The sequence below is a fragment of the Anoplopoma fimbria genome, chromosome 1, assembly GCF_027596085.1.
Source record: "Anoplopoma fimbria isolate UVic2021 breed Golden Eagle Sablefish chromosome 1, Afim_UVic_2022, whole genome shotgun sequence".
NCBI classification, from domain to species: domain Eukaryota; kingdom Metazoa; phylum Chordata; class Actinopteri; order Perciformes; family Anoplopomatidae; genus Anoplopoma; species Anoplopoma fimbria.
Window position 1 is genome coordinate 4,781,735 of NC_072449.1, and position 72,089 is coordinate 4,853,823.

Sequence of the window (72,089 nt, forward strand, 5' to 3'; positions counted from 1 at the left end):
GTAGCTCTTGAACAAAGCAGCAGAGGCCAAAATATCCTGACTTTGTTTGGGACAAGCTACAAAAACATCACTTTCTACATTTCCCATCATAACACCAATAAAACCTTTGCCTGGTCATGGCAAGCAACTTACCGTTATATCAATATCGCAAGAAAAGAACACCTATATGTCATGATTCTGCAAAATGGCCTATTATTTTCGATAAATAAAGTTTTTTTAAACAATATTAAGTTATAAAGTTTTGTCATTTTGTAGCTAAACGGTAGCATAGTATTATTAATTAAAGCTAGGTAAAGATCACTCATTTCAAATGTTGTCAGCAGCTTGTCAGCGGTTATCATTACCATTCTAATCTGAAAATGTGAAAATTAACATTGTGAATTGAAACACAAGCACTTTAGTTTAGGCAACAAAGCTTATTTGTTAAATTTAAAAAAGATCACGGTTTGAGTTCAAATAAATTGCCTAAGTAAATATATAACACTACGGAGCGGATGTAAAATAAATAAATAAAAACAGTAAAATAAATTGACATTGACTATTAGTTCACACAGGACACAAATAAAAGTATTTTTAGGTGAAAATCCTATTTTTGATTGACCTGTCCATCGACTCCAACCTCATCGCTCTTTATACTACATCACCTGACTTCCTCCTTTTCTTCCGTCAAAATGACTACGACCACTAGAGGTCAGCGTTGTTTTCTTGTATCAGTATCGTTGATCAATAATGTGAATAGATGATAACGGCCTTCTCAAACTACTAGTAGATGTAGCAGGCCTCTTCTTACCCGTATCTATGAGGCTGATAACCTCTGTTGACACTCATTTAATCGGTTATTTAGATTCTGCTCTACATTAAAATCACACATTTGCACTAAACATTGACATTGGAAGTAAATCATGAGGTTTGGAATCGGCCAATAACCGGTTTCACAAAGACAGGCTTTCACTGTAGCTGAAGTGTAGCAAATAGTCATACTCTGAATTCAGCAATTGCACAAAACTGTCTGGTTCTTGACAGCATATGAATTCTGGGTAAACTAAGAGCTCAGTAGATTTGCTAACTCGTCAGTCAATACTTTCCTCGCTGATGGATATTTCCAACACGTTAATGCATCCTTCGAAAAATCCTAATCCTAATCCTAAATTTCCAACAGAAATGATGAGTGTTTTTTCTCATTGTACACCTCTGCAAAGAGTTCCCGTTGAACAAACTGCTGAGGATGTTTACACCCTCTATTATCATGACAAGGAAGAGTGGAGTAGATTCCATTGAAGATGCATTGTGAATTTGCTTTCTATGTCTTTGTCTGCTGAGTGCTGTGGTTGTGCAAGTGCTCTTATCCTGCAGAACAGAACAGAGCAGAGCGGAGCACCGAGGCTTAGATAGATCTCCATGTATCAAATCAAATAAATCTGCCTGTGCTTTTATTCATTTCTCTTTATTGCTGTTTGGGAGCCGGAGTTAGGAAACAAAAAGTGGATGATGAAGACAGATGAGTAGAGGGGGGGGAAAAGAGAGAGAAAGCTAGATGGGATTGACAAGAGACAAACAAAAAGAGCATGTCTCTGTTTGTTACTCATCAGTGTAGCCATCTCTCTATTTACAACGTAGTGTGTGAGTGCAGGGTTCCAGCTGTCAGATGGTGATAGGCTTCCTTTACAAAAAACCAAAAAACAGCCGAGCTAGTGAGCTCTGCCAGTGTGCCGTCTCCTTTTTCCCCCTATTTTGCCGAACTAACTTCTGCGGGGATACTCGATAGCGAGAGAGGCCTTTTCAAAATGCTGGTTGTTCCACCGAACTCATCCGGTGATTTCACAGCGGGAGGAGCAGGAATAACGGCTGCAACATGGGGGTGAATTGTTCATTATGGCTGGTGCTGGAGTGAATCACACACACCAACCTGTGTGTGTGTGTGTGTGTGTGTGTGTGTGTGTGTGTGTGTGTGTGTGTGTGTGTGTGTGTGTGTGTGTGTGTGTGTGTGTGTGTGTGTGTGTGTGTAGACCTAATTGGATCCATATCCTCTGTCTTCCCTGCAGCATGTACACAGACTAACGATCTACCCGTCGGTAGGATCCAGCCCGTTGTCTGGCTCGAGCACCGTGAAAAAACGGATCCACTGTACTTCAACTCCTCCAGCCTCACAGCACACACACACACACACACATGTGCACACACACATTTAATCAATTGGACTACCACGACAGAGACAAAGGCTCTCAATGTGATAAGCATTGATCGCGGTGTTTGGCTCATATCACTAATAGATGTACTGTGGTCCAGCGTCGTTGTTTCCAAATGATCTCCCTGGTCGTGACACTAAAGGGCCAGTCCACTGCAAAACCACGGGGATAAATCCTCACCCCGCTGTCCGCTATTGCCCGACGCCGGCTCTATCCATCATGGCGCTGCAGCTACGCCTCCATAATACCCTTCATGCCGTCTGGAACCATTCCAGTTCTTAAAATAGTGTCAGGCACTTGGAAGGAAGGTGCGGCGCTCTAAGAGAAAAGGAAACGAAGGGGAAGACATGTGAGAGAGGAAAGGAAAAATGATTGCGGTGCAGCGGGTAAAGAAGGCTCCTATTAGGGCAGTGGAGGGAGAAATATTGGTCAGTGTAGCCCCGTACCATTTGTCCTCGTCAGGATCTTAAATAGAATCGGGATCAATTATTCATGAGGTCTATAACTGGCAATAAATGTTAGCTGAGACAGTGCAGCCCGGGGCAGGCAGAGGCAAGAAAAGTGGGGTTAGAAGCAGTTATAGAGGGCCAAGTTTAAAAGTCTGGACAAAACAGCTGAATAACCAATTATAATTTAGACCGAGAAGTGACATTTAAAAAGCCCTTTTCGCTCGTTTGATGTGCCACTTCGACTGCATGGTAATCTGTGGAAACACAATGCAGCCTTGAACCACAACATAACATTAAATCGACTCGGCAAGCCTCTGGAAGCTCTCGGTGCCCCACATTTACGCCCTCAAAAACTCATCAATCGGCTCGGGAGAAGTGCTTCACGCCAGGTTAATGTGAAGTCTTTCAGGGACTTTCTTGCGTTTTGCTCAGAAAGCAGACAGAGTGGGCGTAAAATGTGAAGTTAGTACATTGTGATGAGATTGGACAAGAGAGATAAAAATCACTCCTCAGTCCTTGATTACTATATTACTAACATCAGTGTTCACAGAGAAAATGGACATAAAAGAGTGTAGAATGATTATAAGTTGTGGACTCCTTCTTTTCAGCGGCCGAGTTTGTCGAAGGACCAAGGACAAGTGTTACTATGGATACCATTCGACTATCATAATTATTTGTAATCTCAACAGTACAGAGTACAGCTGGCCTGATATTTCCCTTTATTGGAACCAACCGTGGAACTGACATCAGGCAGCTACAGTGGAACGACATTTGGGCCTGTCACAATAATAACTATAACGTACAATATCTGGACATGACCTCAATATTTTTATGTCATCGACTTATCCTACAATATATGGACCAAGCGGGAGGAGGTCGTCTCCTCTGGTTACACAAAGAAGTCCGATTGTATAGAAGTCTATGAGAAAATGACTCTACTTCTCTCTTGATTTATTCCCTCAGTAAACATTGTAAACATGAGTTTATGGTCTCAATCTCTAGTTTCAAGTCTTCTTCAATACAGCATGATGTTCATTTAGTAAATGATGCTCCATTTAGAGTCAAACAGACCATAAAGCAGGGTATGCTTTAGGGCGGGCTTACTGTGATTGACAGGTTGCTGCTGCTGCTAACAGAGCCGAAAACAGCTCTCTACGTCATTCCTCCTCAGTCCAAATATGGTCACTTCCATCCACTGGTTGCCAAATCACCAAAAAATGGCAGACCGCAAACCAATGGGTGATGTCACAATGACTTTGTCCACTTCTTATATACAGTCTATGATATGGACATGAGCACTAGCGAGATCAAGATCTTTTGTTGGTGGTACTCATGGAAAACACTACCACATTTGCCCACAGGGGGCGCCATTATCACCCCTAAATAAAATCTCCTTGTAATTGTTTTAAGATTTTACAATATATCAAACCCTTATTTCATCCCACTTGTGGCTGGCAGATTCCCAGCAACTTATACTCAGTGAATTTGCTATTCAATTGTGACTGAAGCCCAACATGTCTCCTAGAAATGAAGTTTATTTGCTTTTCCAAATTAACTTGTGATTTAAGTGACTGCAGAGATTTCCAATGTTTTTACCAAGAGAGTGTGTCTTCCTTAACCTTAACTAAGTGCTGTGAGTGCCTAAAGATAACCATGAAAAATGCTTCATGCTTCAGTTGCTACATTGGAATATTGTATTGCAAGAGCAGATATTGAAAATAAACAATTGGAATACTTTGTCGGTACATGTTTTATTGATACATTAGGTTTTATCAACATCATCCAATCAATAAGCTGGCTGGTTTACTGTGATATTCTCACTTCAGAGCATTGGGATTTCTTAACAATGGCTGTTTGTTTCTGGGAAAACCAGCTGTCGGACAAATGGGCTTTCGGTTTAATTGGACATTTCTGTGATTATTGGGTTTTTGGTATAAAGAGCCATCAGAAGAATGGGCCTTCCCCCTAAGACTGGAGACAAACCATTATGCAGCAAATATAAATGCAGTTATTCCCATGAAATAGCACCACCAATAAATACCGTAGTGGCTGCAACGGCTACAACAGCTGTGAGTTAATCTAATATTATGAATTTTGAGGCTACACATATTTACACACATCCCCACACAGAGGCAGGCTGAAATATCCCTGCACGCACGCACAAATCAAACAAACACCACCTTTCCAATCATTCTGTAATAGTGTTTTCTTTAAAAAAAAAAAAAAAAAAAGATGGCCGTTCAATTAAAAGACCAACTTACTCCGCATTAGTCACAGCTCATTTAAATGATGCTACCTACGTTGTATCGCTCAAGCTCAAGTGTGAGTACGGAGCAGCGATGACTAAATGCTAGTTTGAAATCTCTCCTCAAAATCCTCCATCAGAATGTCCCTCGTTTCCTCGTCCTGGCGCAGAGAGACACACGAGCCCGAGGCGTGAATTATCACACAGAGACAGTTCTGTTGATAATTGACTGAAGGAACGCCAGGCACTTACATGGAAACACTCCACTGTGCATCTCCAAACGGCTTCAACGAGCTAATGGTGGTGTGTGTGTGGGGTGGGGGAGAAGAAAAAAAAAGAGCTCACACAAGGCAGGAGAGGTAATGTCGCTTCCAGCTCAGCTCATTTTCTCCAAAACGAAAGAGATAATCTGGACCCCCCGAAGGCCTGCGAGATTGAAAGCCTCACAGGCGGAAAGGCCAAATAACTAAGAGAAATTAGACGTGAACCCGGGGCCAAAGTTTCCTCATTCCACTCCCACGTCTCACATCATGAGCCTTACAGTGAGGAATAAATGTGAAGTAACAATAAAGCTTTATTTTCTTTCCTTCATTCCTTGTTTCCTTCATTTCTTTCCTCTCTCTCCTCACATCACCTCTTGCTTCCCTCATTCCTTTTTTTTTTTTCTCTTACCTCCTTTTCTCCCCATCAGTGTTTGTTATAGATTGGCTGGGGGCTGAAATGCAGAATGTTTGTGACAACTGGAGCACTTTCCATCTCTACCCAGATGGACTGGCAACCGACTGTCTCAGCAGAACAGACTTTTTCATTCCCACAGCTCCTCTTCTTCCATCTTCTCGCCAAAACCTGAACAACCAGTGTGCTGGAAGAGGCTTTGAAAGCGGGAACGAAGACAGAATCACACCAATGTTTTATTGAATGTGTTTGGAATTCTTCGGAAATACATAACATTAAATGACTAGTTGTCTCCAAGCTGAGATAAGCCTGATAATGGTCTGTATAGAACGCCAATTTCACACTATGCATGTGTCATTTCATATGATTGCAATAGACAGGGTGGATGAATTGGTAAAACAAGCACGTGACTTTCACCCTGGAGACCAGTGTTATTGTCCCGTGGAAAACAAAAGTCAAACTGTACTGTACTTTCCTAAATTTATATAACAAGCATCCATATTTTAATTTAATTACATTACATTACAGTCATTTAGCAGACGCTTTTATCCAAAGCGACTTACAGGAAGTGTATTCAACATAGGTATTCAAGAGAACTACTAGTCACCAGAAGTCATAAGTGCATCTCCTTTCTTAAACAAGCATCTTAAAGCATAAACCAGAGCAAAAGTATAGTGCAGAGGCAAATTACTACGAAAACAATAATTGCAACAGACTAATACGAATATAATAAGTGCTACAAACTACTACGAATAGGATAAGTGCAGTAAACGAATACGAATTCAATAAGTGCTACGAGGAAGGCTCAGGGTGGTACTTCTTGAAGAGGTGAGTTTTCAGCCTGCGTCTAAAGATGGGCAGTGACTCTGCTGTCCTGACGTCGGTGGGGAGTTCATTCCACCACTGAGGGGCCAGGACAGAAAAAAGCTGTGACCGGGTGGATCGGCCACAGGGACGATCCACCCGGTCTTTTTCTTAACCTAACCAAGTAGTTTGTTTTCATTTTTAATCAGTGGCCCTACGTTTTTTAAAGCTATGACACTCCCCCTCTAGCTTCCTAGCAGTGACATCATGTCAGTGCCAGAAATAATAACAAGGAAGTTGAAATATCAAAAAGGTTTTTTGACTCAACTGAGGTGGAAAAGCTGGTGTCTGGATAAAAGCTTAATGTAACAAAGCACACAGGAATCAGACTTTGAGAAAGTCACTGGCATAAAAGAAGCTTTAGGTGCACCGAAGACACAACGAACGACGGCAGACGAAGAAACACAAATTAATACATGACACAAACATAGATGTCATGTTAAGTATGTTTCTATTAATATACTGTATTCATTGGAAGGTGTAGTTATATCAGGAGAGACAAATCAGATGAAGAAAAGTTTATTATTAACAGATGAAATTTGATGATTAAGTTTTGACAGAGTCTTTGCCGCTTGGACTCTACAGGGAGATTTGTAATCGAGGGGCGTCTGTCCTGAGCAGCAGAAAGATAAATCCCTTCATGGAGTCCAGACACTGGTGGTGGTGGTCGATGAGGCTGATAGAATGATGAGTTGTACAGCTGATGGATCTGCTGAAAGGCTGGGCGGAGTTGGGGAGGTGGAGGGGCGCGTAGCAGCAGCATGAACGTACTGAAGGTAGAGAGACAGTCATATTTAAAAAGAGACAGCAGCAGGATAATAGGCAATGAAGCAAAATGGCACAAGCGGCTCACATGTCAAAACACATGTCAAACACATGTCAAACACAGCCGTGAATGGCATCGCCGTGGGATTCACTGGCCCTTGTGATGAGGATTCGACATGGGGTCGTTTTACATAAATCGTAATATGCATGGCTCCATGTAAACGGAAATAAGTTAAATATACATTTTAATTTGCCATATTAACAGCTTATTAGGAACATTGTCTTTTTTGGATTAGGGGTTAAAAAACTGAATATTCGGTGCATGTAAATGTTGACACTGTGTCGGATTCATAAGCAAAGCACAATAATCTCCATTCACAGGAGTGTGGCATTAATCTGTACCACCAACACAAAAACACAGGAGTGAGTACGGGGCAAAGTAATCTTTTTCCTCCCATCTCCAAACACTGCAGAATGCCAATCTGGACACCCTTTCCCTTGGCTGATCCCTCAGGACCCACAGCCCTTTTCCAGCTCCACATAGGAAGCCCCATGCATTATGCATCACCATCCAGGCCTATTTCGGAGCAGAGAAGCAAAAAATAGCGAGAAACACAGAGCTTCCCGGGCTCCCTCAATCAGTCCCACAGTTGCTCATGTTTCTGTGGAAAACAAGGTCTCGTTCCGACCGTACGGAATTACCAAGAGGAGAACATGAAATATTTAGCACTGTATTCCCCTTCTTCCCCTCTCTATTTTCCAGCTCAAACTTCCTGAGGGGAAGAAAAAAAAAAATGTCACAAAAAAGAAAAATTAGTGAAAGCTTGCAGTGTGTTTTCCTCCTCGTGATTATCTGGATGCTCCTTTCTGGAAGCGCCCCACACACAAATTTGGTGGAGGTCAGTTCGGCAAGATCTCCCCCTCGGGACGGGATGACACACGCAGAGGTGGAACATGGGATTTGATTTATGCTCCGCGGACGTAGAGGAGGAGAATGGGCCTCGGTTGTGGGCCGGTATTGGTCGGATCCAAAGCGGGCGCGCTGGAGAGTGATGGTGATGGTTGTCCGGCTCGGCGAGGCACTTTAGCATGCATAAACGGACAAACAACCGAAAGGCAAGCGACGTAGAATGCATGCATACATTCATGGCAGCATGCAAATGCACAGGGAGCTTCTTCAGGGCTGTTGTTTGAAGCAGCACACGCTGTAAACAGGGGGTGAATCTTGGCACAGAATACGTCTCCACAGGTACTTTGCTCAGGTGTGTGCGTCACCTGAATGGGCCTCGTCCGCTGACATCAAGGCTGTCCAACCTGCAGACTTATTATTTTCCACTCTCCAAAGGACTGCACGCTATTTGTGTGTGTGTAGAAGCCATACAAAAATGGACTGGCACTCACCAAGCTTTTGTCCTCCTGTCTGAAAATTGAAAAGGTTTTTGAGTCGGGGGGGGAAAGAAAATTCAATTTTCTGGGTATATATGTGGCATGCATTCCTGTGCAATCTGCTCTAACATGGCTACTTTCACTGACGCATGTAACACCGCTGCTGTGCTTCTTCTTCTTCTTCTTCTTCTTCTTTTTCTGAAAGGCTTCCACAAGGAGGATAAAAGCAAAACTCATTCAATTGTGTGGGAACACTGGGGCCCTTTCTATTCTCACTGGGACATCAAAGCACACAGCAAGACGCGGCACTATTAGAGTCCATGGGTGGGATGAAAATACATTACAAATACAGCTACTCTCGGCTGAAATCCATGACGAGGGTTTCGTAACAAAGAGCAGACTTCTCTCAATCATTCGTCTCCTCTAAGGATGGTGATTAATCTAACCTTTCATGTGTCGAAACAATGGGGAGGAGGAAGAGATGGGAGCGATGAGGGGGTCTCCGGGGATGTAAAGAGTTAGCGATGCACTGCTTTGAATGCCGCGCTAATGAAGCAAATTGAATTGAATCAAACAGGATATCGAGGCTGTGTTGAAAGGAGAGTGACTCAGCGTGAAAAGCACGATGTACAATATCTTCCTGTTAAAGGATTATTGCCGAGATAGAAGGATAAAAAAAAACAAAAAATACAAAAAAAATCAACTCTCAGAGGGAGAGGGGGAGAAAGGAAGAGTGGTAGGAGATAGAATCGCAGCATCACGCGCCTCCCACTGTCTGTGATGTGTGTTTAAAAAAGGAGGATCAACGTATACACATCTGCTCCTGGGAGAGAGAGAGAGAGAGAGAGAGAGAGAGAGAGAGAGAGAGAGAGAGAGTAGATGAGATGTGTGAGGTGTGAATAGGAACCAGGTTGTGCAGCAATGTGGAAACGCAATCGACCAATGAAGCACAGACATGTATGATCCGCCTGCAGACCGAAGCTTCAAACGCAGATCGTGTGTGTGTGTGTGTGTGTGTGTGTGTGTGTGTGTGTGTGTGTGTGTGTGTGTGTGTGTGTGTGTGTGTGTGTGTGTGTGTGTGTGTGTGTGTGTTTGGGCGGAGTGTTTGTGCATGCCTCTGAGGTTGTGAGGCTCCGGAAGTGCCATTAGGTGTGAATTAGGCAGAATTAAAAATGAATCCGCTGTCATGCATTATTAAAACTACCCCTAATTGCATTTGCATAAGTCTATGAGATGCTGTGTACGTGCACCAGCATGCGAGCATGAGTGCGCATCTGCAAGCTGGATGCAGTCCGTCACACTTATAGGATTTTTTTTTTGTCATTTTTCTAAATCATAAAGTGCAGTTTCCGATTCTTTTGTCCTCGTCTACTGTAAAGCGGTTATTGCTTCTCTTTAAACTGTTCTTACAACTTACAAGTTCCTGCCAACTCAGCTGACAAAAGCAGAGGCCCACAGGGAAACAGATTTCCACCACGCTAGGCCGTCGGTTAGCAGATGGCTCTGTGTCATCTTAACTTTGATCACAGTATAGCGTGGTGCCGTTTTGCACAGGGCTCAAGGTATTGCTTCTTCTTTTCATGAGAGGGCTTTGACTTTTTTTTATGCAGCAACATTGCCCCTGTGTGGTGAAAGGAACTAAATAGTCAGCAAACCCTGGAGTTGAGTTGAGGTGAAGCTTAAGGAAAAACAATTCCCGGATCAAAATGTGTGCTTTTTGGCTTTCTTAATGTAAATATGTATGTGTTTGGGTGTTTGGGATGGGTACCATTTTTATATATACTTTTCAGTTCCTATTGTTTTATAAAATAAACAATTTGGGACTGATTAAGCAACTGTCAGAAAAATCAAATGAAGACAGAAATGTGCATTGTAACATAATCAAAAGTGTTCCAACTTTGACAGAAACGTATGCATGAATTAATTAATTGCTTACAGCAAAAAGCTGATAAAGGAAATGTGTGTTAAGTGCCTTTAAAACTCTATCTGAACAAGGCTTTTTAGTGTCGCTCAGTTAGCAAAATGACTTACAGTCATCTTATTCAGCTGAATAACAACCGTATGCAAACTTAACATGCAATACTTTACAGCAGCATGTATCATAACTTGTTGTTCTGATTACTTTTACAACAGCTTTTTTTTACACAATTTCAAATGTAACATGTTCCATCATTCATCATTAATCAGTGATTGTCTAAGATGTTTTAAGGTTTACAACAGTATTACTTCATTTTTCTGGCCTCTTGTGTGGTTGTAAAAACAACACTGACATATTATCATCATTAAAATGTGCTATGGAGAACGTGGAGTCTTAACAAACAGTGACTTATTATAAAAGTTGCTGAGGGGAGTTAGGTGATACAAGCACACCTTTTTTCCTATTGTCAATAAAACATGATGATGAGTGCAGCTTTAATTTTGCATTGCACTTCTACATTTACCTTTCTTGATGGTGCAAAAGAGAGCAATTAGACATTGCAATCAGGCCATTGTCTGCATATCAGAGATAACTTTCTGCAAATCAGTGCACCTTATCAGCTCGGGTTAGCCAACCCAACACACTCCACCTTCCTCACCTTGACCCTCCACACACAATCATCATCACCTCAAGATCAAACGGGTGTCAGATAAAACACTTGTAGTTGCTCTTTTTATCATACGCTCTTTAAAAGTAAACTGTATTGATTATGGCTGCTGCTGCTGAGAGACAACCCTCTGTTGATGTCTGAAGATAAAGAACAGAGAGGTATTAGAAGGCAGTTTTCCAATTTCCTGAACATAAATAATGAACTGTGTGTAGAGGCTGTAACCGCGAGACAAACCAGCCAGCGGCTTTGCATGAACCGACACTAAGCAGCTCACGTGTTTCACTCGCAATGCTGATAAAGTAGTAAGGTGATAAAAGTATTTACAGCTGATTCAATCACAGGTGTTTTTATCTTGAGTTATTTATTTATTATGAGAGCGTGGAGTCAATAATCTTGAAAGATGTTTCTGCAAAATAAAGAAAAAATAGCTATAAATAGCTATAAATTCTGCTGTGGAGCTGCTTTTGAGTCAACATAATTTCCTCCCTTGAACTTTGTTACTTGATATGAAACCAGAAGAGGAATCTTTTCCAATGCAGGCCCCGGGAAAAAAAAAAAGACTCCCTTCCATCCATTCCGGTGCATAACGATGAGTGATTGCTGGAGTCCGTCTTTGTTGGGAGGAAATGGAGATTGAAAAAAAAAAAGGGAAAGTGCAGGAGACTCTTTAAGTGCATCCAAGTGCGTGAGCTCAAACTATCCTACCGGTAATATCACGACGCACGGACATGGATGGAAAAGGTGTGTGTTGGCAATGCGCAGTGAAAGGCTGGACTTCTTATCACGCAAACACACACACACACACACCGTGTTCTGAGAAAAAAATTATCAGGCGGACCCTGTCCTTTGACACACACACACACACACACACACACACAGAGAGTGCAGTGTATATAAAGGGTGGATTCTGAACTTCCTCTCTTAGTGTGACAGGCTTAGCTAAAGGAAAACCTGCTACCTCCACTTACAAACCAGTGAAACAAAAATGCCCGCCGACTATAACGGACGATGGGAGATGGTGAGCAACGAGAACTTCGAGGAGGCCATGAAGGCCCTCGGTGAGTTGACCTCTTACAGCATGGCATTAAAAAGAGGAGGGGGTGGGGGTTTTTAACAATCCTTTAAATCAGGAGTCAATTAGAAGGGTTGCGTTTAAAGATGCAGCCAAGCGAGAAAACTTGGAGTGAGTGGGACAGAGAGAAGAGAGAGAGAGAGAGAGAGAGAGAGAGAGAGAGAGAGAGAGCAGCAGTGTGAGGAGGAGAGAAAAAGAAGAGGAATGCTGTGGCACTGCTTCATTTCCTCATTGAGCCGCTGTCAGGCCGACTTAACCTCCGTCTGTTACCGCGCCAAATAAATATTGATTCACTCCCTTTCTGCATTTTCATCCTCCTGATCCGTAGAGAAAAAACGGATTCCGACCCCTGGACCAGGCAGCGGGCCAGCTGGCAGTTTAGAGAAAAAGAAAAACAAGATGAAGAAGAGAGAGAGAGAGAGAGAGAGCATCGCCCCGGCTCTCCTCCCGTCTGACGCCCATCATTGATCAGACCCCAGAAACACTTTCATTATTCACGACTCTATCTGCAATTCATAAAACAACCCCGGTTCACTCAGCTCACGCAAAGATCCAGGGGAGATCCTGAATGCCTCCCTCATTTCCATCCAGCGGATGGGAAAATGACACCCTTATGGAAATGGGTCAAAAATATTATTTAGATGGGTAAATATGGGGCGTTTAGGCAAATGGGATATGAATATGTAAACGGTCGCGGGGTGGGTGGCTCTCGGGGGCCCCGAGGAACTCATTTGACTCGGAGCGAGGTCGTTTTTTAAAAAGGGTAAATGAGACTGTCAAAGAGGACCAGTAGGAGAGGAATCACAATAAGTGGCCCTGGGTGTCTGTAGATGTGTGCTTTGGCGCGTCAAGCCCAAACAAACCTGAAAACTGATTCGTCCTCATTCCTTTTTTTTTTTACGCCTGCAGACATTGACTTCGCCACCAGGAAGATCGCCTCCCACCTGCACCAGACCAAAGTGATGGTCCAGAACGGAGACAAGTTCGAAACGAAGACGCTGAGCACCTTCAGAAACTACGAGGTCAACTTCACCGTGGGAGAGGAGTTCGACGAGCAGACAAAGGGCCTGGACAACCGGAAGGTCAAGGTGGGACACCGAACCGAAAACCAGAGAAATACGGTTATGGTTATAAAACACTATTTTTTTGAATAATAACCATTTAAATTCTGCTTTTTGTGTGTGTGTGTGTGTTTGTGTGGTGATATCAGACGCTGGTCACCTGGGATGGGGACAAGCTGGTGTGTGTTCAGAAGGGGGAGAAAGAAAATCGTGGCTGGAAGCACTGGATCGAGGGAGACCTGCTACACCTGGTGAGACAGCGTCACACGTTGGCTGAATCATGGGAGATATGTCAAATGTTTTGACATGTTTGGCAGGAAATTAAGAGTTCCTGTGTAGTCCCTCAAATAGGCTCCATTAAACGCTAACTAAAGAATATAAAACTTTTTCTCCCTTCACATTTCCCAACCCTCAATCAGATTATCACAAAAAACAATAAACAAGATAATGAGCCGCTATCTTAAACATATAGAAGGGAGCTCTGCCTGATTGGGACATATGTTGCATCACGTTGGACTCGCAGTCTAAAGGTCTGTGTTTTTCTCTCTCAGGAAATCACCGTGCTCGACAAAGTCTGCCATCAAGTATTCAAGAGGGCCTAGTGAGACCAAGAAGAACCGGATCTGCAGTCGAGTGTTGCGTGTTTCTGCCTATTTATAATGTAATTGTGAATACCTGTAATAAATTGAATTAATAGCATTGTTGTTTTTTTAAAGATGTTTTTTTTAAATAATATTAAATATATATTACAATGGAGTGCTTTTGTAGCTGAGTGGTTATCATAGGGACAACCGACACAGGGAGAACATGCAGAGTCCACACATATATATGCAGACACACCTTCTCATTCAACTACTCTGAAGAATGTAAAATATAAAACATATTCTGGTTTGTTGAGCATTTGTTTTGTTTACCACATAATTCCATATGTGTTCCTTCATAGTTTGGATGTCTTCAATATTAATCTACAATGTAGAAAAAAATGAAAATAAAGAAAAACCATTGAATGAGAAGGTGTGTCCAAACTTTTGACTGGTACTGTATATACATAAGAATAATCCTAAAAAAGTCCACTTTTACAGTTTCACTTAATTTCTATCACTACAAATATAGATATAGATAAAGATAGGTACAGTGGGTACGGAAAGTATTCAGACCCCTTTAAATTTTTCACCCTTTGTTTCATTGCAGCCATTTGCTAAAATCGAAAAAGTTCATTTTTTTTCGCATTAATGTACACTCAGCAACCCATCTTGACAGAAAAAAATAGAAATGTAGAAATTTTTGCAAATTTATTAAAAAAGAAAAACTGAAATATCACATGGTCATAAGTATTCAGACCCTTTGCTCAGTATTGAGTAGAAGCACCCTTTTGAGCTAGTACAGCCATGAGTCTTCTTGGGAATGATGCAACAAGTTTCTCACACCTGGATTTGGGGATCCTCTGCCATTCTTCCTTGCAGATCCTCTCCAGTTCTGTCAGGTTGGATGGTGAACGTTGGTGGACAGCCATTTTCAGGTCTCTCCAGAGATGCTCAATTGGGTTTAGGTCAGGGCTCTGGCTGGGCCAGTCAAGAATGGTCACAGACTTGTTCCGAAGCCACTCCTTTGTTATTTTAGCTGTGTGCTTCGGGTCATTGTCTTGTTGGAAGGTGAACCTTCGGCCCAGTCTGAGGTCCTGAGCACTCTGGAGGAGGTTTTCTTCCAGGATATCTCTGTACTTGGCCGCATTCATCTTTCCTTCAATTGCAACCAGTCGTCCTGTCCCTGCAGCTGAAAAACACCCCCATAGCATGATGCTGCCACCACCATGTTTCACTGTTGGGATTGTATTGGGCAGGTGATGAGCAGTGCCTGGTTTTCTCCACACATACCGCTTAGAATTAACGCCAACAAGTTCAATCTTGGTCTCATCAGACCAGAGAATCTTATTTCTCATAGTTTGGGAGTCCTCCATGTGTTTTTTGGCAAACTCTATGCGGGCTTTCATATGTCTTGCACTGAGGAGAGGCTTCCGTCGGGCCACTCTGCCATAAAGCCCCGACTGGTGGAGGGCTGCAGTGATAGTTGACTTTGTGGAACTTTCTCCCATCTCCCTACTGCATCTCTTATATTATTATTATTATTATAGGGTCTGAATACAGTTTTTCTTTTTTAATAAATTTGCAAAAATTTCTACATTTCTGTTTTTTTCTGTCAAGATGTGTTGCTGAGTGTACATTAATGCGAAAAAAAATGATTTATTTTTTCGATTTTAGCAAATGGCTGCAATGAAACAAAGAGTGAAACATTTAAAGGGGTCTGAATACTTTGTACCCATGTATATATATATATTATATATATATATATATATATATGTATATATATATATATATATATATATGTGTATGTATAGTATATATTTATATGTATATATATATATATATATATATACATATACATGTATAGTATGTATATTTATATATATAGTTGTATATATATATATATATATATATATATATATATATACATATACATGTATATATACGTCTTTCGTATATAGATAGATATAGTTATATATACATATCATCTTCAATCGTGCATATTTATATATATATATATATATAATCTTTGATAGTGTTGCATATTTATATATATATATAAATATATATATATATTTTTTGTATATATATTTATGATATAACTGATGTAGATATATATTCTAGATTTATTTTACACTTTGAAACTGACCTTTATACTGAAGGTGTTCTCTTGTGCAGTATGTGTACAGTAGAGTCTCTGCAATAAAATGTCAAAGTGGAACAAGTTTCATTTCAAACCCTGAATTCTCTGAGAAATTCGCATAAAAGCAAAAAGCAACAGGACATTTGAACCCATCACTGTTCAGTAAACTAGAGATGTGGACTGTGAAGTAGCCTCTGTGGGTAGTTTGGGTGTAGTCTGTGTTTCTGAGTGTTTTCTCGGGCTCACAGGTACAACATGTCCTGCTTCTCCGCCGGATCTGGAGCTGCTCACACAGGAAGCTCTGCAGGATCCACGTCGCCAAAACAAGATTCACCAAGTCAGACACCGTGGAGGCGTTCACACCGGGGACGGCCGCACTGTCTTCACAATAAAACCTTCATACCGCAAAGTCAGAGAAGTTAGGAAGTTTTTATATATGATATTGTATTGTATTGTATTGTATTGTATTGTATTGTATTGTATTGTATTGTATTGTATTGTATTGTGTTGTGTTGTATTGTATTGTATTGTATTGTATTGTATTGTATTGTATTGTATTGTATTATATTACATTACATTACATTACATTATATTATTATTATATTATATTATATTATATTACATTACATTATATTATATTACATTACATTACATTATATTATATTATATTACATTATATTACATTTATTACATTATATTATATTATATTATATTATATTACATTATTATTACATTACATTACATTACATTATATTATATTATATTATATTACATTACATTACATTATATTATATTATATTATATTTACATTATATTACATTATATTATAACATTACATTATATTATATTATATTATTATATTATATTATATTACATTACATTACATTACATATATTATATAACATTACATTATATAACATTACATTATATTACATTACATTATATTATATTATATAACATTACATTACATTATATTATATTACATTACATTACATTACATTATATTATATTATATTATTGGGTCCAACACTTGTAAGTTAGTGGTCACCACAAAGTAAGAGCTTTGACAGAGCACTACTTACTGACTCACTTGCTCCTTCTCTGCTGCATATCTATCTCATGTCTTCTGTTTATCAGGACTTTTTTCATGTGACCTTTGTTTTTACTCTAAAACCAAAAGAAAAAGTTAAATCACAGATTTTCAAAAATACTCAGCAAGCACACAAAGCAGAACCCACATTTGTTACCACAACAAGAGTAAATGTAACTCTCTATTCCCACCCCTGACAACAATAAATACATATTCTTCAATACACCATCAAATATAAATCCAATCACCTCCCATATGTAGCCTATTCTACTTAATAGCTTATTAAATTGTCCACACAGCCAGCTTTTCTAATGCACCCAGTATTTGTAGACAAACCCTTTGAATTAATAGTTTGACCTTTATGTAGTTATAGATATATTCCTTTATTGATCCCCATGGGGGAATTCGGGTGTTGCGGCAACTCAGCTACAGAGAAACAGATAAACAGATAAAGATAATAAATAACACATTGTCCAATTGTTGTGAATTAACTAATCAGCTATTGGCTAATATTGAACTTCTTGGAACTGTGTAAATAAAGAGCTGGAGTCACCAGGTTTCTGTTTGCATACAAAGCTGGTTTGGAATCTGATTATAACAATTAATACCCAGCTAATTATTATTATCATTTTTCTTTTTTTTAGATACAATAAGATAAAATAATCCTTTATTAGTCCCGCAGCGGGGACATTTACAGGATCACAGCAGCAGAGAGGATAGTGCAAACAAGAGACATAGTTAAAAAAACAAAATAATAGATCAAAACAAGTATAACACAATAAAGAATATTACAAATAAGTTAAAAAAAAAAAGTAAAAAATCCACAATAACTAAAATATTATATATACAGACAGAATAATTATTGTATTGCACAGTGTATTTATAATCGTATGTATGTATCTATGTGTGTATATTTCCATTTTCAAAAACAAGATATAAAAATAAGTATTATAAATAAGCAAATGAGCAATAAAAAAACACTAAAGAATCCACAGTCACTGAAATATTATATATACAGACAGAAACTATTATATAGTACAAACAAGAGACATAGTAAAAGAAAAACAAGATCAAAAATAAGTATTATAAATAAGCAAATGAGCAATAAAAAAACAGTAAAAATCCACAGTAACTGAAATATTATATATACAGACAGAAACTATTATATAGTACAAACAAGAGACATAGTAAAAGAAAAACAAGATCAAAAATAAGTATTATAAATAAGAAAATGAGCAATAAAAAAACAGTAAAGAATCCACAGTAACTGAAATATAATATTATATACACAGACATAAACTATTATAACTATTGTATTTCACAGTGTATTTCTATCGCACAGGTTTTTACTTGATTACTTGATTAATTATATTTATCCTATTAGATTAAAACCTTTGATATAGTTTCTCCATGTAGTGTTATGTCATTTGTTGCATTTGCCACAGCTGTGTAGTTTATTGTGAAACTGAATACCGGACCTGCCACGTGTTTATTCTCTCTCTCTTGGTCACTAAACTTTCCCCACTGAGTTTCCGCAGTAGAAGCCCGACGTGGGCTACAGGGAGGCCGGTCATTTTACTGAACAGCACCGCAGAGACTCACTGACCTGGAATCATGGTAGGAGAAAAAACAAGAACACTACTTTATCATGAGTGTGTGTGTGTGTGTGTGTGTGTGTGTGTGTGTGTGTGTGTGTGTGTGTGTGTGTGTGTGTGTGTGTGTGGTTCTGTCGTCTGCAGCAAGAGGAACCGTGTTGCGTTCAATAACTAACCCCATAAACTCCATTCAAAACACACAGAATGAGTAATAACCTGCATGAAACAGCAGCAGCAGAACCAGAAAACTGTTTTTTTGTTTGTTTTTTAATCATGCATTCATCAGAATAAAAACAAAACCAAATCATAAAGGTTGTTTCATTTTCAATGACATGATTAGACATGACATGACCCTTTGGCCATGAAGCAGTCATGCATGTGAAATGTGGAATGGGTAGTATCAACAGGCACACACCCCCCTCCACTGCTGTCCCCAAAACCTGAAATGCAACACAATTTAAAATGTGTCCACTTTAAAAGATGGAAGCCACTGAATTAAAAGCATCTAGAATACAAAACATGCCATATGGACTATAATATTCAAAGTACAGGCTCCTTATTGAGTGTTTTTAACAACCATCTGGCAAAGAACATCCACCATGACCTGATTAGACTGATTCAGATTCTTTCTTTCTTTTGTTAAATCCACATTCTTTCTATTTATCCTCTTGTTTTCATATTACAGCCTCTGCGTCTGGACATCAAGCGGAAGCTGACCGCCCGGTCGGACCGGGTGAAGAGTGCGGATCTGCACCCCACCGAGCCCTGGATGGTGGCGAGCCTCTACAGCGGCACCGTGGTGGTCTGGAACCACGAGACACAGGTTCACTATCAGTCATTCACTCAATCATTCCTTTTGATCACTCACCTAATCACTCAGAGAGTCACTCCTTCACACACACACACGATCACTTCATCTTTAGTCTGTATTTTAACGTTAATGTGGTCTGACTCCTGTGTGTGTGTGTGTGTGTGTGTGTGTGTGTGTGTGTGTGTGTGTGTGTGTGTGTGTGTGTGTGTGTGTTTAGATGATGGTGAAAACCTTCGAGCTGTGCGACCTTCCTGTCAGAGTGGCCAAGTTTGTCGCCAGGAAACACTGGGTCATCGCCGGAGCAGTAAGTATAGTGACTCCGCTGGAGCATTAATGAGTTACAGTTACAATTAATGTCATTTACAATGAGCATATCATGTATATATTCATCTATTTTCAGTATCACGTCAATTCAGTTCTGCTTTATTATTCCTCCTAGAATAAAGACTCATTTTTACAAGGGAAAATGTTTTTTTAAAATGTTTATTTACAAAGATATTTGCATTTATTTATCCTTACACACTGGGTCAAAATAAACCCTATTTGGGTCAATATAGAACAGACACAATACTGGCTTATCTCACCCAGTACCAATGAGTGGAAAGCTATCTGATCAAACCCAAGACAAGTGACTCTGATGTAACTTGTCTTGTACTGAAATACGGTTTGGTTTGCTAACTGTTATAATCCACTCTAGCTCCTTTTTAAACTGACGTGTCACTGTTTGTTTATGATAGTTTATGAAACCATATATGTATGCTTTGCAGTTTTGGATGCTATGCACATGTCATGCAATGCATTTGTGACAGTCTTAAGGTCAAACCTGAGCTTGTTGGGTTAAAAATAACCCTTTTTTTCTCCAGATCCATCAGTGTTTTTACAAAAAAAAAAAAAAATAACCCTTTTTTTCTCCAGATCCATCAGTGTTTTTGATTTATTTATTTATTTTTTAGCACCAAATGCACTCTCCAATCTCTCTGTCTTGTCCCCCAGGATGACATGCAGATCCGTGTGTTCAATTACAACACTCTGGAGCGAGTTCACATGTTCGAGGCTCACTCTGACTACATCCGCTGCATCGTCGTCCACCCTTCACAGCCCTACATCCTCACCAGCAGCGGTACCAACAAAGAACTACATAAATAACTACATACACACACACATACACCAGTTTTCTTAGCTGTAACTACAAAAGTGTAACATTTATTTTGTGTTTGTTTGTGTGTGTGTGTGTGTGTGTGTGTGTGTGTGTGTGTGTGTGTGTGTGTGTGTGTGTGTGTGTGTGTGTGTGTGTGTGTGTGTGTGTGTGTGTGTGTGTGTGTGTGTTTTCAGACGACATGCTGATCAAGCTGTGGGACTGGGAGAGAAAGTGGTCGTGCAGTCAAGTGTTTGAGGGACACACTCACTACGTCATGCAGATTGTCATCAACCCCAAAGACAACAACCAGTTTGCCAGTGCCTCTCTGGACAGAACCATTAAGGTACACACACACACACACACACACACACACACACACGCACACGCACACACGCAAATGCTTGTAAGAGCACACACAGGAGCAGATTGCTTTAGGGCACAAACAGAAGAAGGTGGCTGCTGTTCTTCCGGTTTAAATGAAGGTAAAAGTGACGGTCGTTGACATTTTCTTTAACAGCCAGAGGTGACGGGGCTCATGGGAAATGAGCTAACACCACTTCTGTGAGGTTTTAAATCATCTTGACTATTTTTTTTTCCTACTCTGCCTGTTCTGCAGGTGTGGCAGCTGGGCTCCAGGACTCCCAACTTCACTCTGGAGGGCCATGAAAAGGGGGTGAACTGCATCGATTACTACAGCGGGGGGGACAAACCCTACCTCATCTCAGGAGCTGACGACCGCCTGGTCAAGATCTGGGATTACCAGGTGCAGCATACACTTTTCTTTTGCTCTGTATTCTGTAGCAGTGTAACAGTCATTTTATTATTCCTGTTTAGTTCATTTGTTACTATTTGTGTCATGTCCACTGCTTTTTTACAAACACTCATAAAATAACAGCAACATCAGTTACTGGATCATAAGTACTTTTACATGCTTTCAAATAACATATTTATGTGAAAATATTCCAAATAAACTGCATCAAGCCTTTAGTTTATTCTGATAAATGGCTTTTCTTCAAGTTACTGTCTCATTTAAATGTTTCATATTTAAAATAACCAACTCAATCTTTGTGCATCATCTTTCTCAAAAAGTATTGCACAGTTTCTAGTGTAAAGGACTATAATAAAAAAAAAAAATAACAAACCAATTTTCTATACCATTCTGTCGGCATATTGAATTAACCCACTTTTATTCCTCAGATTTACAAACTGTTCATTTAAAACAAACATCTTTCTGTCAGACAGCTCTCTTCCAGATTAAGTCATTTATTCCATAAACAAGCTGTAATTGTCTTCCAGCCAACCTCACATTGTAATCACATCCCATAATACGTAAGACCAGCAGGAGAAGTGGGAATAATGATATACGTAGAGAAAGCAATATGCATTTCTGCAATGCTTTGTATCAAAAATACAAAATTTCTAGGGGTTCATCCTTTTGTATTTTGAAAACTAAATGTATAGTAAAATAAAAGTGATGCATTTAATATGTGCAATAAAAGTTCAGTGTATCAGATAGCATGTGCATATAAAAAAATAAAAATGTAATTGACGTCATGTGATGAGCTCATATTCTCTGTGTTTCTATCCACCAGAATAAAACCTGTGTTCAGACTCTGGAGGGTCACGCCCAGAATGTGACCTGCGTCTGTTTCCATCCGGAGCTGCCGATCATCCTCACGGGCTCCGAGGACGGTAGGCCACAAACCCAGCTGATCCATTGACCCCCCCGAAATCACCACAGCACCTCGGCTCAATGTGACCCCTTTGTCGTTTTCCTCAGGCACCGTTCGAGTGTGGCACTCCAACACCTACCGGCTGGAGAACACACTCAACTACGGCATGGAGAGGGTGTGGTGTATATGCGGCCAGCACGGCTCCAACAGCGTGGCTTTGGGCTATGATGAAGGCAGCATCATCATCAAGGTAAACTCTCCCAGAAAGCTCCTAGAAAGTTTGACATTTTCATTTAGTTCATCTTAAGGGGAGACACCCCAGGTGAATAGGGTAAAACATTTAAATAGTAGATATATCCAAGAAACCTCCCCAGTTGATTTTACTTACATTCAGTATAAAATATTTAGAAATACACGTTTGTACACATTTTTATGTTTTAATATTAAAATGAGGCATTCTATAATGCAACATTTATCTGAATTAAGGAGAAATCTACAGAAGCAAATAGACAGAGCAGTAAAATAAACACCTAAATGTACATGTTGGATGTTTTCTTTCCTCTAGTCTGAAAGAAACCATGTTATGAAAGCAAAGAAAAACCCCAAAAAGACCAGTGCATAAAAACCAATGTTTTTGCCTGTAGTGTCTCCACTTTAGCACAACTGCACTGTTTTCCATAATTCCTCAGGTAGAGGACTGAAATAACAAATGCCCAATTCTATCAGATATAAAGGTCAAGGGTCATGGTCTTGGCTACCAGAACAGTCGTCATTTAGTGAGAACAGTTTTTCCAAATTCCATTCTTCAGCTTCTGAACGAGCGCCAATCAATGGGGCCCTTGCCTCTTTTTTGTAAACGGGGCCCTGGAGACAGCAGCTGGAAACCCCAACTTATGAAATAATATCAATAATCTCTTCTAAAAACAGAAAATTCAATTTTAAACCCTAAACAACACCTCTGGTTATTAAACCCCCAGAGAAAAAAAGAGGACACGACCTCTCTATCCTCAATAGCAGCCGTGGGCAGTCATATAAACACACAGATTGCATTGTGGGAGCTGAAGGAATATTTCTTGACCCGTAATATTAAAATGTCGCTGCTCATTTTGACGCTTCCTCTCCCTCTCTCCGTCTCAGCTGGGTCGGGAGGAGCCGGCCATGTCCATGGACTCCAGTGGGAAGATCATGTGGGCTCGCCACTCCGAGGTGCAGCAGGCCAACCTGAAGGCCATGGGAGAGACCGAGGTCAAGGACGGAGAGCGGCTGCCGCTGGGCGTCAAGGACATGGGCAGCTGTGAGATCTTCCCCCAGACGATACAACACAGCCCCAACGGGAGGTGAGACGCCGGGCCGCTGGGGATGGATTTCCTTTTTTCCCCCCATCACCAAAATGTGCTGGTTGATGCGTCACGTTTAGTATTTGTTATATTTTGGCAATTTAAATTTGAGACTGTACAAATTGAAACTATAACGATGTTCATATTCATATCATACTACCACATTTATCTGAGTTAATGCTTAAAACCAGATGTGATGTGAATAATTTAAAATTAAAATAGCAATGTTTGATGTCGAAAGGTAAAGTTCAATCACACAAAATCTTTTCCAGTCTAGTAATGATTTTCCCGCCACATAAATATTCCGGTTTCTCATTCATGACATCTCCTCTGGCAGGGTTGCATTCATCTTCTTCACATGGAACTTTATTCATCGTGTGCAAAGGCTTTTATTTGACAGCTCAAATAGTTATGAGCATCATAGAGCAAATTATGGACAGTTGATATGTATGTCAGTCCTGGTTTGATCTTTTTAAAAAGAGGTTCAATTTTTTTTTATATATAATTTGGAGGAACAACACATTTAAGAGTCTGGACTGTGCTGGTTGTTTGTGTCCAAGGTCACATGTTAGAAAAATGAATAATAAAAAAAGAAAGGTGGTGCCTACCTGATTATTTTGGGGTGTATCATCCTAAATTGAAAATATAAAGTTCCATCCAGATGCGTGTTTGTGTGTTTGCAGATTCGTGGTGGTGTGTGGAGACGGGGAGTACATCATCTACACCGCCATGGCCCTGAGGAACAAGAGCTTCGGCTCGGCTCAGGAGTTCGTCTGGGCCCACGACTCCTCTCAGTGAGTCCTTAAAGGAATAGATCAACATTATTAGGAAATTCAACTTGAGTTAGATGAGAATACTGGCACCATTCAGAGGCAGCGAGGATTAGCTTAGCTTAGCATAATGATTTATTTTGGGCAGAGACAGTCTAGCTGTTTCCCCCTTGCTTCCAGCCTTTACATTATGCTAAGCTAGGCTAAGCTAACAGCCTCTTTGCTTCCGCTTTATATTAAGTGAATATTTGTTATTCACTATTTTTTATTTAGTATATTTTCCAAAATCTCAAAACTATTCCTTCAACTAGTAAGAACTGTAAAATATACATAATGAGAATATTTAACTCTCCCATGTGGGCAGGCAGGTTATAACAAAGTGTGTACATTGTTTTAATAGATATGCCGTAAGGGAGGGCAGCAGTATGATCAAAATATTCAAGAACTTCAAAGAGAAGAAGACTTTTAAACCTGACTTCGGGGCTGAAGGTGAGCTTTAAATCCTATTTTCATCATTGGACGTGTGTGTGTGTGTGTGTGTGGATACAATATTAGGTGTGTGTGTCTAATGCTCGGTGTCCTGCTGCCCCACAGGTGTCTTTGGTGGCTTCTTACTGGGCGTGAGGTCGAACAGCGGCCTGGCCTTCTACGACTGGGAGAGTTCTGAACTGATCCGCCGCATCGAGATCCAGCCCAAACACGTGGGTCAAACCGTTCTGGCTCCTACCGAACGTCTCCAGCAGTCCGTCTGTCGGCCTTATTATAACCTCTGGTCCTCCCGTCTTTAGATCTTCTGGTCCGACTCTGGGGAACTGGTGTGCATCGGAACAGACGAGTCCTTCTTTGTGCTGCGCTACCTACCAGAGAGAGTGGCGGCGGCCCAGGAGTCCAAGGAAGAGATAACGGAGGATGGGATCGAGGGCGCCTTCGAGGTCAGAGAAAAGAACATTTCCTTAACAAACATGCAGAGTGCAAAAACATGATGGAATTTGTCCTAACATAGAAAAAAAAAGACTTAAAAGCTTCTGGAGGATTGCAGATAGTCTGCTGAGGAATGTATGTTTTATTTTTTGTTTTATTCCTGCCGAAACCAGGTGCTGGGTGAGGTCCCAGAGGTGGTGAAGACGGGGGTTTGGGTGGGAGACTGCTTCATCTACACCAGCTCTCTGAACAGACTGAACTACTATGTCGGAGGAGAGATCATCACCATCGCTCACCTGGACAGGTACAATGCACGTGTGTATACATGTACATTTACAAAGATGTACCGATATCAGCACACAAAAATTGCTGTACTATGCTACTATCCGTTTTCTATCCAGTAAATTAGGAAATACCATTTAAAAAAAAAATCTCAAAGAAGTGACTTAGAACGTGTCTTCCTCTCGTGTAGGACCATGTATCTGCTGGGCTACATCCCCAAGGACGACCGTCTCTACCTCGGAGACAAAGAGCTGAACGTCATCAGCTACCTGCTGCTGCTGTCGGTGCTGGAGTACCAGACGGCCGTCATGAGGAGGGACTTCAGCACGGCCGACAAGGTCCTACCCACAATCCCCAAGGAGCAGAGGACCAGGGTGGCAAACTTTCTGGAGAAACAGGTCCGTTTGTCCACCAGCGTTCGTGCAGCTGCTTATAAATGTATGAGATGTGGTTATGGAATGCATCATTTACAGAACATCAGGCAGCCAGATGGAGTACAAAACCTCTGGGCAGAACTCTTGTGTGTTCACATTCACATAGTTTCACATATTTAATCTTCCACTGTCGGCCGCTGTGGGACAGAGCAGAATATATACAGAAACAGGATATATTACATAACTGCTGATTGTGTTTTCTCGTGTTGTGCAGGGCTTCAGACAGCAGGCCCTGGCCGTGTCCACCGACCCGGAGCACAGGTTTGAACTGGCCCTGCAGCTGGGGGAGCTCAAGATGGCGCACGAACTGGCCTCGGAGGCAGAGGTCAGAACACGATTACACGAGGGAACGACACGGAGGCTGTCCTACATCCATAATGCATACTTACTCTATACATTTAGTATAGTATACTGTTTCAGCAGTTAGTATACAAAAATATCCTTACCATTTTTATACCAACAAGAAATGATGTTCCATGATGTGGTTGTCAATCAAACTGCGACTTTAGAAAGCTCCTGCATTTCAATTTCAGGTAGAGACGTCAAATCTTTCTCCTACGGTTTTATACTTATTTGTTTTCCAAGTTGTTTCAACACCGCCCACTATTTTTTTCTGAGAGCAGCTCTTCCATTTCATTTTTGCATTTCATTGTGGGAGAATAGTGAAGTCAGCAGTATGTAGTATGCATATTGTTGGTTTTATTTTGTCATTTTTAATATTTGTGCGAACATAGGTAGTTGAGTTACAAACCAAAGCAACGAAAATATTGAAATGGTGCGAGATGAACAGTCCGATGATTATCAGTGTTCTAACTCCCCCTTTTCACAGTTGTCATGTCATAACAGGGTAAACACAGGCGTAACTGATCCAATTCAATATGATCCTGTTCTGTTTGCTGTGTCAGTCATTCCAGTGTGCCAGCATGCACAACACCAGAGTCCTGGCCCACCTAAATGGAACAATGGCCATAACTAATGGTATTCATACAACCTGTGTTTACTCTGCAAAAACATGTCAGAATGGCTGCTGTGGAAAGGGGTCTATTCATCCTCAGGGGATGATGAATGTTTGAACCATTTGTTTTTTTATAAATAACTGATTAGACATTTCACTCAAAACCAGTTAAGTCAGCCTCATGTAAGCGAAAGACGAATAGTTGCGTTTCAGGGTGGCAGGATTCATTCTCTGGGGACCATGAATGGTCGTTTAAAATCTCCATTCAGTCAATAAATGTATTTTAATGATATTTTAGTCTGGACCAAAGATGTGGACCATGTTGCGGACCCCTAAAGACTGCACACAATCAGATTTTTGTTGTGTTTTGAATGGTTTTCTTTAATAAGTAGCTATGTAATATGCAGGATACAGTATAACGAATCAGTTTATCTATATAAGTCTTTCAGGGTGAGTCACAGCCCAGCCCCCCCAGACTTAGTGACTACTTAACCGTGTGTTGTTGTGGAGGTTCATGCCTCTCCTCCTGTGATAATCCTCTCTCCTGTCTCTTTGGCACCTTGGCATGCCGGGGACTCCAGTCGGAGCACAAATGGAAGCAGCTGGCGGAGCTCGCTACTACAAAGTGCCAGTTCAGCCTGGCTCAGGAGTGCCTGCACCAGGCTCAGGATTATGGGGGATTACTGCTGTTGGCCACCGCCTCGGGCAACGCCAGCATGGTGGGCAAGCTGGCCGAGGGGGCAGAGAGGGACGGGAAGACCAACGTGGCCTTCCTCACCTACTTCCTGCAGGGAAGGTGAGTGGAAGGAGGGGAGAGGGAGCTGCCTTTGAATCCAGATTACAGTCAACTTGTTACATTTATTTTATTTTATTTTTTTACACATGACCACTTTCCTGTATTTGCCCAGATTGGACAAATGTCTGGACCTTCTCATCGAAACAAATCGGTTGCCAGAGGCTGCCTTTCTGGCAAGAACATATCTGCCCAGCCATGTGTCAAGGTAAAGTTGTTTCTATTGATTCCACTGAGTGTTGTACACCAGTATCCTAGCTGTGTCTGTGTGCATTAATCTTATATTCATACATGACCTGCAGAAACCAGTTTGCCTGTAATTTGTAATAATACCTTTTTTTGTTTCCCAAAGGACAACACATTTACTAAGTCCAAATCAATATCTGTGGATGCAAATACTAAAAGGTTTATATATATATATATATATATATATATATATATCTCTGTATAAAATAAGATAATCCTTTATTAATGCAGCGGGGAAATTTGCAGGATTACAGCAGCAGAGAAGAGACATAGTAAAAAAACAAAATAATAGATCAAAACAAGTATAACACAATAAAGAATATTACAAATAAGTTAAAAAAAAAGTAAAAAATCCACAATAACTAAAATATTATATATACAGACAGAATAATTATTGTATTGCACAGTGTATTTATAATCGTATGTCTGTATCTATGTGTGTGTATATTTCCATATTGCATCATTGGTGACCTGTATACGCTTTCCTCTCTTCCAGGGTGGTGAAGCTGTGGAAGGCGAGTCTGTCCAAGGTCAACCAGAAGGCGGCAGATGCTCTGGCTGACCCGTCTCAGTACAGCAACCTGTTCCCGGGCCTCCAGCAAGCCCTGCTGGCTGAGGAGTACCTGAAGGAGACTCATGTCAGGGTCAGGCCTGCTGCAGAGTACCCACTCATCACGGTCAGTGGAAGTCAGAGGAACTGTGCTGTAATAGATCGAGGAGTGACTCTGTTCTAAAAGATGCACTTTGTTTATTGCTGTAGAAGTTGTAAAAATGTTCCAGTTTTTTGTCCTATCAATAGATATTTTCATCTGAATTAACTGTTCATACTTTAAGCATCGTGTTTGAGATGTGTCTCTCTATTTTCTGCAGCCGAATGAGGACCGTAATGTTCTGGAGGAATCTGCAGGTTTTGAGTCCAAAGGAGAGCTCACAGATCCAGAGGTGAGGACCTGGACCTGCTCCTCTACATCATGTTATACAAAGATGTCACTCCTTTAACTAAACCTGTGACCAAAAATAAAAATAATTGCTGAAAAAATATCTGAACCCAATACAGAGTGTTTTTTTGAAGAATAGGTTCACATTTTTTAACAATTTTTACATTCATGTATTGGTATTTTTCTTTTTTAAATGTGAAAATATCCTTTTAAACAGAATTTGTATGTCTGCTTGTCTCAGGTGAAGAGCATAAATGAAACCGTCATGGCTGCAGCAGTGACGGAACCCATTCTTCTAAAACAGGAGATCATTGAACCCGTTACAGCGACACAAGAAAAATCCATCCCATCAGCAGCATCCCCTCTGCCTGTCACTGTAACAGAGGAGTATGATGAACCAGAGAAAGCAGAGTCCGTGTCTTCAGAGGAGGACGCCATCGCTGAACCAGAGGAGGCTTTAATCTCTGTAGAGGACGACGTGGTACGATCCAGTCCCGCGGAAGATGTCCGATCATCAGTCGAGACGGATGTTGAGGAAATTCCTCCAGCGACCGAACCTGCTGCCTGTGAATCTGAAACACATCTAATGGAGGCAACAGAAGAAACACAGGGTGAAACCATAGCAACAGAGAGTGTCCTCGTTAGCACTGGTCTGATAGTTGATACAGAATCTATAGCGACTGGGGAAATGCCCGTTTATGAAGAACTGGAAACGGGTATCTTCTCCTCAGAAGCACCAGCAGAGGAGACTGGTGTCACTGAGGAACTTGTCTCAGAAACAGCAGCGTCACCTGTAGCAGTGGAGGAGCTCATCTCCTTTGAAAGCACGGACAGTCCACTTCTAGATGTGCCTGTTCAAAGCCAAACGTTCCCAGATCTGGCTCTTGATCCACTGCTAGACCCACTCCAAGACACAATGCCAGCATTGAAGCCGGTCCTGGCTCAGGAACCAGAACAAGAGGACCAGACCACAACACTCCCGGTAAAGACTGAGGACCACCTGGAGCCTGCAGCGGCTCTAAAGGCGGAGCCAGAGGTTTTATCCACTAAAGATAGGGACGTAGCGGAGAAGGAGGCGGGCCCTGAAGGAGCCGAGGATCCTGCAGAGGACGAGATGAATGATGAGGTGAATGTCGTCTTTTAATCCTATGGCAAAAATATCGGCACGACTATGGAATAAAATCTATAATGTATGGAACCATGAACTTCTTGTTTCCCACCCTCGTTTCTTTCCTACCTGTAGATCCTGGATGATCTGGATCTGGACAATTTTGACCTGGAAGACATCGACACCACAGATGTCAACCTGGATGAGGATTTCTTGAGTGAATAAGAAAAAGGAATCTTTCACACGCCACTGCTGTTTTATTTCTCAGTGACCAAAGAACTCCAAGGGTTTCCTAAGACGATGATGAGCTGTAATCAGACTAAAATGCCTTTTTAAGTTTAATAAACAAGCGTTCTCTTTATTGGCTGTAGGACTAAAATGTTCAATACACCTACAAGAAGGCAGAAATGAAGCCATAGCCTTGATTTAACCATGGGGAAGTGTATCTTTGTAATTAAAGTGTAACTTTAATAGGGATAAGAAAAAACAAGATGTGTGTTTGGGAATTGGATAATATATATTGCAGCCAGTTGTAATATGCTGTTGTTGGGGACCTTTTTCTTTTTTACACTACGAGATTTGCTATTTAAACACTGCAAAACACCATGACAGTTTCACTAATTTGAGTGCCAGTTTACAGTATAAATCCAGATTTTAGGAGTGGAATGTCATGGTGCTGTATGCTTTACCAGCTGACTACGATGTTCACCAGCATGAAAAGTGACTCTCAGTACCTCTTCATACCTCCAAACAGTGTGACGCCGCTGTTGATCAGGGTGTTACCGAAGCCTTTGCCAGTTTGAATAAAGATTTTTTCTAAAGTTAAAATTTATCAGTTTTATTTTTTCTGACATTCCTGCTGGTATGAGGCTGCCTGTGTCATGATTTTTATAAATATTATGCATTCAAAAAATGTTGCACAAGCCTGTAATTTGGACAAATCCCCCACATTCGGTTACATTCAGTGTCTTAATTACCTCTTTGTTGTGATAGTTTGGTGCATGTTAACTTCTCAAATCTTGTATAAATGTATACGGCAGATGACCTTGTGTGTTTCTGTTATAAGTGCCTTACATGTGTTTGTTAAAGAGGTTTTTTTCCCTACTTTTAAAGGATGGATGGTACTGTGTAGCCATATTTGAACCAACCAATAAAGTCTTTCATGTTATCCAGGAAGTTATTTCACTCCAACAACACGTTACAAGTACAAAGATCTTTATTTTAGTATGTACATCATTAGACTCAACGTATCAGGTGTGACTCAGAGGTGACAATGACTAACTTTATGCATCTTACAAGAACTTTGAAAGCTGATTCATGAAGTCGATGGACATGAAGTGAAAAGCTTTCCTATAAGTCAAGGAGCACATTCATATTAGACAACCCAAAGAGTGAATGGCGTCATATTTTACACATGGGACGCCATTCCTCTGGTTATGGGTACCGTTCCTCATTTTGGATAAATTTGTATATTTCTATTTAGGAGCAGTCCGGTCACTCAGCAGAGCTCTTGGCAGCCAGCTGCTCGTACGCCTGCAGGGCCAGCTCGATGTAGCCCGACTTCTGGGACTCCTTCTGGGCATAGATCTGCAGAGGACAAGGGGGAGAAAGGTCGCTGTAAGAAGGCTTTGCAAAAAAGAAATTAATTATTTTCGTGCCGGACTAATAAAAAAAAAAAAAAAACAGTTATGTGCTCCGAGATCAAGCGTGACTAAAAGGAGAGGCCTTGTGTGATAACAGAAATACACAAGCGTGTCTCCTGCTGCTAACCTTTCACATTAAATGGCTGTCATTCTCAATGCCCCCCTCCTCCTCACTGCTTCTAGGCCCGGGGGGGCTGTGAGCACTAATAAGACCTGATGGGTCCTGGGTTTGGCCCCGCAGTTCCCACGCTGGAGACAAACCCAAACCCTCTCACGTAGGAAACTTTAGAAGAGACGGCCTTCGCTTGACCTCTCAAAAGAGCTACACTTGACTCCTGATTTACTCCCCATTACCTGGGGGACGCAATTTATGTGAGCTGGACCAATTCTGGATCGAATGGCAATAGAAAAATATACACATAGCAAAGTGAGTAGAAGTGTAAAAACGGAGCCACGTCAGCAGAGATGTCCAGTCGAGGTTGAGCTGCTCTCACCTTCAGCAGGTCGACGCCGGTGGCCTGCTGGCTGGAAGCTTCCTGGGCCGACTCGCTTTGAGGGTAGACCATGTGGAACAGAGACACAAGGCTCACCGCATCCTGGAGCCTGGAGACACAGACATGGATATTTAAATACACATTAAGGGCTTAGGTCATACCTTTATTAAGCATGCATGCATGCATTCGTCACACACACACAAACTCACAGCTGTCTCTTCAGTAAGTCCACTAAAAGCCCGTCCACCCTGCGAGCGTTGAGCAGGTACCAGGCCATGCCTCCAAAGTGTCTGGTGGAGCTCAGCAGCTCATATTTGCCGTGCTTGTCCAGGTCCTCATAGGTGGCTGCATGAACCTAGACACAAGGGGCCACACAGAGTGGATGTGATCCTAAACCCACTGGACGTTCTACATACTCGGCACAATGCTCCTTACATGAAATCCATGAACTTCCATTTTTACGCTCCGTATCGAGTGAGCCAAAGAAAATAGAGCGCCGACTGTGGTAATTTCATGGTGTAACGAGCTATATAGGGTATAAGGATTCCAGTGCAGGTCAGAATAACAGGGGGAAAAAAATCAATGTCATCTCACCCTGATGTAGTCTGAGGAGTCGGGTTCAAATTGGACCAGACACAGGTCCAGCACATCCTCATGGCGGTCCTGGGAAAACACCATCTAACAGAGAAGAGAACATTTTGAGAATTAAAGCCTCTAGACGCTCACTACACCCTCACTCGCTCTGCCTGATTAGCCCTCTTCTCAGGACTGTACTGGTGTGCACAGAGCTCACGTGACTGGTTTCAGAATCCTGTAATAGCTCTTATCACAGTGCAGAGAAACCTAAATATGCTAGACGGACTACTAGAAACAGGAATACTAGAGTGTGTATATCTCTAAACAAAATGTTTGTCTGCCGTGCTTGTGCAGCCTCAACGCGACTCGTACTGAATATATAATTAAAAACATGATGGTACACCCAGTATCTGACCCTTGTACTTTATACACACATTATACACTGGTTCAATAGTTTTGTTGAGGAGGGTGATGTCAAATAATTCAGTACTACAAGCACAGACTCTGCTGTGTGTTCACAGTGGAAAACTCACAAAAGTCAGTTTGCAAACAAATGCACTTGGTTTTTGATGAACACTTTGTCCCACAATGCAATGCACAAAGGAAATGCAGGAGCTGCTACAAAAAGCAGGCATTTTTTTATGCAGCAGACATTTGTACATGTCACAGTAGGAAAAGCACAGTTACAGTCAGACGATACAGTCAGGGTAGTTTGCATGCCTTCCTGGAACATTTTGATCAGAATAGAGACATCATTAATGTTATTTGAATGTGCTTTTCCTCCTATGGCAAGTGGAAATACATGCTGTGAAAAAGGCCTGTTAAATTAATTAAAAGTGGTAGTAAGAAAGATCTGGAACAACAGCAGATCTAGAGGATTTTCATTTTCAGAAAACAAGTTTGCTTTATCTTTGTTTAACTGGCAGTGCCACCATTCCGGAGTTTTTGGTGCACTATCTATCTTATCATTTCCTGCTGGTGCAAAATGGTAAAGTGCATATTTCTCTTAAACTACCTGCAAAAACAGTATACTATGACAATTAGTATATACTGTATAAAAATATTATGTTGTGTGGTAGTGGGACACAGCATTGAAATGTAGTTGCTTCACACATTTCTCAGCATAACTAACAATTTAGCCAGGATAGTGCCCAGAGTGTCCAGAGCCTGAAGACTGATTATGGGCCGACGCTGGCTTTAAATGCAAAATTTAAAAAGGAAATAATGTAAATGTTCCAAATTACAGCATATAAATCAGAATAAGAAAGTGCCCAACATAACAGGCAGAAGATTAATGCAAAGCTAATAGTTTAGTTTGCTATTCACATCTTGAACCACTCATCAGAAACAACAATAAACGTGTATGCAAACCTAAACAGGTGCACACGATTAGCACTATTTAAAGACATTTACCGAGCAGGCCATATGGGCTGCAACAGCAGGGGGAAGGGGGAAACTAGAAGGTTGGATCCTTGTCTTTATGTCACCAAAGAAACACATCTCAGATCTGCTTAGTGTGAACTTGAGCAAGCAGCAGTCAGGGATAAAAATAGCCTAATTATCACAACACTTTGCATTTCCTACCTTGAGGTTCTCCTCCTTGAAGATGAGCGGCGCTGTGAGTTTGCGTCCTTCCTTGGGGAAGTAGACCTGAACATTCCGGTCTCTCTCCTCCCATGTCGCCTTCCTAAGGGTCCCGCTGGGTTCCCGTACAACAATGAACCTCTCCTGTGGGGGGAAAAATGTGTGTATGTAAGGATACATTTGAGCAATGTCCTAGTCCAGAGTCCATTAACGAAGATCATCATTTAACACAATGGTGGTACCCTGTGTGGGATGTTGTAGGTGATGTCCGTGAAGACGTATTTGGCGGTGTCCATGCCGTCCAGGATTTTGTCCTCAGACAGCACGTCGTTGATGGGCTTCCTCTCCGGCAGGACGGGGGGCATCTGCAGCAACTTCTTAGCCTGCTCCGTGGCTAACTCCACCGCCTGCAAACACAAAAGGATTGGATGAAACAGGTGTTACTGTGACTGCTGAGAGCCTGATTGAGAGATGAGTGTGATTATGGTTTATTTAAAAAAAGGGGGCACCTGCTCCAGTTGCTCATCAGTCATGAGTTTATAGGAGGGCGGCTTCAGCTCCTCTTTAACGGGTCGGAACACTTTCTGCAGGTCCAGGCCGGTTATCCTGGTGAGGACGTCCTGCACAGCTGGATCTGTGAACTGGGGCTTTGCATTGTCTGAGAGGGCTGGAGAAAAAAAAGAAGAAAAAAAAAGGTATACAAGTTAATCAATTGCACAAACTACAGATCAGACTTCTAACAAATTTTGCCATATTTTAGTGTAAAGTGAGGGACCTTCATAACAACATAAGCTGTATCTACAACTTATTTATGAAGACTTTTGGAGACTAACACAGCTGCCTTTTCCAATACGAAATGCAATGTATACACTATGCAACGTCTCTGGTGATAGAAACCCAACATTCATCATCATTATGATCTGTTTCTGCCATCCTCCTCAGTGTACAGCACCATCACTTCTCACTTCTTAAAACACATTTTTACAGAATGGCTTTTATATGATGTCGTCGCTTTATTGTTTCATTTTAATTTGGTCTTAGTATTTCATCTTATATTTGTTTACTATATTTTACCTATTTATTTATTTTATTAGTTTATTTGATTGTCACTTGTTATTTCCTTTTGTTTCTTAGTTCAGTTTGATCCTAACCATTGTTCTTAATGTTTCTTCTATTGCACTGTTTTGCTGGCTTGTCTGTTGAAGCACTTTATAAACCTTGTTTTTAAAAAGGCGCTATATAAATAAAGTTATTATTATTATTATTATTATTATTATTATTATACTAACCCTGCAGCCAGCCACCACTTCATCCTCTAATAATACAAAATCTGTTATTATTTAATTCACTTTCATAAAGCCGAATTCATGTCAAGACTACAATCATTTGATAAACTCATTTAAACCTGTCCTAGAGGTTGAATATCTCGGTAAATAAGGAAGGAAATGTTTGTTAAGCGAGTCTGGCACACATGCTACAAGGTCAGCGTTACAGAAGAGAAAATAAAGCATTTATAATAATATTTATTGCATTAAAACACACCAGTATCCTGTGTCCCGCTACACAGCGTCCTGACGCCGCATCTCCCCGACGTTTGCTTGCTCTTTTGGACGTTTTTCACCCTGGAGCAGGTCCGCAGTAAGCACCGTGCCGCACTGAGCGCCGCCATCTTTGTTGTGACCTTTGACCTTCCAGTCCAGCAGGAACAGGGGCTGATGGGATATGTAGTGTGTTCTCGGGGGTGTAGGCCTTAGACATTTCATTTGTTTATGTTTCTAGAATCTATCTAGAAGCAAAAGCATTGTGGTTTTCATTTGTATTATTTATTTAGAATCAAAGTCTTTTAATAACATAAGAAAACATTTTTTTATGCAGTAGATTGAAAAATAAAGTGCCTTCATCATTTCAAGTGTTGATTGTAGAAAGAAATGTTATATAATATATCTATCTATCTATAGATATAATCTATCTATCTATCTATCTATCTATCTATCTATCTATCTATCTATCTATCTATCTATCTATCTATCTATCTATATATACCTATCTTTATCTATATCTATATTTGTAGTGATAGAAATTAAGTGAAACTGTAAAAGTGGACTTTTTTAGGATTATTCTTATGTATATACAGTAACAGTCAAAAGTTTGGACACACCTTCTCATTCAATGGTTTTTCTTTATTTATTATTTTTTTCTACATTGTAGATTAATATTGAAGACATCCAAACTATGAAGGAACACATATGGAATTATGTGGTAAACAAACAAATGCTCAACAAACCAGAATATGTTTAATATTTTACATTCTTCAAAGTAGTTGAATGAGAAGGTGTGTCCAAACTTTTGACTGGTACTGTATGTTACATTAAAAGGCAATAATAATGTTAATACACTGATATATTAAATCACTGATGCAATGAATTAGTTTAAATATTTGTCTGTTTTGGCTGATTTCACTGTAATTCCTTGGTATTTGTAACTTACTTTCATTCCTTTTGTGTATTTTTATCTGTATATTGTTGTTATTGTGTTTGTTGTTGCTGGCTGGCTGAGGGCTACCAAACGAAATTTCGTTGTATCACTATAATGACAATAAAAACCTCTTTATCTTATCTTTATCTCTTTATCTTACTTCCAATTAAATCACAGTAACATAACATATTTTGGTGTGCTATTTTCATCACCAGGTGGTGCTATGTTACCATATACAAAAGAAACTACAAGCCCTGCAAAAGAAGATCACCAGTAAAGCCTTTTTGAAAAAATAATTTATACATATTGTGTGTTTACATCAGAGTCTCACAGTTTCTTTTGTCTATCCCCTCTGAGATTCAGCTCTGTGTAGCCTACACGCATTCCTAACTTGTCGTTACAGGGTGTTCTTGAATCGGCTGATATGGTTGTAAAATCCGTCTGGACGATAAGAGCCATGCTAAGAAGTTAAACACTCAAATAACACTTAAATAAAGGGATTTATTAGTTTAACCAAAATGATTATAGTGATCTGTAGATGATTTATGTTGTGTTATAAGAACAGTGCTGCAATCAAACTTATTCTAAATGTTATTGTTTGCTTTGTCTCCTTTTAAGGTATAATCATTAAAAAAACGTTGTCTTCAATATTACAATGTCATATATTATGTATATTAATGTTGTGTTCTCTATAATATTGTGGAATGTTATTATCATATAGGTGGAGGCTTCAAACCCAGAGGGTTTTCTGCATCTTCCTAGACTGTGACATTATTTAATCTCTGTTATGTTTGTGTACTTTTTAAAATCGTGCCAAAAGAACCTTAAACTTAACTTAAACTTATTTAATAGGAGAGTCAATAAATGCAAATTGTATTTGGATAATGTACATTAATGTATTTTTTTTATTGATTATTAGATTTAAGAAAAATATTTTTTCATGAAAAATGATGCAGACATGCATACAGACACAAACACACCGTTTTTTATATTTGCACATAAGATACATTATTATTATTAGTATTATGTTGACTACATTTGTGCATCTCTGAGGTGTTTGTTTGCCCTGGTTCTGCTTAAAAACTGACACAAAGTTTGACAACATAAACAGATAAAAATGTCATCGTCTCGCTTCCAAACAATCCCCTGAACAGCAGAAATATTGCAGACCTTTAGCAGCTTTGGGGTCATTTATACTCTCAAAGTTTGAGTGAGTAATGAGTCGACCATTGACTGAAAACAAAGTGATGTCCATCAGCAAGACCTGCTGTCAAAATATGAGGAAAAGCTGAGGACGAGTGACCCTCACAGGAAGTGTTTGGTTTAGATTGTGTTGCTGTTATTACAACGAGCCAGCAGTGGGCTCACATCTCCCTCTGTACTAATAACTGTAGATTCATTATCTAATATTAATTATATTTATTTATTCTGCCTGGCTTAAGCATTAAAAAATACATTATCCCCTTACTTTAATGTCCAGAAATAGTGGAATTCAATTTGTATTTTCTTGTTTAGATTTACCAAATATAAAAGAAAATATACTGGGTTAGAATCAAGTAGAAGGACGTGATTCTGTTATTAGTAATACTGAGAGGAACTTATGGTGATTTGTTTTGTGAACTATTATTATTGTCCTCTTGTGAAAATGCAGTATAAATACAAGTTAAATACCCTTTTCTGCTGGAATTAAATACTTGTTAGTGGTAAAAGCTATCAGATGATGACTGAATCACCTCTAGCAACCGAAATCTTGAGTGACGTAAAAGTGATATTAATGTGGCATTGCATTGACTGGTATGTAATTAGTAGTTAAACGATAATTCAGGCAATATTTTATATTTTATTAGAGAATATTGCCAATTATTAAACAATACAATATGCAATATATTGTTGTAAACAAGTCCAATGAAAAGACTTAAACCAACAACCAACAGTACTGTCTGACTTTCATAAACTGTCTGTACCTTTTTTTTCCCATTGAGAGAAAGTAAATAAAGTGGGTTTAAAATATATAGGTTACTTTAAAAAAAAAAGCTAAATAATTTCCTTTAACAGCTGGGCAATGTAGTTTTTAGCAAACATCACTCACCAAGAGAAAACAGTTCATTAGTTGGATACTGTTTTCAGAAGTGTGTATGTGGTTCCCTTGTGACTGTGGTAGTAGGACGGTGTGTGTGAGAAGACTCTACAGTGTGTGTGTGTGTGTGTGTGTGTGTGTGTGTGTGTGTGTGTGTGTGTGTGTGTGTGTGTGTGTGTGTGTGTGTGTGTGTGTGTGTGTGTGTTCATGGTACTGATGCAGAGTGGCTGACTGATGTGTTTTTTAATGGTTTCTGCATAACAATGTGCCACGCACGTATAGACGGGGCGGCTGCACGAGGAGGCCTACGGACAGATCAGCAGCTCAGAACCACGGCTGTGTTTGAAGTAAAACTCTCTAAATATAAGGTGGTGCCATTTTCTACATAAACCCGTCAAAAAGGTCAGGGTTTTCATTTCTTTGATAAAATAGTCAGTAGCAAACTATAACAAAATCAAATGTTTAAGATAACTAATAAAAAAAATATATATATATATATCAATTTAATTAATACTCTCTTATTTTCTTTGGTAATTTTTGTCATATACAAATCTATATATGCAATGATGGTTTCTGGGTAAATGTATGTTGCTGTTGTCCATTATTAAGTCTCTATTTGATCATGTGACAAGACTTAAGGTTAAAAAGATAATAAGATATATCAGGCTTTAAATAGACAGACATCCCTGTATGTCAGTCCAATCCATTATATAATATGAATACATATATAATATATTAAAGTATTTAATATATATCATTATATTTATTCACTTCTTTTAGGACAAACAAACGTGCATGAAGACAAGCATGTAAAGGAAGATTCCTAAGCAGTTCACTAACTTTATAAAGAACAGAAACTTCAGAATTCTTTTTCACATTTCAGATCATCACAGAGGGAAGATGAGATCACATGACGCCACCGCTCTGTGGTTCTGTCTGGCTCTCTCTCTCTCCATCTCCCCCAGCACACATGCACATAGTACAGTAGTAGTCGCAGGATCCCAACACGCCACCACTACCCACAAACCCCCCAAAAAGCAGCCGCCACCACACCACCCTAGAGATCATTAATAAAACCTCATGTGCCACGCACAAAGCCTTCCTCTAGGATATTGTTTCCCCCAGCCTCCCTCCTCCCTCCTCCCTCCGACTCCCCCTACTAATCTGCAGTAGGATTTAGATATTAGGCGGACAGATGGAGGTGTGGCTCGGTCGGTAATGAGGTGAGCAGTGGCAGCGAGTCCGGAGGCCCAGACACCGACCAAACGACGTGTGGATTGAGCTGTAAGAGGCCCCAACACAACCAGATGTACACAGCTGTCACACCGCTGACAGAAAGTAATCCTAGGGACCCCAGAAAGAGAGAGAGAGAGTAGAGAGAGAGAGAGAGAGGGAGAGAGAGAGAGAGAGAGAGACAGAGAGACGAAGAAGAAGAATCTCGAGTGGAGGTTGAAATGCCTTGTTTGTCAGCTATCTATCTATCTATCTATCTATCTATCTATCTATCTATCTATCTATCTATCTATCTATCTATCTATCTATCTATCTATCTATCTATCTATCTATCTATCCATCCATCCATCCATCCATCCATCCATCCATCCATCCATCCATCCATCCATCCATCCATCCATCCATCCATCCACCCACCCATCTATCTATCTATCTATCTATCTATCTATCTATCTATCTATCTATCTATCTATCTATCTATCTATCTATCTATCTATCTATCTATCTATCTATCTATCTATCTATCTATCTATATGTTTTCTTTTAGGAGGTGGAGCTGAACCTTCGGGGTCTCTCTAAGTGATCCTAAAGTGGTACTTAGCTTCAGCTCCCAGGTATGAAATGTGAAATGTTCGCTGTTGAATTGGAATTTCCGTTCACCTCCCGAACCGAGATTGAGTTGACCCTGAAATAGAAGGCGTGCAGTGGATCCACATGGACGTGGCCGCTCCTGCACACTCACAGACATGCATGCTCACACACACTGCAAAAAAAAAGAAAAGAAAAAGTTACTTACTACTTACTTCATACTCAATTTATTTAATGTCATATTCAGACAGGAATTTTCATTTTTTTCTAGATTCTGGGATGAAAATTGGCAAAGCCGATGCAGATTTCCATCTCAGTTTCATGTGTTTTTTCAGCATATTTGAAAAAGGGCTGGGTAAGTAAGAAAAATACAGTTTAAAACTCCTGAGTTTGCATTGGAACATTTTCAATGACTTATTTAAAGAAAACAGAATTCTCAATACTGAAATGTGAAACGTGTTACAGGAAAGTAACTAAGTACACTTACTCAACTACCAAGCCAAATCAAAAAATTGATACTGACTTACGTGCTTTTTCTTAAAATCTTTTTTTCCTACTTAATGCTGCTACTCCTCTACATTTCAGAAGGAAATATGCTTTTTGAATCACTACATTTATATTCATTACACTTTACTGATTACTCATTGATTGAAGACATCAAAACAGCTCCAGCTATATCAGCTGCAACATCTAAATGCAACTTCTTATATATACTAAGTTGCATTATATATAGAGATATATGCACACACACATACGTTGCAATTTATCAAGAAATTGCATTTTACACAAAAATAGCGATGCTTTAGAAAAACTATTTCAAAACACCCAATTTCAAGTCAAATTCCCTGTTTTTTTAATTGTATTAAGAAGTTGCATTTTGATATTGCAGCTGGTTGAGCTGGAGCTGTTTTGAGGACTTCCTACAATGATTTATCAGTAAACCTCTGAAAAAGACAATTCTTCATATTGAGTATTTTTTTTACTTTTGATACATATTTTGGGATGGGTCAAATGCAGAGAACCGAATTTCCCCATTGTGGGACTAATAAAGGCTTATTATTATTATTATTATTATTATATTTTGCAGCCAATACTGCTGTACGTAAATTTTTAATTTTTTTTAAACTGAAACTTGTCTTGAAATTGGGTGTTTTGAAATAGTATTTTTAAAGTATTGCTATTTATTCTTGAATATAGAATAAGAGTAGACTTCTTCCACCACCGCTCCTGTGACAGTTGAGTGTAAGAGTGTGTGTCAGCGTGACTGGGAGCAGCAGGAAGCTGAGAGGTGAAACCTGAGTGTAGAAGAGGGACTGGATGTGGGTGGGGGGGGATTTGGGAGGGGGTGGGTGGGGGGGGAGAGATCATGGAAAGGGGATGCAGGGGGTGTAAAGGGTGGCTGGCGGGCGGGTGAGCTGCAGTGGTGCTGGTGCTGGTGGTGGTAGTGGGGCACATGTTTATTAAGCTTTCTGCACGGTGGACGGAGGACGGGTTCAGAGCAGGGTGAAACGGAAAGAAAGGTGTGTGTGTGTGTGTGTGTGTGTGTGTGTGTGTGTGTGTGTGTGTGTGTGTGTGTGTGTGTGTGTGTGTGTGTGTGTGTGTGTGTGTGTGTGTAGAGCGAGAGAGAAATTGTGAAGAGGATGTCTATCCTCAAACAACTGGAGCGTCAAACATGAGGGACTCTGACGGGCTTGATGGAACAAATAACTTCATTTTAAACTGAGTTATTGTTTCCATTTCTGATATATGGGATTTATGAAGTGATGGGATAATATGTGCATCTTTGTTAAGCGGTTTGTAAACAGAGTGCAGTCTGTAGTTCATTCAATATTCTTGCTGTTCATTGTTCTGATTCTTGGCTTTATTGCTTTGGAGTCCCCTCTCCCCCTATACTGAATTATTTCTTTGCATGGGCTCAGTCCATTATTTTTGACGCAATAATTCTTCCATCATAAACTGACTCTTTGTTTTGTATTAATTAAATAAACCAGAATAAGATGAACTATAGGCCAACTGCTGACTAAGTGACTTTAATGGAGTCTGATGCAGCTCATCGAAGAATTTCAAGATTGTTGAAGTGTGTGTGTGTGTGTGTGTGTGTGTGTGTGTGTGTGTGTGTGTGTGTGTGTGTGTGTGTGTGTGTGTGTGTGTGTGTGTGTGTGTGTGTGTGTGTGTGTGTGTGTGTGTGTGTGTGTGTAGAAGATGTTTTGGCTTGGGAGTGGGCACTCAAGGCCAGTCTTACTCTCCTCCTCCTCCTCCTCCTCCCGGTCTTTGAAGAGGAGGGAGGATGGGAGAGAGGGCACATAGAAGGCCAGAGGAGACGCAGTGATAGGAAGAAGTGAGAGGGAGAAAGAGGGGAGGACGGGAGAAAGGGAGGGAGGGAAAGGGGCAGAGGGCACAGTGACATTACCTCCAACAGCCTCCACGACCTTCCTTTAATAATTTAATAAAGAAGGGAGAAAATGTGCGTATGGTGTGTGGGAAAGAGGGAGGACATTATAAACGTATTTATTTCATTTATTATTAACTCAATTGACCGATTTCTTTATGTAAAGCAAGTTAAAAACATGTCACCCTATAAGTAACACACACACACATTCATTTGACTCTTATATTCTGTCTTTTTAGGACTAAAACATCTCATCAACCGGAGCTCATTCAGCCTTTAAATCATAATTTACGTAAAAGCAAAAGCAAAACTATTTTTATTTTAAGCTACTGAACTTCTTTTCAACAACATATGAAAAACAATAAGTACTCGTTTCTGAAATGAAGCAAATACTAGTGAGTTTCTGGGTTAAGTTACTGTAACTAAAAATGCACTAGAATAAAATGGATATTCTATTTTTCCCACATATTTGAAAGTGACAGTAGAGACACAGACAGGAAATAAGGGAAGGGAACAACATGCAATGAAGTTCCCGAGCTGGAACCAAACCGGGGACGTTGTGGTCATGTGGTATGTGTCTTACTGTAACCACTATGCCAGTAGGACACCTCAAGTGGGATCATTTTGACCAGTTGACAAACTGTTACTCTGGTTTTAAAAAAAGATTGTAAAAAAGTAAGATTTTATGACGGAGTATGAGCGTTTGACATACAGAATAAAAGAAGCCAGAGCGAGATGGCTTATCTGTGCTTTTCCATGTGTTTGTGTGTGTGTGTGTGTGTGTGTGTGTGTGTGTGTGTGTGTGTGTGTGTGTGTGTGTGTGTGTGTGTGTGTGTGTGTGTGTGTGTGTGTGTCAGAGGGGGCTGTGAGGAAGGTCAAAGTCAGGGAAAAGGTATGAACTCTGGTGGCAGCGTGGTTCACCTGCACCTCGTGACCTTCACTGGCCCCCAGCCATCTGTTTATATTCACTGATTCCATGCCTCCCAGAAAAGACCTCAGCACACACTCACGCACACACAGACAGACACACACACACACACACACACACACACACACACACACAGACACACACACACACACACACACACACTTAGAGATTTGATGAAGCAAGTGAAATTTAGACTATTTCCAATTAGCTCAACAACAAACGTTCACATGTACTTTTACTCATTGTTAAATGCTGAATTAAATATGATGTGGATTAAGTATGTGAGTCTTATTTTTGTAGTTTTGATCAGCTGCTGTGTAGTTTTGTTATTTTATTTTAAAAAATGTCGGCATGTTGCCTTTATTGGATAGGTAACAATAAATATACAGGTGGGAAATAGTGAGAAAAGTAGAAATATGGGGGGTATGACATGAAACTTAGAACACAAGCTGGAATCAAACCACTGGAGTTGTGATCACAGCAGGTATGCTTCTTAACCACTAGACCACCATGCACACATTGAGTTTGACTGAATTTATTTATTGCATAATTTTCAACGATAAAAGTGAAACAAACAGATTTATAGATACACAGCAAGTAGTTCATCACTCGGTCATAAGCTACTTTTCTTCATAAGATATTACAGAAGCATCATCTATTCATTCACAGTTGTCCTTAATTTTGTTGGTTTATTTTTGTATTCATCAAGTCAATATCTGATAAATTACATTTACTCTGTGTACTTTTTTTGAGAATAAAAACAAAATCTGTAATTCTACTTTTACTTGAATACTATTTATCAAGTCGCATCCATTGTAAAGTCAAAACAAAAGTTACATGCAATATAAAAGAATCTGCAGCTGCAGCAGAGAAGAAGCTGCAGGTGCGTCTGCGGCCTCAGGGGGGCGGGGCTTCACGACAATCTGAAAATGATAACTTAAAAATGTTTGAGTTCACGCGCCGCCGAGTTCAAGGGGCCGGGGTTAACTGGTGTGGCTACAATTAGCATAATTGTACCTCGTTATATTATGCTTTGAGAATCAAGGCGGTGCCGTTGAGACAGTTGAGTACAAAAACACACTAATGATGCATGAACCACTTTCTTGCGGCAACAACGGCTGCCTAGCAATGAAGTAATGTGTGTGTGCGCGCAAAAAAACTGCTGTAATGTGTCTGTTGGTGGCTGCAGCTGCTATGGAGTTTCATATTGTTTATGTCCACGTTTTCTGCTTTGGTAACTGTTTGTGTCCTTAACTCATTTTATGTATTGTCGGTCATTTGAGTTTGTTTATCAGAGATTTGTATCTCTTGTTTAATTCTTATGAGGCTTCACTGAGTATTTGTATTTTCGTATAATTCATAATCAATTGTGTGAACAGACATAGTGCCTGTCTGTTGTTTTGGATATTAGTGGTCTTGCTACTTTTCCACTTGTGTATAAGGTGACATTTAATGCAATCAATTTTGTAGCCTACAGATGTCCATTAATTTTACAGTAATATCATAAATCATCTATTTTAAATGTAATGCAGTAACGTATACTCTTAACTGACCTACTTTTTAAATTTTACTTAAGTGCATTTGCACACAATCACTACTTTAGCTTAACTTAACAAATTTAAGTACTCCCTCCTCCTCTGATATCTGGGATACTGAAATGCCCTTAATAGAAGTCAGGCAGTGCAAGTTGGTCGATCAGACAGGTTTGAAATGAATTTGCAGTTTGGCTAAATTTATTCGAAATACAAGAACACACACATATTTATGCAATGAGAGATTACTTTAACAAATGTTTGGTTCTACCTCCAAATAGTCGGACTTTGTTGAAATAATGTTGCCTCATTCCTACGTCTCAGTAATTGCAGGAAAACAATGTTAAGGAGAAAAAGTTGAGAAGGCGTCACACACCAATGCGTTGTTACACACACACATAAGAAAAACATGCATACGCACAAACTAACCTGACTTCAGCTTCACCTCTGTGCCCTGTGACCCCCCCGCCAGCTGAAAGGAAAACCAGCCCCGACCCACACCACGCACCTCCATCAGACCTCAGCGCTGCATTTGTTTCCAACTAAACCCCCGGGCCGGCAGGGTTTACGGGGTTTACATGCAATGCGAGAAGCAGCACACACTCCTGCACCCCCCACCCCCACCCATATCTGCCCCCCCTTCACTCTCACTTTGTTATTTTTATAATTCAAGATTTAGGTGGGGAAGAGATGGGGTGACAGGGGAGCGTGGCACTGATAAGGTAGCTAATACCCAGCTTTTTAAAGGGTCAAAGGTCGCCTCTGCTTGACTGGGTGGTGGATTGGGTGTTTTATGCATATGAGGGGGGGTTTGTTGAGGATTTTGGGGGAATGGGTGTGAGAGGACAGAGGGTGGGTGTTGTTGTTTTTATCATTTGATATTTAGCAATAACAGAAAAGTGACAAACAAAAAGCCACAGAGGGAGAAGGAGAACGGGTTTCCTCAGTGACGGTAGGCAGAATCGGTGTCCCCTAGGAACAGGAAATCCAGTGGGATCAGCCTGCTCTGCCCCAGCACTCAGCCACACACACACACACACACACACACAACACACATGCTACCACTAAATCAGGCTGTTGATTGAGCCGGCCTCTAATTTTAGCCGCAGACCCCCGGCTCCCAACCAGCAGCCCTTTTGCATCCCGGGTCCGGTCGGTAATAGGCGGAAGACAAGGTGATTAATAACTGTCATGTCTGTCACGGCAGAGTGGCGCACGAGAGGGGAGGGGTCTGCAGCACTGACGCTGTCAGGGGAGGAAATGGAGTTACACGCGAGATGCTAACAGCTGTTTTTGTTATTGTTGACGTCCGGGGAGGAGAACAACTGGTGTGTGTGTGTGTGTGTGTGTGTGTGGATGTGTGTGTGTGTGTGTGTGTGCATTTGTTGCAGCACAGCTATTCACAGAGACAGACCCATCACTCAATTAACACATGCTAGAAAGTTTTGCTACCTTATGCAAATTTGACAGCAGAATTAAGCAGAATTAAGCTTAAAGATAAGAATAGAACAACATTACATTTAGACAGATTTAGAGTTAAGAAATATTCAGGTAAGCCCTCTAACTTTATCTTATTATTTACTTATTCATTATTTAATTTGTAGAATAAAAAAAATCACTGAAAACAATTATTAATTTAGAGATTATTTAAGCAAAAACAAAATCTCAAATCCCTGCTTTCCTGATTGTAAATTTGGTCTTGACCCATCATCAGTATTTGTACTTTTGTATTTATGTATTTAGTTCAATAACGCTGGCTTCTTCGTGAAACAACTGACTGACTGAACTGACTCCCTGATGGTGAAGCTGTACACCGACGACACAAACTCACACACACACACACACACACACACACACACACACACACACACACACACACACACACACACACACACACACACACACACACATAGGCCACACACTGTCATTCACATAACTCCAATGTTTTATAACCTGATCTGATTTTTGTGACACTAAGCTGGAGTGACTGTCTTGTACAGAGGACTGACCACTAGAGGGCGTAAGGTCAGAGCCTTATGGGTGACATCTGAACCATCATCACCTGGTCCTCAAATACTCCATACTGGTTTCCAAAATATTGTTTACTTTATGACTTTCCAAACTTGTGTGGGTCAGAGATATGTGATTTAATCAGTGTGTTATTCTTCTAAAGACAGTCAGAGATCGCTTAAAAATGTAGGTGTTGTGGAGGTTTTGGTGACCGGTGCTCCCTAAACTTTTTTCGGCTTATGACCCCTCAAAGCAAAGTAAATGCTTCAGTGCAAATGTCTTTCAGGATGTGATTTCATTTTCAGTGTACTGAAGAAGTAAAACTAGCTGGTCATTTACAAAAGATTTGCAAAGAAAAACGCACAAAGCCGAGAGCTTAGAGCAGAATTCATGATTTTCAAGTGAATAAATATTGCTGTCGTACCTTTTTTTTAAAATAAATCAGACATAATAATCATGATTAGGAGGTTTGGACTGGACAAAGTGTAGGAAGGAGTATGTTTCTAGATGAAAATACTCAATGTTGATGATTTACCGCAGCCAAGTTTAGATGTTAAAGTGTAATGTCCCGAGATATTTCACACTTGTTCCCCTTAATGCTCTGTATTACACGTCTTACATCACCCGCGTATTCTTTCTCTGTCGGACACACTGCGACCTCATATTATATTGCTTGTCAGTGCCCTGTAGAAGGCTTTAATCTTAATTAGCAGCCAACATTAGAGTTGTTTAGACGTGTCTGTCAGCACCAATCACTTAGAGCCGAGCTGGTTTCCAACAAATCAGCTGCAGTTGACCTTGATGCTTTGATGATTACCCAGTTAGCACCTGTTCGCTCTGCCACAGGTAAACATTTGTTATGACTGCACCTGATAGGAAGTGATGGAAGCGTGGAGAAATAGTTGTAAAGTTAGAATGAAAGTGGTTAAATAAATCGCTCAATGTTAGTGCGCTGAAGTCTGCACGTTGGTGTGTGTGTGTGTGTGTGTGTGTGTGTGTGTGTGTGTGTGTGTGTGTGTCAATCTGTGTGAGTGACCTCAGTCTGTCCGCCATACAGTATCTCCGGCCCTGCAGAAAGCGCATCCCCTTGTGAGTGGGAGGCTCCGGGCGTTTGAAGTGGCTGACAGTCGCCTCCTCTCCCCCCCCTCCCTGGCCTCAGATCAGTGGCCCGGGCCCGCGTGGGTCGGCCCGGTTGAGATGACCGCGGCGGCGAAACGGTCAGCTGCCAATACCACCACCGGTCAGGTTCTCCTCGGTCACATGACCCGGGTCACGTGACCCACTTGGGGCTGCCAATAGTTTGGCTGCGCTTGGCTCTTCATGTGGTGGGAAAACATTCCAACAGCTGGCCTCGGACTGTTTCAGAAACATCTGCAACGTCCGTCGCTAGTGAGAATCTCCCCCCTGCTGCCTCAGATCATAACCTTATGATAATAGAGTTGGTGGATTAGGAATGATATTACAAAAACGCTTTCTTTTTTTTTTTTTTCTTTGGTACCCGTTGCTCTTGTGTCCCATGATGCATTTTGAAAGCTTGTGTGAGAGCATGACGTTTTTAAGAGCCACTTTTCATATCAGCCTAACACACACAGAGTGGACTTATCTGTAGAGGTGCTGGGGTTATTCCTTATCATAAAGCAGATCTGTGTCTCCATGTGTGTGTGTGTATGTATGTGTGTGTGTGTGTGTGTGTGTGTGTGTGTGTGTGTGTGTGTGTGTGTGTGTGTGTGTGTGTGTGTGTGTGTGTGTGTGTGTGTGCCGAAGAGCGCTCCATAGCCTTTGACATATTGTTAATTTGAAGAATGTTTGAAGTATGATGCAACATCAGCTGCTCCCACTTAGCTTTGAGCTGCTTTCCTCTGAAAAGTCCCCTCCGGTCTCAAATTACCATTGAGACAGCACTAGTACCACACTGTGTGTATGTGTGTGTGTGTGTGTGTGTGTGTGTGTGTGTGTGTGTGTGTGTGTGTGTGTGTGTGTGTGTGTGTGTGTGTGTGTGTGTGTGTGTTGTAGAAAGAGCAATACTTTAAATGCCTTGTTAATGTGGTTAATCCTGTAACATGCAATCCATATGAGATTAAGTGGAGATTCTTTTTACACAAACTGACAAAAATTTGGGGGGACTTTCGAAAATGTCCGAGTCCAAAATGTGGAATAGATGAGATCCATATCTGTTTTGGAAATGTGTGCACGGCCCAGCGAACCGCCGAGGCGCAGTCTCCAGTTAGCGAGTGTTGTGAATAATATTCAGTGGAGTTGTGTGCATGGCTTCTTTGTTGTGATGTGGCTGTTAGCATAAGTGGGTTGGGTAAAACAGTGTTTTTCCCATTTTCTCCAAAATCTGCTGGTGGAAGTGTGCGGTAGAGATAATTTTGTTTCTATTGGGTTGCGCTTGTTTCCGTTCCCCATAGCCCGAAGGAGGGTGTTTGACTGAACCTCTTCATCCTCTTGTCATGATGTAATATGAAAGGTTTCTGTTATCTCCGATTGCAACCCGAAGCCCCGAATGCCCCATTGTTCACATGAAAGTTATGACAAGCCAAGTGTTCAGCGTTAGCCAGTTAAAAAAAAAAATGTGTATGTGCTCGCTCAACCCCTTGACATTAACCCCCGGACCCATGGAAGACATCGCTTCCCTCATTCACACTCTCTTCCTTCAACATGTTGCTCCGTTCATTCTCATCGTCTTCCTCAGCACATGAGCTCATTTGTTAATTTACCTCTCGGCTTGGCCTCCATCCATCCTTGTCTTCCCCAACGGTTCCTGCTGGTGCTCTGCCAGGTCCTCTGCACAAGTCTCAGGGTTTGGTTCTGTTGGGATTTTTTTACGCGAGCAGCAGGCTTACTACTGACGCTTGAGTTTTGATAAACAAGAGAGGACAGGATTTGTGGCGCCTCGCTAACCTGGCTGCCGCTGCCGGAGAGGACGCCAACAAGAAAACGTCTTCACCCAGAGTTAGTGTGATCACAGCGGCGTGCATTAGCATAGCAAAAATAATAATGCTCTTGTTATCTCTCTGCTTCAGGAGAAAATGCTTGAGGATTAAGCAGTGAGCATAATCACACCAGGATAAAGTTGACTTCAACTGACTTCAGTTAATATTACCAATAAGGGTGGGGGCATAAATCATTGGTTCATCTTGCATTGTTCTGATTTTAATACATTTATTCATGTTTTTAAAAAAGGTCGGAGGACAACATTTTGCTAGTAATGAGCATTAAGTGAGTACACTTATAGAAAGATCAAGTATGCTTTTCTAAAACAATTTTGCATCATTACTAACTCCATTTATGGCATCATAAATTAATTATTATAATCTAAAAGCAATAAAATAAAAATATTTTTTCTATGAATACTAACTCCATAAATTTCAGTATCAGCTAATTCATATAATCTAAAAAAAAAAATTGAAATAAAATCATTTTGTATTAATATTAACTCCATAAATGATAATATCAGTTATCAACTATAATCTAAAACAATAAAATAAAATAATAACTTGTCGAAAGACTGAATGGTTTAACTTAGAATCCTTTTTTTTAAAGATGTGATGACAATTATGCATTTTTGATGTGATATAAAACTGAATGATTCAACTTTTCTTTTCCTTTTTTATTCAGAATTGATGATATAAATGAAACAACTCTAATATTATTACAGTTCTTACAATAGAGATGCACTTCTTGCCCTCATAACCCACCACCATTAGCAGATGTGCTGCTTGACCGTTAAATGTAAGGGCTAACGCATCGCCGCACATCTGTCTGCCACATCAATTAATGTACAACAACATGTATAATTTGCTCTGGCATCATGTTTGACCCCTCACCTACATGACGTGACCTCGGGGTCTGCCCTCGTCTTTCAGCTGTGAGCTCAGGCCCGGGCCCTCTAGCTGCTAGCCTCTGGGTCAGTGTGGATAAAAGCTCTCCGTTATAGGAAAAGGAAGCAGCACATGTTGGGTTTGTTTTACATGGGGCTTAATGGATTCCCGCTTATGCACGCATGTGTTGGAACGTCCGCTTCCCTTCGCCGCCGGCACAGCCACGCGTGAACATGCATCGCGCCAAGGGACAGGATGGGCACCCACACATCATGCCCACATAGCTGGAGCTCTGGAGGGGCGACGCAGAAGGGCAGATGGTCGCCAAGGCGGGCACAATTGAAGGATGTGGTGTATTGTTTTAACCAACGGGGCAACGGGGCGAGGGGTTCCAGAGGCCAGCGTGGCGGTTTGACACATTTGACGAGGCCGATGACTGACGGTAGTAAGAGCTGAACCAGAGCATGTTGAAGTAGACCTGAACCGCCAACCTGAACTTTTCACTGTTGCGGATATAATGGGATGTTAAGTGTGACATAATAAGGTCAGGAAAGGGAATGAGAAAAGGATATGAAAATGACTTATATTGAGCAGGTGATGCCAAAAATATGTTTCACCAAGGTACTTTTTTTTTTGGTGCCAATTTTGTAGCGAAGTGATTGAACAAATTTAGCACATTTTCAACTATCTCCAGCAGCCGTGTATAATTTGATAGGGCGACATCAATAAGGAATGTAAATTGGGTTAGAATGTGGAATGCGCCACAGCCAATCAGGCGCCTCAATCTCAGGCTGACAGCCAATCAGGTCACGGCACTTCAGGTCCCCGGGAGACCACTGAACTCCGAGCAGAGGACATTTTCTGAAGAGATCATGAACTTTTCACTCCAGGAGATCTCCGCTTCCTTTTCTCCATCCATAAATTGCTTCTTTTTTTTTCTGTCGTAGAGAAGTATGTCTCTCTGGTAATGAGAGTATTTCGCATCATGCCAAAGAAATGTTTCCTCTCTCACCGCCCCTGATCTCTCTCTCTCTCTCTCTTTCATTCTGTCTCTCTGTCCGTCTCCCCCCCCCTTTCTGTCTCACTCAAGTGATGGGAAAAGAGCCTGAGCAGGAATTTCTGTGTCTGTGAGTGCTGTTTGGTTAGACAGAGTCATATAACACGGCTATGGCGCGTTCACATGTGCCTGAGAGTTGGGGCAGCGAAGGCTATTTACATTAAAGAGCCCAGAGCGCGCAGCACTGGGGCTCCCAGCCCGCCATGGTTACATTAAGTGAAATAGAATCAGCCTAAGCCTCACCACTCAACACTCTCCGTCTCTCCGTCTCTGTCTCCCATCCTGCCTCAACACTTTGTCCCCGTCTCTCACCCTTTTTTCCACGATCACACAGCTCTCCAACGTCTCTGAGGTACCTTGGTCATTTTAACGCCATTTCGATATCTTCCTCTTTCCTGCTCTTTGGCGGATGCTAGTAATGTCATCGCCTTCGACACCCGGGCAGCCCAGCGAGCATCGGGCCGCTACACAAACTTGTGAGTCCATGTGGAGCGAGCTTTCAAAACAACGGAAGTGTTTTAGGCACCGGCACATCTGTCGTTGGTAAAATTTGGCGGCTTTTCTCAGGCTCACTGCCATCCAGCAGTTTACACCTAGTACTGCAACATCTGGCAGAAATGAAGCCGTACCTCACCTCTACCTTTTACCTCCTCGCCTCTGATAATCCAGCTATGTTCACTTTCTAACTCACATACACTGAAATATCCTGTATTCTGATACAAACACACACATTTAAGGAAATAGTTCATCATTTTGGGATATAGTTAATTGCTTTCTTGACGGCAGTTAGATGAGAAGATTGGTGCCACTCTCTCATGAGCTATCTCAAGTTTTCAAGTTGGGTTCACACAGATTAAAATGAACTAGTTCACGTTCATGAATCACGATTATTGTATTTGAACTAAGTTTACAGTTCAAAAAAAGTGAACTAAGTCATGGAGAGTGGTTCAATAACACTGTCAGAAGCCACAGCGCTAGTTTCTAAACCTGCATGCATCAAAAAGCAACGGCATTCACGTGATACGAGCGCACAGAACAGTATCCGCAAGCAGAAAAGCATCCTCGCGGTGGCTGTTTCCACTCCACTAGCCTCAGTGGAGTGGCAGTGTGTGAGTGTCGTGTGTCAGCGTTGTGTGTAGTTGTCGTGTGTGAGCATAGTGTGTCAACGATGCTCACTTTCATCATTTTGCAAACAGATACGGCCACAAAATGTTCACCACAAACATGAGCACTTTCAAAGAGTGCATTTATGTAAAACACTGCACGATATCCCGGTTCATACAGTCAATGCTCCCTCACTCCTCATTGTTTAAACCTGCTGGGAGGGATGGTTTGTACAGAGTTTGAGAGTGCAGTTATCCTTCAGTTTGTGAACTTTATAGGTCGTCAGATTTTGTTCCCTTTGGATAGAACCAGGCTAGCTTTTCCTCCCATATCCAGTCTTTATGCTAAGCTAAGCAAACCGGCTGCTGGTGATAGCTTCATATGTAGCGTACTGAGAGTGGTGCTCATCTTCTCCAATGCTCTTGGACAGCTAACAACTATCCCTGTTACAGATAACCAGCCCTCTCCCTGTCACATCTTGTTTTTCATAGTTTGTCTTCTGATCATCTCATTTCTGTGTGTTTACACCTCCACTGATTCCCATGATCTGGAGAATTAGACAGGTATTTGGCTGGTGTTGAAGGAGGCTCAGCTCAGCCAAATATCTCCCTCACACACATACACACTCAAAAACGTACCTTACACACACACACACACACACACACACACAAGTTACCATGACTAATACCGTACCTCTTGGCAGGCACAGGCCAGGTTCAAAGGTCAGCTCTGTGTCAATAAACGGGTCCACGTGATTGGCTCCACAGTGACTCAAAGCATTACTGCAGCCTTCTTTGATTGGTTTAAACTCTGGCTACAAACTCTAAAATTAACTTTTAGTGAGGGATATTTACAAAAAAAGACAAAGAAATTCCCATAAATGATATCTTGTTACTTATTGGGGTGTATATCACCAAGACACACACACATAATTGGTGAGAGAATTAAATACACAAAGTTAAACCAACTCAAGGAGCATCTGAAGCAGTTAATAACAACCTCCTAGTGTTTCAGAAACCCCACAGATTGATAGAGCTCTTAATATTTTCCAGTGTTATTTGGATTTGTCCCCCGATGTGAGCCGAGTCCTGACTTTGACCCTCTCGAGATCAATTCCTTTTCCCTGTTAACCTGTCGGTGGCTCTACCTCCAGCCTGCTCCAAAGGACAGGTATAGTGTTTCTGCCCGAACCTTCCCCTCTGCTTGACCCCGGCACATAGAAAACATGTTAGATAATGGGCCCAGGCCGGCCTCTGGGGCCAAGTCGCAGCGTTTGATCAGGAAATCCTGCATGCGGCTGTACTGGATGGAAATCTGATTAGTAACCTTGGTGACAAAGCGATGGGATCCGCCAGGCTTTGCTTCAATCAGATGTGACAGGTCAGGTTTTTGTCCACAGCTCCGGCGCAGCAGGATCACCCTGGCCTATAGGGGTGGGTTAGAGCATTAGATAAAGGGCCTAATTGAATGCATCAGCCGAGGGTGGACTGGCCCCCTGATCGTGCACCGATAACCTGAACCATTAACCTGGTTTAACTGATCCCAGTGCCCTACATGCCATGTAACGCCTCATTTTCTACTAAAGCTCTGGGTATTAGATAGTTGGCTACGAACATCAAACAATTTCACAAAGTTCCTGAGATGTTTATACGTCTTTTTCGGGATGTAAAAAAAAAAAAGAGCCGGGTCAAGGCAACGCAGTGGCCAGGAAAAATCAGCAACCTGAAGGGTGAAAGTAGATTCCAGTAGTCAGGAATTTCTAAGCATAACAAACATGTCAGACCTATTTAGCGGGCAACGGCAGGTCGCTAGCCGGAGCCGTGAGGTGTATATTGTTTCTGATTAAGCGTTTCTATGCTCATGTTGCTGCACTCTGTAACAATTTACTTTAAATTCATTAGAGCTTCAAACATTTAGCTTTGCCATCTCCACAGAAAATAAATCAGCCCGGCGGAAGGAATGAAGCCGAGTGCTGATTAGCTGCAACTTTCTCTGATCCGGCCTCTCTTTTCTGCACCAGAAATGAATATTCTGGATTTAGAAAGCATGCAGATAAAATGTATTTGTGTTCTTTTAACTTTTGCCAAAGTAATACTCTCTGTACGGCGTCCAATTTCCTTTTGTATCGATACATCGATCGGACACAGATTCTTATCACTGTTTCTTAACACTGAAAATAAATCATCTCCTGGAGTTCTCAATCTCCCCCCCTCCAGTCATGGATATTGATATCAAACGGAAACATTTCACACTAAAACACCTCATCCTCTCTTTATCCCTCTCTCTGTGTGGATCCCCGTGGGGATATTGAACAAAAGGGATGAATCGGGTGGAAAAAAAAAAAGCCAGAGCGACGATGACTTCCCAGACATCTGCGAAAAATGTAACCTTTCCGTCGCTCTCATGATGTCAGCGGGCCGCTGTGTTCGGCAGGGGGATTGGGGGCTAAAGCGCTTGCGACGGAGCCAAGGTAAACCGTTCCAAATGGAGCGCGGCGCGGGAAAAGGGACACCATCGCAACAAAAGGAGTTAGATATGGATCGTTGGGTCTGCACACCGGCCCCCAGCTTGAGCCAATTATTGGTGTCATCTTGATCCAATTTAATCAATCTGAGGGGGGACTGAGGGAGGGGAAAAGGAGGAGGGGGAGTGCGGAATGGGTGGGTGCAAACGTTGGTCAAATATCCTGAGCTGACTAAGGAGACGTCAACCCCCCTTCATACCACGTTTCTCCCCAAATCGTTCAACCTGTGACCTATATTTGATCGATTTAGCTATCCGCAATTCGCATTGACCTCAATCTGCAATCCCCTCACAGAGATCTTCTTTAAGCGCCAGAGTGGATTACCGGGGGAAATGAATATAAACGTAGCGAACAAGGGAGGATTTCATAATGTTAATATTTTAAGGTAAACGTGTCTGCTCCAAGTGTTTTCTCCGTGCCAGAAACATCTACTTCCACCATTTCTTCCCCAGAAAATGTAACAGGAGATGAGCGCTCACTGCCTCGAGGCGTTGGATCCCTGTGCTTAGCACCGCTAAGTGTTCCAGTTTTCCTGTTTTATAAGGTGGTCCAGCTACACCGTCTTTTTCTCCTCTTTTCTTTCTTCCACTTTTATTTGTCACAAGTAAAGTATGAACTATCTTTTATGAGAAATGCCGTTCCCCATATTGTCACTGTTACTCACACCTTGAAGCTGATCGGTATAAACAAACATTACCAGTGTTTTGACCAGAGGAAGAAGATCTAAATTTAGCTCCTGGGCCATAGTTCCTGGTGCCAAAACAGTAACTGGTCGTATGAGGGCAGAAGATCCAAGAACTATCGGGGCAGATTTGCAATGCTGAAGAGCAGTGATACAAAACTTGAAGCTGCCTTGAGGAGTTCTCTTGTAAACAAACAAACAAACATGTTGAATGCAAACCTAACTAAAGTATTTTATACTGTGCATTATTTACATCCATGTTTACCTGCTAGAAGTCTTCTTCTTCGAAAGGCCTCCGAGTTAAATGACGAAACTGATGTTCTGTGATATTCTTCAGCTTCAAAGATCGATAGGTTAGTTGTTTACTATTAAACTAAGCAACACCTCAGTGTTTTTTTTTTTAATTATCTGATTTCAGCTTCATACATTTGAATTTTTTTCCAGTTTCTGTACTCCGCTTTGCCAGTAAACTGAATTTCTTTGAGTTGTGGACAAGCCAAGACATTTGAGCATCATCTTGGGCTTTGAGGAAACACTTGTGGACATTTTATAGACCAAACAACAAGTTATTCTTTGACCGAGAAAATAATCGACAGATAAATCGTCATTGAAAATATTTTTGGGGAGCTTCCTGAAATAACTAATCTCGTTGTGACATTGCCACCACCAACTGTTGATCCGCAGAATAAATCAATGGCAGGAACTTTTTTCTTTAAGCTCAGGACTCACTCCTTAGCGCTACTAGTGGTGTAAAAACTCCACAAGGCACCTTTTAATTAACTAGTAGTTTCATATGCACTGAAGCAGAAATAAATAACCATAAATCAGTCAGTAGGTTGTCACTTCTTTGGAGACGAGCTTTCTTGAATTTTCAGTCTCCTTCCCCCTCTCTGCATGTCCTCTGTGCATTACGTTGTTCATTGCATCTATTTAAACAATGCGATGCGTCATGCTAATAAAAACAGGATGGCTGAGTTGCTTTTTCCACTTCCGCCACCATAATGTTTTAATCTGTCATCAACCTAATTTGCCTTCATGGTTCCTGAACTATTTGGTCATAAAGAAGCCGACACGTTGGCCACCGCGGCAGCTAACAGCTAAATCCTTTGCTCCAAAACATTTAATGCGTAACTGCTTCTAAAGATATGAGCACTTAATCATCTCAACCAATACACACTCACACACATGCTGACTCGCAGCGTGTAACAACCCTCGTCTAATCTCTGCTTCGATCTCCAGAAGTCTGTTGAAATAATTAAGGCTTGAGTAAAACAATACACAGGACCGGCTATTATTTTTCATCTAAAGCCAGGTCACGTTCCCAATTACTCTAAAATGTTGTGATGACATGCTCTCTGTTTTCACTGATAATATTGATATTATTCCAGGTAAAGCTTCTTGGCACGGGAAGTGAAGGAGACGGTCGGCCTTTACAGCAGTTCAGATTAAAGTTTTGACACATATAAACCCACATTTTTTGTATAAAACTGTTCTGATTTGTTTAGTCCCTCTAATATTTTGTTTCCAATACACTTGTTATTTTATAAAGCTAAAGCCGCAATACTCTTTTCCAGTTTTTAATTCCTTTCTACGATTTCACATGTTTCATTTAGGCTTCATTACTAATTCTACATTTGTTTGTGTATTTCTAATGTTGGTTTTTGGGTCATCAGTTATTGCAGTTTAATTGACTTCGTGTCCCATCAGCCCTGTGATGTTGTTGCAACCCTGCGAGCCAGCGTGTGCAGGATGGTAGCCAATTATCTGGAGCCCGCACCAGTTTTCCAAATTAAAAATGGCCTCCTTTCCACTGTTGACCTTGGATCGGCTTTCCATCTCTTATTATTATTAGGTTATTAACACAAACCCCTGAAAGTATCTTTTTAAAGTCTAAAACAAATTCGATTAGGCCTCTTTACTCGCACCGGTGCAGACGTATCACTGTCTAACTCCTGTCTGCTCCCTATTACCTTCGACACTGAAGTCAGTGAGAGAGTCCGGACCTGAAAGCCTATATCCCCCCGCACACTGGACAAGGCGAAGAGGTGGGGGGGGGGGTGCCGGGTTTGCAGCACATTACCGCTTTATTGAATTAATTACGATAAGGATCATAACTTTAAACGCGGGGTGAGGCGCTGGGCGTTTTTTTTTTCTTCCCTTTTTTTCAGCGCAGATCGCTCGGAGCAATTTCTCCCCTGAACGACAGCGGAGGGGGTTATTGGATCTGTCAGGTCTGAACTCTGTGGCATCGTAACGAGCTCCATAAGGTGAGCTGAGGTTGGGCACAGTTCGCCGCACTGATCCCTATATGCCTGCAACACGGGGAAATTTGTACTACATACTGAACAAATAACAAGAGATGGAGAGAGAGGAGAGAGGAGAGAGGAGAGAGGCGACTGGTGAGGCTTTGTTTTGATGGAGCCTCAGTCCAAAAGGCCCCGAGGGTCACTCGGGGTTATCCCGAGGTCTCGTGCCGTATACAGTTCCAGTAGATGCAATGAAGTGTGTCATTTTATTATGATGCCGCTTGGATGTTGCAAAGACCCCACTCACTTTTTCCCCCTGCTCACGGAGCTTTCACTGATCCCAAAGGGCTGTGTGTTTGTGGTTTATACAACCCATTCTTCCGTGGGGTCCACGCATCCCCACAAACCAGAAAGTGGTCAATTATGTTGATTTTTTTTTTTTGGGCGAGACCACACCAGTCATGGGGCTATTTTTAGGAATCGCAGCTGAAATTTAGGTTAAAATAAGCTAAAAGAAATGGGGTTGAGGTCAGTGCTGGCATGCTGCCATGTCAAATCTAAGTGGGTGAAAGAGACAATATGAGTCAACAGAATGTCCTCACATGTCTAACAATTCAAGGATGTATGTGTGTGTGTGTGCGTGGAAACCCCAACCTTTCATCCAGTGAACTTCAAAGAACTCCTGGTCGTTTCTCATTTCCACCATGCTAACCTGACAGCAACACTCAAAGAGGTATTGGACATTTAGGGAGAAACATTTGTGGGGTTTTCCTTTTTTTCGGTTGCGGGATAAGATAACAAAATGATTCAACGTGCCTGGTTGCGAGAAGAAAAAAGATGGAGAGTTCAGGAAGAAAGGGAAATCGCCACGGGTTAGCCCATATCGGATTAGCCGCCACAATGATCAATAAGGCCCCCCCCTCAGGGGACCAATGGGCCGCCGATGACGTGCAGATATCGCTTTTTATTGCTTCGAGCGCCCACCAACGTTTTTTGGCTCGTCTGACAGCACCGCACGACCCCGTCTCTTTAAATCCTCATGACATGTGAGGTGTGTTTTTGATGTGTGTACTTCCGTGTCTTTGCAGCCTCAGAGTGTGTGTGTGTGTGTGTGTGTGTGTGTGTGTGTGTGTGTGTGTGTGTGTGTGTGTGTGTGTGTGTGTGTGTGTGTGTGTGTGTGTGTGTGTGTGTGTGTGTGTGTCTGGCCGGGAGCTAAATATGTGCAGATGTATCATAATATTTTCACTGTACTAAAAAAAAAAAAAAAAAAAAAAAAAAAAAAAAAAAGCTTCTTTGAGGGACAATAACCTGCAGCTGAATCAGCGTGCTGCCCCGCCACGCGAGTGCCTTTCATATGAGCCACCCAACTCTGCGTCCGCTAGCTCAGGGGAAAAGCTTCTCCTTTTACTCTTTTGCTTTTTTTTCCATGAAACTATCATCGCCTGTCTGTGTGTATACATGTGATCAGTTTGAATCTCTTTTACTGTGTGTCTGTCTTTCCAACACACACCCATGCTTTGACAGAAACCCCCTCTCTTCTGCACACCTATTTCATCTGTGAATAAGGTATTTGGCGTACACAAGCGACACTATTACACACACACCTTTACGTCTAGAGAAAGCAAGCTCTTGTTTGCTGATGAAGGGAGCAACAAGTCTGAGTGGGGGGGTTGGGTGAGGTGGGATTTGGGGCAAACAGTGGGGAGATGAGATGTAATCACAGGCTTGTACAGCTGGGTCTTGTTTAGCCGGTCGACACTGTCGAAAGGGGGGAGGAAAACTAATTCCCAATCAAAATACATCAGCATCAAAGAGTAAAGGCTGCTAGCTTGGGTGATATGTTATTGACCAAATATGGAGAATTCATGGACTTTTGTGTGGTCTGTGAATTCTCAATACAGCATTTAAGGTGCAAGAATTTATCACCATAACAACCGCAGATGATGTCAACAACTGAACAATTAATCACATCGTACACAACAAAAAAAACTCACCACCGCTATTACAATACAGTAACCATACAATAAATCAAGTGACAAGTTAAAGTGCGTGTGCTTGTTTATACAGCCAGTGAAGCATTTAGGATGTGGATAGCTTCAGGATAAGTGCTTGAAGACATGACTGACAGTGTGTGTTACACTAATGCCTGAAATGAATGTGTCTGGGTGGTGCATTGAAAATGACAGCAGCAAGCGGGGGAATTCTTTGCTGAGAGATTTTGTGGATTTTTTTTTGGGGGGGGGCTGCGTGGGAAAAGAGGGAATGGTTTCAGGAACAATGCCAGCTACGAGTGAGCGGGACTCCTTTGTGGGTATTAACAACCACATAGAGATGCAAATAAACTACAAAAAAAAATTACAAAATGAACGCAAAGCTACACGAGCAACAACAAGGAGAAGCAAAAAAACTACAAAGAGGTTTAAAATGACTACAAAGAGATGCAAAACTACCACAAATGACTACAAAGAGATTCAAAACCACGTCGTGTTCAAATGTTTCTAAACCCACCCTGGTTTGCAAACACAATGCCCACAATGATTTCTTATTTTATTCAACTGCCTTGATCTATCTGTCTGTTTTTCATCTTTATCTTGCAAAACATGTGAAAACAAAGACATTTCTTGATTTCCTTTCATTCTTTTTTCTCTGTCAAAGTAGGAAATATGCTAAAAATGTTGCACCCGTGGGAGTCTTGTTCATACTGGGACACCCACTGGTAATATAATATATTAAAGATAACATGCAGTCTGATAATTCACAAGACGATAGTAGGATGAAACCATGCATTGAAAGTGCATTGATGAGCATCAGAAATACACACTAACACACACACACACACACACACCCCTCTGTAAACCTTCACTCTCTCTCCTCCCATCCCACTTTATCTTTTTGAGTTCAGTGCACAACATGTGTTCTTCAAGGTCACACCGCACCCACTGATGCACAATGTCAGAGCAGCTTTTGCAAAGGCAATGTTAAAATAATTCACTTAATTATTTGTACAATGTTTTTTCTTTGTGAATATTTTTTTGTATCTCTTATATTCTCCAACATAATACTTTTTAGACATTGTTTCTCTCTGTTATGCTAACATTCTTCTAAGTTAATTGCTAAGAAACAGTTTTCCTGTGCAATGAGGGTAATGATGTTGTGGTGTTCCCATTTATCAGGAATAAATGTAGTGTACAATATTACCCATAACTCATAGCAATGATGGCTAAAGCTTCAAAAGTATGAACCAAGTTGTAGTAAACCGCAATTATCCTTTAATGTGTGCATATATACCAATAATATTGACACTAAGTCTACAGAATATGGTTTCATCAATAGTCCGGAATTAATTATTTCCTATAACACGTTGATTATGCTTATACTTGCATATTGCTGTGAAAGCAATGCATCCTGGGAGTCATAACTTTTGCTCCCATGATCCAAACATTCAAGTGTTTCTTCTCACAGTAATTTACTGCTTACCGCTGACAAATTAACTGTATATTTACATAACTAAGTAACTCTATTCCTCCGATACAGAAGATAAACTGCTAAAATACCGTCATTTTTGTATTATTACAACAAATAAATGTTTGCTTTTTTTTTTACAGTAAGTTGCTATTCTGCTCAGGTTGATTGCTCTAAATTCCCCGTAGCTGTGGATGTGCGTGAATGGGTGACCAGGATAAGAGGTTTGAGATGACTGATGGATGGATGCTGGACTGTACAGTAGCCTTATGGTGAAAAAAGGTTTTACAGTGCATAATACACACTGCAAAATATAGAGCTGCATGTTTCTTCTTTCCAGTCTTTTGTAAAAGGAGGAACAATGTTTTTACTGGCTTTTATCGTGACCCAACCACGAGCACAGGCCTACTTAAATAAAAGTAAATACTTGAAATATGGTTTTTTTTTATCAACAGATTGCTCATAATACATATGCAGAATATATTTGAGCGCTTAAACTTTCTTCATATTATGCGGCCCACATGCATATAAACAAACTCTCCCCTCCACCCATCCCTTCCTCCTCTCCTCTCCCCTCTTTTTTATTCTATTAGCTGAATAAATACCCCGTTGGATGGTGGACTCGTTTGGATTGACGGCCTCTCTGAGCTCCACAGAAAAGCCTCTTTCTTTTACACTGTGGACCTCGCTTGGTTGGAGCTATCTCTCCATCTCTGGCCCGACCCGAACCGCTCCACATTTCTGGCCCGCTCTCTATCTTCACATCTCCGTCTCTTTGCCTCTCTTTCTCCCCCTGTTTCTGTCCTCATCCATCCCCCTCATATATTTTATTATTTTATCACCTTTCCCTGCATTTCTCGCTTTGCCAAAACACATATTTATACAGGACGATTTAGACGTTTTTTTGCTTAAGGTCCGCGGGAATTACATATTTTCATCAGCTGATCTCTTTATCAGTGGGTTGTTATTTCTTTCCCCCCCGTCTTTGTCTTCCGTGTGGGTCGGTCCACAGCAGCTCTATTTATGGTTCGCTCACTTGTCACTTCATTATTTGTTGTGCCACGGTACAGTAAATGTTTCTCATGGAGATAGGAGCTTTCATCCGTTTTGTTTGGTGTTTATTTTGTTATCCTTCCCTCAGTCTCTCTCTCTCTCTCTCTCTCTCTCTTCATCTCTGGGAGGCTGAGTCTTTATCTGGTAGCCAAGTTTACACACTGGAAGGAGGAGAGAGAGAGAGAGAGAGAGAGAGGCTTCAAACAAACAGCTCCGCTACTCTTAACGTAAACACCAGCACTAACAAGACCAAATATTTACCTTTCGCCCACGTTCATCCCTCTGTTTCGGCTTCTCTTTTTCACCTCGCGGTGCCACACGCCGGCAGATGGGTATCACACGCTCAATAATAATTTTGCTTGAATGTGAGGAGCCCCTCGTGTTTTGTGATTGTGATACAGTGTGTGAACGTGTGTGTGTGTGTGTTTGTGTGAGCGAGTGAAAAAACTACATTTTTTCCTGCAAACAGGCAGCATTGAAAAGTATATAAAAACATGGACGACAGATTGGCACACGCTCACATTCATACGCCTATCTAAACAAGCACTACGTTTGTTTTCATATTCATTGTCAAAATAATAAATCAGCTAGTCTCTCTCTCACACACACACACACACACACACACACACACACACACACACACACACACTTTCATAATGGTCTTGGTTATTATCGCAAACACACACTTCTTAGCAAGTACTCGATTGTTTGTTTTCATGCTTGTTTGAAAAATAATAAAAACATAACCAGCTCACTTACACTCTCTTATAAGCACACACACACACACACACACACACACACACACACACACACACACACACACACACACACACACACACACACACACACACACACACAGAGACTCCACAGCCTGCCATTTTAGGAGAAGTTGGAGCGAGGAAGGATATGCTTAGGGTTTAAATGACTAATGCACAGATTCACACACAAATGCAGTTTTGCAGATAAGCTGACTCGACACTGGAGCTACTAATAGTATTGTGTGTGTGTGTGTGTGTGTGTGTGTGTGTGTGTGTGTGTGTGTGTGTGTGTGTGTGTGTGTGTGTGTGTGTGTGTGTGTGTGTGTGTGTGTGTGTGTGTGTGTGTGTGTGTTCAGCTCTCTCAATGCTCATTGTGTTTGTGTGTTGGTTTAGGGGCACGGCTTTTGTTTGGTCCTATCGGACGTCTCATCACTCTCTTCCTGTGTGTTTGTGTGTGTGTGTGTGTGTGTGTGTGTGTGTGTGTGTGTGTGTGTGTGTGTGTGTGTGTGTGTGTGTGTGTGTGTGTGTGTGTGTGTGTGTGGGTGTGGGTGTAGCTGTAGGTGATGTGTATTTCTGGGTTCTTGATTTAAGGATCAGGTGTTCTGTATGTGAAGACACACTTTTGGTAATCATGGCTGGTGGTGCATGGAGCTCAGCGAAAGCGCAATGAGGAACTACTTTCTTCTTTACTCCTGGTTGCTGTGAAATGTTAAAGCTCGTTCCAGTGTCAAAATGCTGCGACCATCGTTCACAACAATATCCATTCAGATCTTCAGCCGTTGCTCTTCACCACCAGTGTCTCGTCTCCATTGTGGGAATATTCCTGTAGAGCTCATGGCATCAAAACACCCTTTAAATAATGACGTCACGAAAGCGTCTAACAGCCAAAGACATATTTCTGCAACTTTCCTATTGTGCACTATGTCAAAGAATACATTTAAGTACTTGTTAAGTCTCTTTTCAATCATTGAAAGGGCTGGTAGTCTTGAGAAACTAGCACGAGTAAACTCTTTTCCAATAAAATTATCTAGCAGCACCAAAAGTAGCTAAATCTAACAAAAAAGTCGTCAAGTTGGCAACACTGACTGGTATTTTGTTTTCCTTTTTTGTCAGAGCAGAAAGATCAAAAACATATTTTTTTAAATTACCACCCAAAGCTTTAAGGCTCTCCAGATCGAACAGTGAAATGCCTAATCACCCTAATATTTCACAGTGGGTGTGTTAATGATTGGGTAGGGGCTGCTTTTCCCAAACCCTTAAAGGATCCATCAGTTCTATGTTACAATCAGATCATTGTGATATGAACCAGAGCACCTCACACACATGTAAAATCACATGACATTAAACTACGCCCTGCCTCTGGTCTGAGCAGGTGCATTAAAATGGAACAAATCGTGGTTCATCTTGATGCCAACATCCCGATACACTGCAGGATTGTCAGAGACACAGCCCACTCTCACTCTCTCTCTCTCTCTCTCTGCATTCTTTTCTTAGCTATATGTGAGTTTGCACCATTTTCATGAGCACACACAGGGGTTATTATGTGTAATATTGTGTGTGTGTGTGTGTGTGTGTGTGTGTGTGTGTGTGTGTGTGTGTGTGTGTGTGTGTGTGTGTGTGTGTGTGTGTGTGTGTGTGTGTGTATCTTGTTGAAGAACAGCTGCAAGTAACAGCAGCAGTTAGATTGGGAGTGTTATAACTGAGTGTCACTTCACACACAGCTCTGGAAGTCTGCTCAGACATCCCCCCACCCCCACCCCCGTCAACGCTGACACCTGCTGCAGCATATGAGCACGCACACACACATGAAAAGCATACACTCACGGAGAGTAATGTGCATATGCATGAAAGCACACACATTACTTCTAGTGCTTACTCGTGAAAACAGAAAATGTTTAATTTAAGAGGAAAAACTGTTAAATACGATATCAATATTGACTTTTTTGCTTAGACTTTGAACACTTCAAGGCCAGAATGCCATTGCACCTATAGTGGGCAGTGTTTATTGACCTGCCTTACATTTAATCCTTTCCATAAACTACAAGCATCACTCAATGGAGAGTATGATTCAAGAAAAAGTCTGCAGAAATGCATTCAATTTAATTCCCCTTAAATTTAACCACATAAAAGTCTTAGTTAAAGATAAAAATCTCTGTTTCAGCAGCATAGATATCTGTTATCACATATATACAAACAATATTAACTGTCAAAGATTAAACAAAAATGGCACAATGTTAAGTTTAGATATAGTAAATGAGTGTATAGACAAAATCCAGTCATGCATAACCAGGTCTGATTTACCAAAACTATTCAGAATAAAGTAAGAACCATACATTGTGTGATTGCTGCCCATATTGGTTATGATTTCTTCACATTTGTGCACAGGTTAGAAGAAAGTCATGAGTCAGATATGAATTCAAAAGCCATGAGGAATATCAGGCCACTATTACAGTTTGACAACTCGTCTCTCTCAGAGGTGATAATTAGTTCCATTATATCCTGTGACTTGTCTCCTTAACTTGTCTTAACACATTTACACTATCTGTATGGTCCTGACGTTTAGTTTGGAAAAGTCTAATTGCAGGGAACCAATAGGATAGAAACATGAGCAAGTCTGAACAAAGATGGAGTGGATTAACACACGTGATAAATGAACCCATCTCCCTCTCAGGGTTGAATAGAGACTCGCTGCTCAGAGCAAACGAGACATGTTGACGCTCCGGTTTTTGTCCCAGTGTGCTTCATTTGTGCTGGGAGAGATAAAATACCGGAGCTTTGGGCATTTCCCTGACACAACTCTGCCCACCTCACCATCCCACCTCCTCCTCCCACCTCCTCCTCCCATCCCGCCCTGGTATTCGGGAGCCTCTCACGAATACCAGCATGGACGAGCGTGTCCTATCACTGAACCCCGTCCCACCTCCCTGGTGACACACACACACACACACACACACACACACACACACACACACACGCCCTTATCGCCACCATCGCGTTGCAGTGCAGTTTGCTTCCTGCTTTGCTCACACACACACATATACGTTAAAGAAAAGGCGCTCGGGCACGCACAACCGCCCCAACACACACACTGTCGCTCTTTCACACAAACAGCATCATCACAGCTCAGAGCTTATCTCTTTCGCCGAGATTCAATCACACATAACTTTATGTGTTGTGCACACACACACACACACACACAACACAGACACTCTCCTAGCAAGGCAAACGCTCACTTGCTCGGCTCTGTGTGTGTGTGTGTGTGTGTGTGTGTGTGTGTGTGTGTGTGTGTGTGTGTGTGTGTGTGTGTGTGTGTGTGTGTGTGTGTGTTTGTGTCATGTCTGAGATGTGGAGGAGATGCCTATCTGGACCCAACAAGATGAGTTCAGCAGACAGTAGAAGGGAAGGGAGGGACGAAAACAGAATGGACTATGATTCAGAGACACAGACACAGAGGGGATTTATCCTCTGCCTCCAAATTTACCTCCTATTCATGTTGATGTTGTGACACACACACACACACACACACACACACACACACACACACACACACACACACACACACACACACACACAGGCGGTAGTCTTTACAGACAAAGACCCACAAACTGCTTCTAATTATAAGTCTGTGATCTCTGATGTCTGAGTTTGCTTTGACTGAATGGATTATCCTTTCAAGAACAACATATTTAGGGATACCATATTTATAAACCCCCAAACCGGTACCCTATCTATGTGTCTATGCATGCACCATAGGCGTGCTAGTGTATATTGCTATCTTCATCATTTTCATTTCCAGGTATTTCACAAAGGAAGGAGTAAGCCTCCTGGGTGTCTTTTAGAAAAGACCGATTCTTTCTTTTTGGGGTGTTAGCGAACTGAAAGTGCTGCAAGGAGTTTTAGCAACAGCACTGACAAAGACACATTGATAGATTGACACAAATACAGAAAAATCCATGTTGAATTAAGGTGCTCTTTTCTTTTTATATTGGGTCAGGTAATAACGACTTGGACAGAACATGATACACGTCTTTGTAAGCGCTGAAAACCAAGACAAGCCAACCTGACCTGGCTCCATCCAAAGAAAAACAGCTACGAGCACTGCTAAAGCTCACTACTTACCTCGTTATATCTCGCTTGTTTAATCTGTACAAAATGTTAAGTTGTAAGCTTTAGAGGTGATGGTAGGTGGATTGTTTAAATCTCCAGACAGAGCCAGACTTTTTTGTCCCTGTTTCCAGTCTTTATGGGAGTGGTATTGATCTTTTTTTTTTATCTTACTCCTGGCAAGAAAGAAAGAAACACTACACCCACAAAGTGACCATTTGTACATCAAATGCTCACCTTGTGTCACCTTAACTTTCTTTTTCTCTCCTGCCTCGACAAAAAACAAAGAATCAAAAAGTGGAGAAAAGTCATGATGAATTAAAGTAAACGGGTAACTTTCTTTAACGGCCAAACTATATCAGAATATCCATTTTACACTATCAACCAACTTCTGCCAGATACTCCAAGTCTCATTAATCCAGTTGTGTGCTCACTATTTCCCAAAAACACACATCTTTTAGAGATATTCAGTACTAAATGTAGGCTTATTTGAACACCTCAATTAGTCATAAATTGTAAAAAGTACTATTATTTGTCTCCCCTTGTCAGGTCATATAGATGGTTTGCCTGTGGCTGTAGTTAACAAGTTCCTTTTTTTTATTAACAAACAAAATATTCAAGGAATTGTGACATAAAGATGAATTCCTTGTGACGTAAAAAGTGGAAAAACAGGCTGTGTATTGTCTCCAGAGAATCATCACTTCCTCTCTTTCACATGCGCAAACTCACACACACACACACACACACACACACACACACACACACACGGCACAATTAGCAGTGGCTTTGCCCGCAGGCGGTGAGTCTCTTGTTGATGTTTTTCCACATCTTGCTAACAGAAAGAACAAACATGGCCTAACCTTTTAATTGAGTGACGACATGACGATGATGGAGAGATTGTTGAGCGCTCGGTACGGAGCGGAAGAGGAGAATCTCTGTGTTCCCTTCTTTCATTTCACCTCTCCATCCATCTGCCCGATTCCTGTCAGGATATTTCAGGAGTGTCTATTGTTTTATATGTTCTTCTGTCTGCACACTTCAGTTTGTCTCTGCTTTATGCACTGGAAATGCCTCAAGTAACCCAAGACGTTATTCACCGTATGTGCTGTTAGCATGTAGCTTTCGTAGCTTGCACAATCCCAGAATATAACCACCCCTGCAAATCTTACGTTTTGTCTTGAGACCATTACTGTCCTCTCCTTCTTCTTCCTCCTCTTTCTCTGTTGTGAGATCTGCTGTCAGAGCCCTGCCACTGCTAATCTCTGTGATAGATTCCCGTCCTTTTATTTCCTCCATACTAACCTCCACTCTGACCCTTTCTTCCTTTTATTTTTCTTTGTAGCTCCGACCCCAGAGGTACGGATAAAAAAAAAAAAACACAACCTCTCGTTCTTGACATCCGCTGCTCTGTTGCTTCACCTTCATGAATTCCTCTCCGCTTCCAGGTGATCATACGACATCCTTCTCACGTGGGCAAATATAACCGTTTATGAGTGATGGTTTACTACAGTTGCCTCCCAGGCTTATATATATATGTGGAGATGAGGGTTAAACCCCTACCAGGAGGAAAAGTGCTGCTGACAGTCTGGGGGTTCAGTCTGGGGCTGAACTCCTGTGAAGCCAAACCCACAGATGTTAGACTGTTTCAGTCCTTCCTCGGTTTATTTTTCTTGTTTCAACTGAGCCAGTAGCCAAAACAAGTGATTAGAAGAACAAATTGTTGGTTAACGTAAAAAATAATCTAATAAATATGTCTTTATTTGGGAGGACTTGTTGACTGGCTAAACACAGGAGTAACTAAACCAATAATATTTTCCATTAAGGTGAGTTAGTGCAGGACTGTTATTGGTGAAAGCCCCAAAGTTGCCAAAATTGGGTGTCATTATTCCAGGCAAAGTTTGTAAGGTCATTTACTGTAAAGCGTCAGCTGTCTGAATAAAACTATCTTGTTGCTACTCTAGACCGCAGAAAATGAAACCAACTTTGCCATATAAACCAAATTTTGTTCGTGGATCGGCTCAGGTTAAGTCTGATTTCTCAGACTGATTTCTCAGACTGATTTCTCAGACTGATTTCTGTGTCCGGTTTGGACGGCGTGTACAACGTGTACAACTGAGCAAAGTGGGAGTTTGTAAAAACCACTTTGGCATCTTGGTCCGGTTGTGGTTCAGGGTCATGTTCAGGCCTGTGTTTTCCAAAGTTTCAGCAGTTGATGAGTTTCCTGTGCTCACCACAGATAAAGGAACTGATGAGGTTTTTGGGCTTAGTCATTTATTAATGCGGTTTTTGCTGGAATTACTCCTCTGACTGACTAGCTAAAGGCAAATTCCAAATTATTTTGGTCTACCTCATGTCAGAAAGTGTTTTGCATACATAAACAGAAGTCTGAACGTTGGATGAAGCCAGGTTTAAAATTCTTGTTTCATTTTGTGACATGTTAGTTGTTGACATATGAGTCAAGATTTTTACAGGACATTTTCTGATCTCTATTTCTATTTAATTTAAATTTATCATTACATAAATAAAAAAATCTGACATGTTTTTAGGAATAAAATGTTGTATAACTCAGGCTATGAATGACATATGAATAAACCCCTTCTGTAAAAAGAATCCTTCAGGATATAGATAGGAATGATTTGGGGTATGTAAGCGCTATTATCTAACGCTGACTTGTGGCGTATTTAGAGAAATCTTCTGACAAGAATAGACAAAGTAGAAAAACAAACAACTAAATGTGTATTTTGGATGTTTTCTTTCCACTAGTCTAAAGGAAGACGTGATGGAAGCTAAACAGCCCAAAATCTCGGATGTTTTTTCCTGGGGTGTCTCACCATAAAATATTTAGTTAAACATTTAGCATTATTAACAGACTATGTGTGGTTATCCAAACATCTGTATGGATAAACCAGGGGCAAGAAGGAGCCGTAAAAGAGTTTATGCTGTGAGATCAAGCTGCACAAAACTATTTTCTAGTGCTCTTTTTCAAGTCATGTCCACATTCCATTTGTAGGAAGCGAAGAAAAGCAAACCGTGTAATGAATTCACCACGTTGTCGTTTGTGTTAGAGTGCAACGGCAGGACACGGCAACATCTCCCTGTTTGTCATGCAAGTGTTAGAAAAGCTCACCGAGGGGCATCCGAGGTCAACAGAAAAGTTAAATTACAGCATCTTGGTGCTTTTTAAGCAAGTTCTCATGCGTGATCACTTCCAAGCTGTTGCTCTATGAAGACGGTTATTCCCACCGGATGTGACCGCAGCATAAAGCAGGACAGATTCTCCACTTCAGAGGGCAGTTAGTGCTTTCATCTCTTCTCCGAGCCTCTCTCCTCATGGTTTCTGCTCCAGAATTTTAGCTATGCTTCTGGCAAGTACCAAATGTGTGTCAGTAAGAGATTCCTTGTACGCACACACATTTTTTTTAACATGACCTGCAGAACAACAGACAGGTGTACACGGTCTGTATTTTCTTTTTTTCGTTTTTTTTTTGTATCCCATACAGACACACATCCTTAAGTGCAGAGGCTGAGTGTGGGGGCGGTCCATGGCCCCCCAGGGAACCAATCGTAGGTTAGCATTGTAATGCCAGAAGGGAGGGGGGGCTGTCATCCTATTAGAGAGCCACAGAGGAATTCTCTGTGA

General features: G+C 41.1%; 3 protein-coding genes across 3 annotated transcripts; 2 read left to right on the forward strand and 1 right to left on the reverse strand.

Moving 5' to 3' along the window:
• Positions 1–12,062: 12,062 nt before the first annotated feature.
• LOC129090527 (retinol-binding protein 2-like) lies at positions 12,063–13,919 on the forward strand. The gene is made up of 4 exons (XM_054598178.1): positions 12,063–12,216; positions 13,140–13,318; positions 13,441–13,542; positions 13,843–13,919. Exons 1-4 carry the CDS (start codon positions 12,144–12,146, stop codon positions 13,891–13,893), a joined length of 405 nt encoding a protein of 134 aa, XP_054454153.1. The 5' UTR covers positions 12,063–12,143; the 3' UTR covers positions 13,894–13,919.
• A 4,680-nt stretch (positions 13,920–18,599) lies between these two features.
• LOC129089867 (coatomer subunit beta'-like) lies at positions 18,600–31,266 on the forward strand. Its single transcript, XM_054597264.1, has 22 exons — positions 18,600–18,722; positions 19,386–19,523; positions 19,729–19,815; positions 20,505–20,631; positions 20,844–20,992; positions 21,266–21,412; positions 22,242–22,341; positions 22,430–22,572; positions 23,460–23,659; positions 24,343–24,453; positions 24,830–24,918; positions 25,024–25,130; positions 25,218–25,361; positions 25,524–25,654; positions 25,823–26,030; positions 26,281–26,391; positions 27,603–27,817; positions 27,930–28,022; positions 28,557–28,737; positions 28,931–29,002; positions 29,240–30,124; positions 30,242–31,266. The coding sequence occupies exons 1-22, from the start codon at positions 18,720–18,722 to the stop codon at positions 30,329–30,331; spliced, it is 3,531 nt and encodes a 1,176-aa protein (XP_054453239.1). The 5' UTR covers positions 18,600–18,719; the 3' UTR covers positions 30,332–31,266.
• A 39-nt stretch (positions 31,267–31,305) lies between these two features.
• mrps22 (mitochondrial ribosomal protein S22) lies at positions 31,306–36,110 on the reverse strand. The gene is made up of 8 exons (XM_054597277.1): positions 35,946–36,110; positions 34,913–35,070; positions 34,646–34,810; positions 34,404–34,547; positions 32,838–32,921; positions 32,453–32,598; positions 32,244–32,352; positions 31,306–31,693 (listed from the first exon to the last, which is right to left on the reverse strand). Exons 1-8 carry the CDS (start codon positions 36,070–36,072, stop codon positions 31,601–31,603), a joined length of 1,026 nt encoding a protein of 341 aa, XP_054453252.1. The 5' UTR covers positions 36,073–36,110; the 3' UTR covers positions 31,306–31,600.
• Between the last annotated feature and the right edge of the window lie 35,979 nt (positions 36,111–72,089).

Coding starts and splice junctions, on each gene's coding strand:
- LOC129090527 (XM_054598178.1), top strand. CDS start 12,144: ATGCCCGCCGACTATAACGGACGATGGGAGATGGTGAGCAACGAGAAC. Junction 12,217..13,139: donor GGAGGCCATGAAGGCCCTCG/GTGAGTTGACCT, acceptor TTACGCCTGCAG/ACATTGACTTCGCCACCAGG. Junction 13,543..13,842: donor AGGGAGACCTGCTACACCTG/GTGAGACAGCGT, acceptor TTTCTCTCTCAG/GAAATCACCGTGCTCGACAA.
- LOC129089867 (XM_054597264.1), top strand. Junction 26,392..27,602: donor AACTGGCCTCGGAGGCAGAG/GTCAGAACACGA, acceptor CGGGGACTCCAG/TCGGAGCACAAATGGAAGCA. Junction 28,738..28,930: donor CAGAGTACCCACTCATCACG/GTCAGTGGAAGT, acceptor TATTTTCTGCAG/CCGAATGAGGACCGTAATGT.
- mrps22 (XM_054597277.1), bottom strand. CDS start 36,072: ATGGCGGCGCTCAGTGCGGCACGGTGCTTACTGCGGACCTGCTCCAGG. Junction 34,811..34,912: donor CTGATGAGCAACTGGAGCAG/GTGCCCCCTTTT, acceptor TTGTGTTTGCAG/GCGGTGGAGTTAGCCACGGA. Junction 31,694..32,243: donor CCGGCGTCGACCTGCTGAAG/GTGAGAGCAGCT, acceptor TGTCCTCTGCAG/ATCTATGCCCAGAAGGAGTC.